Source organism: Gossypium hirsutum, chromosome D10, assembly GCF_007990345.1.
Source record: "Gossypium hirsutum isolate 1008001.06 chromosome D10, Gossypium_hirsutum_v2.1, whole genome shotgun sequence".
In the NCBI taxonomy this organism is placed as follows: domain Eukaryota; kingdom Viridiplantae; phylum Streptophyta; class Magnoliopsida; order Malvales; family Malvaceae; genus Gossypium; species Gossypium hirsutum.
In genome coordinates, this window is record NC_053446.1 from 49,516,441 (window position 1) to 49,588,529 (window position 72,089).

At 33.1% G+C, this 72,089-nt stretch overlaps 4 protein-coding genes and 1 pseudogene across 6 annotated transcripts; 4 read left to right on the forward strand and 1 right to left on the reverse strand.

The window, feature by feature from the left end:
• Window positions 1–16,418: 16,418 nt before the first annotated feature.
• On the reverse strand, window positions 16,419–20,567 carry LOC107916080 (mitochondrial thiamine diphosphate carrier 2). Its single transcript, XM_041102449.1, has 8 exons — window positions 20,465–20,567; window positions 19,961–20,139; window positions 18,693–18,809; window positions 18,371–18,482; window positions 17,994–18,121; window positions 17,594–17,746; window positions 16,997–17,143; window positions 16,419–16,899 (listed from the first exon to the last, which is right to left on the reverse strand). Exons 2-8 carry the CDS (start codon window positions 20,075–20,077, stop codon window positions 16,681–16,683), a joined length of 993 nt encoding a protein of 330 aa, XP_040958383.1. The 5' UTR covers window positions 20,078–20,139; window positions 20,465–20,567; the 3' UTR covers window positions 16,419–16,680.
• Window positions 20,568–35,050: 14,483 nt separating this feature from the next.
• LOC107916083 (uncharacterized) lies at window positions 35,051–41,648 on the forward strand. Of its 3 annotated transcripts, none has more exons than XR_005919471.1 (5): window positions 35,051–35,174; window positions 35,295–35,427; window positions 35,606–35,704; window positions 35,807–36,495; window positions 36,595–41,648. XR_005919471.1 is itself a non-coding variant. In XM_016845257.2 (5 exons), exons 2-5 carry the CDS (start codon window positions 35,373–35,375, stop codon window positions 36,224–36,226), a joined length of 360 nt encoding a protein of 119 aa, XP_016700746.1. In that variant the 5' UTR covers window positions 35,051–35,174; window positions 35,295–35,372; the 3' UTR covers window positions 36,227–36,372. The 3 variants fall into 3 exon arrangements, 1 of the variants encoding a protein (XP_016700746.1); XM_016845257.2 differs by lacking the exon at window positions 36,595–41,648 and having other exon boundaries at window positions 35,807–35,875; window positions 36,090–36,372; XR_005919472.1 differs by lacking the exon at window positions 36,595–41,648 and having other exon boundaries at window positions 35,057–35,427; window positions 35,568–35,704; window positions 35,807–36,372.
• A 15,055-nt stretch (window positions 41,649–56,703) lies between these two features.
• On the forward strand, window positions 56,704–59,107 carry LOC107915611 (60S ribosome subunit biogenesis protein NIP7 homolog; annotated as a pseudogene).
• An 8,595-nt stretch (window positions 59,108–67,702) lies between these two features.
• Window positions 67,703–68,450, forward strand: LOC107916086 (flowering-promoting factor 1-like protein 3). The gene has a single exon (XM_016845260.2). It carries the CDS (start codon window positions 67,816–67,818, stop codon window positions 68,152–68,154), a length of 339 nt encoding a protein of 112 aa, XP_016700749.1. The 5' UTR covers window positions 67,703–67,815; the 3' UTR covers window positions 68,155–68,450.
• Window positions 68,451–70,557: 2,107 nt separating this feature from the next.
• On the forward strand, window positions 70,558–71,130 carry LOC107915612 (uncharacterized). The gene has a single exon (XM_016844751.1). It carries the CDS (start codon window positions 70,558–70,560, stop codon window positions 71,128–71,130), a length of 573 nt encoding a protein of 190 aa, XP_016700240.1.
• The last annotated feature ends 959 nt before the right edge of the window (window positions 71,131–72,089 follow it).

Genomic DNA, 72,089 nt, shown 5'->3' on the forward strand with positions numbered 1-72,089 from the left:
TTAGCATCAGTGTCCTGATCAGCCTGTGGTTCAATGATGAGCTAATACAACTAAGATTTGGAACATTTGTGCCCTAGTGTGTATTTAAAACCACACAAAAAAGACCCTCCTCCTTCTATCCTCCAATTCAGTTTAAGAAAGAGATTTAGTGGAAGTTCGTTAACCAGAGTTACTTCCTGTAGAACCCCCTACTAGTAAAGAACCATTAGTACTGTGATGTACCTTGGGAGTAGGAAATAAAAGTTTGATAAGACCTGTTCCACCACCTCCTAGTAACCCCTTCCTTGATGGCCCTAATATAATATCCTCAACATATCTAACCAATGAATAGCCCTCAACCAAGGTTTGAGGCTTGAACAATTGAAGGTACTGTCTAATCTAAGGTTTCAAATTACTTGTAAAGATACTTAGTGCATATGCCTCAAGCAAATGGAGCTGGTTTAGTAAACTTACAAATCCATCATGATATTGATCAACTTTTGAAGTTTTAGAGATTAAGTTTTTGGTAATGTCATAATTAAGTTAAGACTCAATTGGAGGTCATACCAATTTAAACAAAACTTTAAAATATAGTATGCATTTTGACATTTTTACAATTTTTTGTGATGATATATGTGTAATAGATTATTTTAACCATTTTTATATTATTTTGGTAACTTTTAAAAGTTTTAATATTTATATTTTATAAATTTAAAATATTTTTTATCATTTTTAGAATTCTTTAATAATTATTCATAATTTTATATTTTTACAGTTTTTAATATTTTTATATATTTTATTTAATTTTTATAAATGTAGGCTGACATTGCATGTCAATGTCATATCACTTAACAACATATTTATATTTGTAGCAGGTCACGTATCATTACTAATTATATTTATTAGCCACTTCAACATTAGTTAATAGTTAAATTAGTCAACAACAACTTTCATCAATGGATGAACTTAATTGATTTTTTTCTCATCAAGGGGTTAATTGATTATGTGGTTTTTTTTAAAGAAGTACTTTATTTTTACTTTGTACTATTTTTTTAACTCTTTACCATTAAATATAATGAATATATTCTCACTTTTTTTTATTAATGAAAAGAGAACATTAGGAATGAGCTAAAGAAGCATACAAACTATACATTAACAGACCATTTACAGCTAACAACACTAAGGTTATTATGAAGTAGTTGTAAAACCTTTGTAGGAGGTAGATTATAAAGGTTGAAGTCTTCTTTAGCCAGCGGAGCCATCTTAGCCAAGGCATCTGCTAGCGTATTGCCCTCCCTATATGAATGAACAACATAGACTTTCCAGTCTCAGTCCAACTGACTCCATAATCTCGTCAAAGTTGCAAAAGCATAGAAGCCATCTTTCCTCAATAGCATATGTATTGTTGTCATGTTATCTACTTCCAAAACAACCCGTCCAAGCCCTATATCCCAAGCTAGTTGAAGACCCTTCAAAGATGCCCATATTTCCATTTTTAAGTTGACCGTGCATTGGCCTAATTTCCTACTAACCCATATATTCTCACTTTTTATTTTGTCTTTACTGACTTTAAACCTCTGACTGAGTTGATTTCATGAATCAATTAGATATAAACTAGATTAGGAAAATGGCCAAAATATCTTTTTATATTTAAAATAAGTTATATTATTACGATGATATTTTTGTTTTTTACATTTTTAATAAAGCCAATAAAAAACTTTCTTCTAATGAGATTTGAACTCTGTTGATACAAGTGTCTACAAGAGAGGAGATAAAGAAGAGGATGTGGTGGTGGTGGTGGCAGCGGCGAAGCAAGGAAGGCCACTTTACCTAAACAAGCAAAGAGTCGAAGAAAGGAGAAAGGAGAAAAGGTAAAGAGGCAAAAGGGACAAAGCATTGAGAGTGATTAAGGTTGCGGAAAGGCTAAAGATTTTATCCCTCCTTCATCATTCTACAAGGTATTTATAGGGTAGGAGATCTCGTGTTTAGTGAGGCCACGTCACTGACAAATCCAAGACATGATAATCGTTTGGTTGGCTAGGTGGCAAGACCATTATACATAGGTTGTCTTCATGCATGGTACTACTCTGGCATTCCCTTGACTATGGTAGTACAATGGGTTGTCTTCTTATAAGAAGAACAAAAACTTCCACCATTTTTATAAGAAGGAAGACTTATTAAACCATTGTTTCTAGAACTAGACAAAATCGACCAATTAGACCAAGAACTGACCAATATATCAATCCAAAACAAAGACAAATTTTTGATTGACCTGTAAACCGATACAAACTAGTTAAATTGGGATAAAAAAGTTAGTTGAACTAGATTTTATAATTTTATAATTTTATAATTTTTAAATGTTTATGAATTTTTTAATAATTGACTTGATTTGAACCGAACAAACTTGTCAAATCGAGAACCAGTGGTTTGATTGTTAGGACCTAGTACCCTAAATGTAGTGTATTTGTCATTTTGTACTCATAATTTTTCAAACAGATTGGTTTAAATAAAATTTCATTATACATTAATATCATTTGTATTTGTCTTCAATGGTTTTTTGCATGAAAAGGAAATTTAAGCAAATATTGGTTCATTGAATATCTAATGTTTAACTAATATTAAGTTGCATTATGTAGTTGGATTATAATGCGAAAAGATAATTTATATTAGTAGATAATCTAAACAATCTGTAACTTAATCAAAATTGAGCAAATCGATTGAAAGACTATTATATTGTCTATCAAGTTCAATTGGGGAGATGCCTTATCTTAGGTATCGGAACGAATGAATCCTAGAAGATAAAGACATAGATGTCATTTTCTGAACTGAAAATACATCAGATAGAACATAAATTGAATTTATCCTAGATCCGTTTATAGATTTATTCACTTGTGACGTTCATAGTGTCGCATACCTTAATCCTAAGTGGATGATAGACTATGCATGTGTGACTCGTATGCTTTGATGTATTAAAAGCCTAATTTCAAATAGGTAAGCAATCGAAATCTGGTACTTTAGGTATGCGACTTCTACATGATATAGAATTATTCCACAATAGTGGAATCATAATCCGATAAAGGTAAAAGAAATCCTCTCATTAGCATTAATTTTTTCATGTAACAGCCCGATTTTTAGTGGTGATAGAACAGTGGTTTTGGGATCAAAAATTTCTGTCATGTTGACTCGTAAATATTATTTTTGGAATATTTATAGATTCACTAAAGTCGTATTAAAATTTGGTGCGGGAATTTTAATGTTTAGAAAGTTAATTTAGGAAAAATGACTAAACTGAAAAAGGTGCAAAGGTTAGTAACTAGTTTAATAATGACTAAATAGATTATTAATTACATGAGGAGGGACCAATATAATAATCATTCCCTAATGGTTAGTGTTGGACGGCATGTTAATGGGAAATAATAAAATAATATGAAATGGATGGCAAATTTGTAAATTAAGGAAAGTTTAATTAAAATTAAACAAAATTAAGGAATGAAAAAGCAAAATCAATTTCGTTTTCTTCAAGCTTATGCCGAATAGCCATATCTAGGGTGAAGGAGCTTTGGTTTCTTATTTTCAATGTATGTAAGTGATTTTTTTTATGTTATTTCTTGTAATTTTTACATTTTTGAGATCGTTGCAACTAGGTCTGGCCTGTACCTTCATTTTTTTATTTTTTTTTTAAATTTTGGAAGTTTTCATTGATGAATATTGAATTTTTTTATGAATATCATGTATTTGGAGCCTTTATTATGCTATTTGATGAATTAGTAAAGAGATTTTTATTAAATCTTAATTTTAGGATTAAATTGTAAAAATGTAAAAATATTAGGGTTTGATAGTGAATTTGATGTTTTTAGGGGCTTTTTGAGGGCCTATAATATTTGGATAAATTATTGACTTGAGAAAATTAGTTAATTTGATAAATTTTGAGTTAAAGGACTGAATTGCAAGAATTATAAAAGTTTGGGGTAATTGTGTAAATTTAAAAAATAAAATGGTATTAATTGTAAAATGGATTTGAAATAAAATATATGCCAATAATTGAATAATTTTTTATTATAGATCAAGAATCCGTAGATATTCGAAGAAACGAAAAATTAGCAGAATAGTCTCTGAACTTCTGCAATTTCTACGATTCAATCAAGGTAAGTTCATTATATGGTTACTATTAACCTTATTGAATATTCCATACTATTTCATTATTGGTTGAATTATGGGTTTTATTGAGTTATGCTTAACGAAATAGAAATATGGTGATTATTCGAGCTATATGCTTAGCAGGCTGTGTGCCGGTGATTATTCGGGCTATGTGCCTAGCAGGCTGTGTGCCGGTGATTGACTCATACTACTTTCCACTTTCCTTGAAGAAATTTGCATAAATGACTTTAAAACTTGTAGTAAATTGTTACTTAAGGAACTTTTTGGGTTACAATTCTAGATTCTATTCCTAATAGTAAACCAGCAAACAATCAATAGCATAGGGAGCCTCAATGGGAGAATGAGGGGTCCTAAGAGGCTTGATTTCTTTGTAAGTGGCAATAGTGCTTTTAACATGGGAACTACTGGACTCAAAGATGATTACACACTCACATATAACGATGTAATGCAAAATGTTGATTCCTAGATTTGGGAAGTAACTATGAAGGCTAAGATGAATTATATGAAATTCAAGTCAGTGTGAGAACTTGTATATTTACCAAAAGGGATAAAACTCATAAGGTGTAAGTGGATTTACAATAGAAAAAGAGAATTCGGAAAGAGAGATTCAGACCTATAAGACCAGACTAATGGTGCACGAGATGAATATGTCATATTATTATTCGTTGATGGTGCATGAGACTTATGCACTGACAACATTAAATATTGCTCTTATCACATATTCGTTAAATTTTTGTTGATATTTTAATGTTGAAAAGTTAATTAAATTACTATACGAAAAAAAAAACATAAATATTCAAACATATCAAAAAAATTTATACCCTAATATAAAAGTTGTCTCCCAAAAATTTCTCAATTTAGAATTTGAGAAAGTGATAGCCTAGTTTTATGACAACGAAACAATGCCTTTTAAGAATTTATTTAGGTTATTTAAGATATTTAGTGCAACAGCCCGTTTTCAATGAAATCAGAACAGTGGTTTCGGGACCACAAATTCGAGGTCGGAAGAAAATTTATTTTAATATTATTTTACGGTCTACAGTATGATAGGAATATCATATGAAAATTTCGATAAGAAATTTTACTGATTACATGTCTAATCTGATAAAAAGGACTAAATTGCATAAAATGCAAAAGTTGAACTCTAGTAGCTAAAGTTATCAAATAGCTATGGAATTTAAAATTAAAGGTCTTATATGGCAAATAAACCATTTAGAGGATTTAGTAGATAAGGATGATTATTCATCATTGGAATTCAATAAATTATTAAGGTTAATTTTGGAAAGTAAATGATAAAATGATGATAAATGAAAAAAATAATTAAATTAATATCATTTTCATCATCTCTCCTAAAACAAAAACATGGAACCCCTAGCCATAGAAGTTGAGTTCTAGCAAACTTATTTGGCTTAATTAGGTATGTATTCTTATCTCATTTTTAATGATTTTTATGTTTCTGATATCGTAATAGCTTAATCTAGCTATCTCGGAGATTAATTTGTAAAAGCGTTAAAGTATTAGGGTTTTGCCATGGACGAGTATAGTTGAATTTTGAAGTTTTATGGTAGAAAATGAAAGGTTGTTGTTAGATAAACAACTTTTATCAAGAGAATTTTGATGAAATTATGATTTAGGGACTAAATTGAAAAGATGAAAATTTTATGGAAAAATTCTAAATTTTGTGAAATACATAGTCTGCTATTGATATGTAAGAAAATTGGTTAGGTTTGAAATAAGGATTAAATTGTATGAATTTTATTTTTCAAGCCTAGGGACAAAATCGTAATTAATTAAAAGTATAGGGGCAAAATAGTAATTTTTCCAAAGATGTGTGTTGGATTGAATTGAATATGAATTGTATTAAATTGAGTTAAATTCATTCATATAGATCCAGATAGACCTAGTAAGGAATTTGATTGAGGAAAAGAACAAGTATCGGATTAGTAACTTACAAATCTACGTATACTTGTCGAGGTAAGTTCGTGTAACTAAATTGTATATTTGTATGATTTAAATTTAATATTGTTGTGTGTATGATTTGTGTAAATTTTCATGTATATTATTGGTCACATATCTGTCAAGTATAGTGTCTCGTTTTAACCTTAGAAATTCGATGGATTCAAATGACATGTCATTAAGGTTCCCAGATTGGTTGTGGTCCTACATGTGTTGCAGACACACCACAGCTCTTATGAGCATCCCGATATTTGGCTCTTACGAGCTTCCCGATTGATGGCTATTTTGAACTTCCCGATTTATGGCTTGCATGAGCTTCCCAATATACAGCTCGATAGAGCTTCCCGTTACTTAGCTCACATGAGCTTCCTGTTATATGGCTCTGAAGAGCTTCCCGTTTACATGCTCGTATGAGCACATATGTATATGAATTGATGGATTACAGATTTTTACACTTTTTGTGTACTTTCCGTGTATCCAATGATATTTTAAATGGTTCAATGGGCAAAGTTCTGATATGAGATATTATGAGTTTGAAATGAACTATTATCCATATATACATGAAGTACATGGAAATGATGTTACCCGATATACTGATGCATGAATTTTTTGTTACTGGAATGTGGAACTTGCTTGATGACTTTGTTCATCCATGATTAATGGCTATTATATGTGATTACTTGGCTAACATGATAAGGGTATGTGTTTAGGCTTTTGGCCAAGTTGGTTTGGATAATTCTTGTATGCTTACCTTATATGTGAAATAATGGTAAGTTAAATTTCATGTTATACGAACTTACTAAGTTTAAATGCTTACTCTGTTTTATTTTCTCTGTTTTATAGTAATTCGGAAGCTCGATTTGGTTGGAAGTTGGTCGGAGTTACTTTACACTATCCATTGGCTCATTTCCGTATATATAGTAAATCAATTTAGGTTATAATGGCATGTATAGTCTAATTTGGCCAATGTTGGCATATAAACGTTGTGTTGAGATTAGTCAGTTGTATGGCTTGTATTTGGTATAAATTTGCATATATGATTATTTGGTAAATTTGGTAAATATGGATTATTGGATGTATGTGGTGTTATGTCATGTATAAAACTTGGTTTTGGCTTGGTTGATTGTCTTGGTATAGACTGTTGATGTCCAAAAATATTTGGTTAGGCTATTGGCAAATTGGGTGAGAAATGCGGCTTGGAAATAGCCTATTTTTTTCCACACGGGCAAAGACACAGGCATGTGTCTCAGTCGTGTGTGACACACGAGCAGAGACACGGGCGTGTGTCTCAGTCTTGTGTGACACACGGGCAAGTGACACGGCCGTGTGTCCCCTGTATCTTTTAATTTGTAAAACAGAATGCTCACATAGCTTAGCTCACGGGCGTGTGGCTTGGCCGTTTGACCCAATTTCGAGAGCTCATAAGTTTGAACACGGGCTGGAAAATGGCCATGTGTCCCTATTTCGAATGTCCACATGGCCTGAGACACGAGCATGTCTCTTGATTGTCTGAGACACACGGGCATGTGTCCCTTGCACCTTTGAAAATTTTTAATATTTTCTGAAAAATTCTTTGAGTACTCGATTTAGTCCCGACTTGTTTCTAATGTGTATTTTGAGCTTCGAGGGCACACATAAGGGACATTATACTTGATTTTGATTGGTTTCTAATATTAATGTTATATGATATGAAATATATATTTATTTATTCTGTAAATTTTGGTAATGCTCTATAACCCTGTTTTGACGATGGATACGGGTTAGGGGTGTTACATTTATTGGTATCAAAGCTACGGTTTAGTCGATTCTCGGACTAATGTGGCATCTACAAGTCTAGCTATACATGCCATTATATGACATGTGATAGTGTGATATCTCCTGACCATTTTAAAACATGTTTTCATATAGTAATGTCATCCAACCAAGCTGATTCTGATGAAGTAGAAAGTAATGCTCAAGCCTCAGTGCAAAGAGCAGCTTCAAGTAGTAGAAGGCCCGTATCAGAAATGTAAAGAATTTTTAGAGCTTAAATAGGGTCATATGACAGTGTCTGAATATGAACGGGAATTTGTTCGATTGAGCAAATATGCTAGAGAATGCATTTCGACTGAAACTGCAATGTGTAAGCAGTTTGAAGATAGTTTAAATGAAGATATAAAAGTATTAGTCGGGATTCTTGAATTGAAAGAATTTGTTGTACTGGTTGATCGGGCATATAAAGCTGAAGAGCTTAGCAAAGAGAAAAGACAACGTGAGATTGAAGCCAGAAATTCAAGTAAGAAATTGACGGGAAAATCATACCTGTCAACATTGAAGAAATCAAAGAAATATCATGACCATTCTACTGCTTCTGCGGGATGCTCTGGTAGAGACAGAGGTACTCGACACTCTAGTCCTAGATCTCAGGCTACATCTGTAACGAGTACGGGTAGTGTTAGAAACACCAAACCCAAGTGCAAGCATTGTAACAAGCTACAATTTGGTGAATGTCGAATGAAGAGTGGAGCTTGTTTCATATGTGGTTCCTTTGGCCACTATCTTAGAAATTGTCCGAAGAAACCTGAAAAAGATAATATTCAAACTTTAAGGTCGAGCAATACAGCTACGAGAGGTAGACCACCTCATAATCCTGGAAATACGAGTGGTAGCCGTGGTTGACAAAAGACTCTACTGTAAGATCTGAAGTACGAGCACCAGCTAGGACTTATGTTATTCGTACATGTGAAGATGCTTCTACACCAGATGTTATTACTGGTATTTTTTCTCTTATTGATACTGATGTAACTGCTTTAATTGATCTTAGTTCGACTCATTCATATATTTACATGATTTTGGTGTCTAGTAAAAATTTACCTGTTGAGTCCACTAAATTCGTGGTTAAAGTATCGAACCCTCTAGGCCAGTATGTAATAGTTGACAAGATTTGCAAGAACTGTCCATTAATGATACGGTGTTACTGTTTCCCGGCTAATTTAATGCTATTATCGTTCGATGAATTTGATGTGGTTTTGGGTATGGATTGGTTAACTCTGCATGATGTTGTGGTAAATCGTAAACAGAAGCTTATTGTATTGAAATGTCAGAATGGTGAAATGTTCTATATTGAATCAGATAAATTGGACGAGTTGTCGAATATGATATCAACTATGTCAGTACAGAAATATGTGAGAAAGGGTTGTAATGCTTACCTTGCTTATGTATTGGATACTAAAGTGTCTAAGTCGAAGATTAAATTAGTGACAGTGGTTTGTGAGTATCCTGATGTGTTTCCAAAGGAGTTACCTAGATTACTGTCGGTTAGAGAGGTTGAATTTGCAATAGATCTTATACCGAGAACAACACCGTTATCGATAACACCATACAGAATGGATCCTACAGAGTTAAAATAATTGAAAGCACAATTGCAAGAATTGACTGATAGGGGTTTTGCTCAACCTAGTTTTTCACCTTGGGCTGCACCAGTTCTTTTTGTTAAGAAAAATGACGAATCATTGAGATTATGCATTGATTACCGACAGCTCAACAAAGTTACAATCAAGAATAAATATCCATTGCCACGTATTGATGATTTGTTTGATCAATTGAAGGGTGCCATAGTGTTTTCAAACATTAATCTTTGTTCTGGTTATTACCAGTTACGAGTGAAAGATTCTGATGTGCCCAAAACGGCATTCAAAACCAAGTATGGACATTATAAATTTCTTGTGATGCCATTTGGTTTAACTAATGCACCTGCGGTATTTATGGATTTGATGAATAAAATTTTCAAATTGTATTTGGATAGATTTGTTGTTATATTTATTGATGATATTTTGGTATATTCCCGAGATGAAACTGAACATGCCAAGCATCTGAGAATTGTTTTGCAAACCTTGCGAGATAAACAATTCTTTGCTAAATTTAGCAAATGTGAATTTTGGCTTCAGAAAGTTGGTTTTCTGGGACATATAGTTTCGGCTAAATGTATTAGATTTGATCCGAATAAAATTTCAGCAGTTGTTAACTGGAAACCACTGAGAAATGTATCTGAAGTCAGAAGTTTTCTTGGATTAGCTGGTTATTATTGGAGATTTGTAAAAGGGTTTTCAATGATAGCTACACCGATAACACAGTTATTACAGAAATATGTAAAGTTTTAATGGTCTGATAAATGTTAGCAAAGTTTTGACCAGTTGAAAGCCCTGTTGATCGAAGCACCAATTCTGGTTCAGCCTGAATCAGGTAAAGAATTTTTTATTTTCAATGATGCGTCATTGAATGGTTTAGGTTGTGTTTTGATGCAAGAAGGTAAAGTAATAGCTTATGCTTCCAGATAGTAAAAGCCACATGAAAAAAACTATCTGACACATGATTTAGAGTTAGCAGCTATTGTTTTTGTGCCGAAAAATTGGCGACACTATTTGTTTAGTGAAAAATGGCATATATTTACCGATCATAACAGCTAGAACTGTTAAAAGATTATGAGTTGGTTATTGATTGTCATCTGGGAAAAGCAAATGTAGTTGCGGATGCTCTTAGTAGAAAATTTTTGTTTGCTTTGCGAGCAATGAATACCCGAATGTCATTGCCTGATGATGGTTCAATTTTAGCTGAGTTAAAGACTAAGCTGACGTTTCTACAACAAATCTATGAAGCTCAGAAATGTGATGATGAGTTGCAAGCTAAAAGGATACAATATGAGTCGACTTCTGATTCAGGATTTCAAATAGGACCCGATGATTGCCTGTCATTCAAATGTAGAGTTTGTGTACCAAAAAATCCAGAGCTTATACAGAAAATTTTGCACGAAGCTCATAATGGTAGTATGCCTGTTCATCCAGGAAGTAATAAAATGTACAATTATTTGAAGCAGATGTACTGGTGACCAACAATGAAACGTGATATTTTTAATTTTGTATCTAGATGTTTAATATGTCAACAAGTTAAAACTGAACATCAAGTACCTTCAGGATTGTTATAGCCAGTGACAATATCAGAGTGGAAATGGGATAAAGTTGCTATGGATTTTGTATCGGGGTTACCCCTATCTCCGAAAAAGAAAGATGTCATTTGGGTTATCGTTGATCGTTTGACAAAATGAACACATTTTATTTCGGTACATATGGATTTCTCACTTGATAGATTGGCTGAGCTATATGTTTCTGGGATTGTCAGGTTGCTTGGAGTGCTAGTCTCCATTATTTCGGATAGAGATCCGTGGTTTACATCACGATTCTGAGAAAATTTACAAGAAGCTTTGGGTACGCAATTACATTTTAGTACCACATTTCACCCTCAAACTGATGGTCAGTCCTAACGTGTGATTCAAATTCTTGAAGATATGATTCGGTGTTGTGTTTTAGAGTTCGAAGGCAATTGGGAGAAATATTTTTCGTTAGTCGAATTCGCATATAATAATAGTTATCAATCAAGCATAAAGATAGCACCATATGAGGCTCTGTATGGTCGCAAATGCTGAACTTTGTTGTATTGGACTAGCTCAGTAAGAAAAAGATACATGGAGTTGATTTGATTCGTAAGACTGAAGAAAAAGTGAAAATGATACGAGATAGCTTGAAAGCAGCTTCAAGTCGTCAGAAATCTTATACGGATCTTAAACGTAAAGTGATAGAATTTCAAGTTGGTAACAAGGTATTTTTGAAAGTTTCGCCCTAGAAGAAAGTTCTCCGATTCGGTCGTAAAGGAAAACTGAGTCCATGATTTATTGGGTCGTATGAGATTACAAAGAGAATTGGACATGTTGCATACCGATTAGCTTTACCGTCAGAATTAGAAAAGATTCAGGATGTATTTCACGTGTCTATGTTACAACGGTATCAGTTAGATCCTTCACATGCTATTTTTTCGACGGATGTTGAAATTCAGCCTAACATGACATACAATGAGGAACCGATCAAAATTCTTGCACGTGAGGTGAAAGAATTAAGAAATAAAAAAGTAGCTTTAGTAAAAGTTCTCTGGCACTGACACAGAATAGAGGAAGCTACTTAGGAACCCAAGGAAACTATGAGAAAGCAATATCCGAACGTCTTTACTAGTAAGATTTTCGAGGACGAAAATTTCTTTAGGGGAAAGAGTTATAACAGCTTGTTTTCAGTGAAATCGGAACAGTGGTTTCGAGACCACAAACTCAAGGTCAGAATAAAATTTATTTTAATATTATTTTATGGTCTACAATATGATAATAATATCGTAGGAAAATTCGTTAAGAAATTTTACTAATTACATGTCTAATCTGATAAAAAGGATTAAATTACATAAAGTGTAAAAGTTGAATTCTAGTAGCTAAAGGTATCAAATAGCTATGGAATTTAAAATTGGAGGTCCTTATATGGAAAATAACCCATTTAGAGGAGTTAGTAGATAAGGATGATTATTCATCATTGGAATTCAATAAATTATTAAGGTTAATTTTGGAAAGTAAATGATAAAATGATGATAAATGAAATAAATAATTAAATTAATATCATTTTCATCATCTTTCCTAAAACAAAAACATGGAAACCCTAGCCATAGAAGTTGAGTTCTAGCAAACTTATTTGGCTTAATTAGGTATGTATTCTTATCTCATTTTTAATGATTTTTATGTTTCTGAGATCGTAATAGCTTAATCTAGCTATCTTGGAGATTAATTTGTAAAAGAGTTAAAGTATTAGGGTTTTACCATGGACGAGTATAGTTGAATTTTGAAGTTTTATGGTAGAAAATGAAAGGTTGTTGTTAGATAAACAACTTTTGTCAAGAGAATTTTGATGAAATTATGATTTAGGGACTAAATTGAAAATATGAAAATTTTATTGAAAAATTCTGAATATTGTGAAATACATGGGCTACTATTGATATGTATGAAAATCGGTTAGGTTTGAAATAAGGATTAAATTGTATGAATTTCATTTTCCAAGCTTAGGGACAAAATCGTAATTAATTAAAAGTATAGGGGCAAAATAGTAATTTTTCCAAAGATGTGTGTTGGATTGAATTGAATATGAATTGTATTAAATTGAGTTAAATTCATTTGTATAGATCCAGGTAGGCCTAGTATGAAATTAGTTCGAGGAAAAGAACAAGTATCGAATTAGTAACTTACAAATTTACGTATACTTGTCGAGGTAAATTCGTGTAACTAAATTGTATATTTGTATGATTTAAATTTAATATTGTTGTGTGTGTGATTTGTGTAAATTTCCATGTATATTATTGGTAACATATCTGACAAGTATAGAGTCTCGTTTGAACCTTAGAAATTCGATGGATTCAAATGACATGTCATTAAGGTTCCCAGATTGGTTGTGGTCCTACATGTGTTGCGGACACACCACAGCTCTTATGAGCATCCCGATATTTGGCTGTTACGAGCTTCCCGATTGATGGCTCTTTTGTGCTTCTCGATTTATGGCTAGCATGAACTTCCTGATATACAACTCGATAAAGCTTCCCGTTACTTAGCTCACTTGAGCTTCCCGTTATATGGCTCAGAAGAGCTTCCCATTTACATCCTCGTATGAGCACATATGTATATGAATTAACGGATTACAAATTTGTACACTTTGTATGTACTTCCCATGTATCCAACGATATTTTAAATGGTTCGACGGGCAAAGTTCTATTATGAGATATTATGAGTTCGAAACGAACTATTACTCGTATATACATGAAGTACATGGAAATGATATTACATGATATACTGACGCTTGAATTTTTTGTTACTGGAATGTGAAACTTGCTTGATGACTTTGTTCATCCATGATTAAGGGTTATTATATGTGATTACTTGGCTAACATGATAAGGATATGTGTTTAGGTTTTTGGCCAAGCTAGTTTGGATAATTCTTGTATGCTTACCTTATATGTGAAATAATGGTAAGTTAAATTTCATGTTATACGAACTTACTAAGCTTAAATGCTTACTCTGTTTTATTTTCTCTGTTTTATAGTAATTCGGAAGCTCGATTTGGTTGGAAGCTGGTCGGAGTTACTTCACACTATCCATTGGCTCATTTCGGTATATATAGTAAATCAATTTAGGTTATAATGGCATGTATAGGCTAATTTGGCCAATGTTGGCATATAAACGTTTTGTTGAGATTAGCCATTTGTATGGCTTGTATTTGGTATAAAGTTGCATATAAGAGTATTTGGTCAATTTGGTAAGTATGGATTATTGGATATATGTGGTGTTATGTCATGTATAAAACTTGGTTTTGGCTTGGTTGATTGCCTTGATATAGATTGTTGGTGTCCAAAAATGTTTAGTTAGGCTATTGGCAAATTGGGTGAGAAATGTGGCTTGGAAATGGCCTATTTTTTTCCACACGAGCGTGTGTCCCCTGTATCTTTTAATTTGCAAAACAGAATGCTCACACGGCCTAGCACACAGGCATATGGCTTGCCCTTGTGACCCAAGTTAGAGAGCTCATAAGTTTGGACACGGGCTAGGATATAGTTGTGTGTCCCTATTTTGAATGTCCACACAGCCTGAGATACGGGCGTGTCTCTTGACCGTGTGAGACACATGACCTGGCCACACGGACTTGTGTCCCCTGCACCTTTGAGAACTTTAATATTTTTCGAAAAATTCTTTGAGTACCCGATTTAGTCCCGACTTGTTTCTAAAGTGTATTTTGGGCCTCGAGGGCTCACATAAGGGACATTATACTTGATTTCGATTGGTTTCTGATATGAAATATCTATTTATTTATTCTGTAAATTGCTTTATAACCCTGTTCCGGCAACAGATACGGGTTAAGGGTGTTACATTTAGTTAGTCATGGTGTAGACAATGGTGACACTTGTGGACTAAAAAAAGGTGGTTTGGAATTATAGAATATGATTTGTTTTTTTAGAAAATTTAAGTAATTGTACCTAAATTATTAGTTTGATTTTAAATTGGTCCCTATACCTCAAAATATTCTATTTGAATCCTTAAAAGTTTCACGATTGTTTCAACCATGCCATTATGTTAGCTCAGTCGTTAATTTAGACGTTGAATACCCGTTTGAATCTGACATGGAGCATATTTAAAATAAATGGAACAAATTGTAAATATGCATCTAATTATCACATAAATATGTTGGAGAGAAAAAGAAACGGTATAAGTAAAATTTAGAAGAGCCATTTTTTAAAAATTTTAAAATCATCAAACCCAAATTATTCATGCAATAGTTGCACATATATTTATAATTTGATCCACATATTTTAAATATATTTCACATCAAATTTGAATTAATATTTAATGCCCAAACTAATAGTTAAGCTGACAAAAAGATATATTTAATACGGTGTGATATTTCCAAGTTCAAAAACCATTTTAAAATTCCAGCCATGTATATATATAGACACATTATTAATTATTATAATATTTTTATACAGCAACAATTTAATTTCTGAACTTGAAAGCATCAATATCCTATAGTTTCTAAATTTTATATATATATATTTGTGTGTCATATTTATGTTAATTTTCGTATAGTTTCTTATTTTATATAAATTGTTATAGTTACTCAATTAAAAATGATTTTATATAAATTTTAATATGTGTATATTTACTTTTGGTGTTTTCAAGTGTTTTAATTTTCTTTATCATATATCTTAATACATCTCATATTTTACATCATTTGTAATAATTATTTATTATTAACTTTAAATTATTATAATATCATTTTTATAAGAAATAATATTATTTGATTTTCAATGCGAAACTAAGACATATTTATCGACACAGTTTAATATAAAAACAAAATTTTCCTCAATTGAAAAATAAAAAATTACTAAAAAGGTCGAGCCGACCAAGCAGAACACTCAAACTCCGGCTGAAAGAAATTTTTAAATCATGGCAATCACCTCTATATCAATTATCAAACACCTAGACCGCCTAAAACATTATTTTTGGGCATTTAACTCTACATCTTGAATTGCATCAAATAACTGCACTAACTTGAGAAATCGATGTAAAATTTTACCTTACTTTTAAAACGTATGTAATAAATAAAAAAACCTCCTGAAATTTATATAAATGAATTCAAGCCCGATAAACTTTGACAATAGATGTTTAAGAGCGTGGGAACATGTCAATATCTAATAAAATATAAATGATTACTAAGTAAAATTTATGTAATATATATATATGACACCAAGATTATACTACACAAAAACGATAATAACTACTGCATGGATTAAACAGTCAAGCGATTGAAAAAAAAAATCATCTGAAAATTTTTAGACTTAGAATAGGGATGATGTCAAAAATATGCAACTTTGACATGCAATATCTTGGGAATTTAATGGTTGCATAAAAACTGCCATACACACCAATGAATATGATTGCATAAAATAAGAAATAGCATTTCATTAATTTCAAACAAGTGCTAAAAAAGGTCACTCCGCTCTACATCTTGATTTCCAACCTCAAATTTTGTACTCTAAATATATGAACTTACTCCATGTAAGTTGATGACAATTTTATGCTATAATTCATGTTCATACTCCCTTTCCATCCTATGAGAGCTTTTCACAATTCCATGAAAGAAAACTAAATGAATTATCTAATGGATAATAAACAAAAAGATGAAAATCTAGTTAAGTTAAATTTCAAGACAAAATGGACTCTAACCAGTCTGATGTGAACTCATAAGCCACAAATGTTACAGCACCCGCAGGTGCAGCTTTGATTGTCGACGGAACAATTCCCTTATAAAGACCATGCCAACCCTCTGACTGCAAGATTCGTTGCAATGCATCAAACATGTTCTTATATGCACGATGGTCTACTCGAGCACCGTATTTTGGATGTCTCTGTAGTCCCTCAATCTGCAACCAACAAATGGCAACCAAGTTCTGTAAATAAGCAAAATTTGGAGATCAGGTTATGACAGCAATGCAGGTTCAAAAATGCCCAGAGATCTACCTGGAACCTTTTCTTGACTACATCGAGAGGATGACAGACAAGTTTCGCACAAGTACCAGCTGCTAGCCCGCAAATGAAAAGTTGAAAACTTGAAAGGCTATGATCTGTGGTTGAGCTTGTATTGAATGATCTTGACCGATTCCAAGTCTAAGATGATAAAAATGTAAAATCCAAGACCACACATTAAAAACAATTTTTTTTTTCAAAATATATATTCAAAGTTTCAGAACAAGACTAAGCATACACCAAGAACAATAAACATGTCAAAATATCCAAGAAATTTCGGTTTATCTAACAAGCACTAACTTTTGTCAAGTACCAACTGAGCTTAAATCAACATTCCAAATTCTGATGCAGATAGTTTGTAAGAAACAACATACTGAAAATGTATTATCTATTCTATGCATCATTCTATTGGAAAACCACAACACCATGTTAGACAATCAGATAAACCATTTTAACAAATAACATCTAAATCCCATGTGACTTATCTTAAAAGTAAAACACTTGAACAAGAAAAGAAATCCATATATGACTGATACTGAGCATTTTTCAGTAAACAGATCATTTCAAGGTATACATGGACAAAAATCTTACCATAGCCCAACGCTTAAATGTATCATATGTGCCGAACTGCAAGCCAGCATAAGGAACGATCTCAACCAATGTTGGTGACAACCCAGCATACAATCCTCTAAATCCACGAGTACTAATTATATCAAAGAGCGCTGATCTCATAGTGGGGTATACCTACATGTAATCAGGATGTGTCAAAGCAATCAACTAACTTGAAGAAATCAAAGCTTTTGCAGGTAACACTCATTGGGTGCATCAAAAGTTGGCATCCAAGAAATTTTTACAAATCACCTTATGTGTGCAAAGATACAGTTAAATTTCTTTTCAAAACAGGTTACGACCTCATAAACTTCCTTCATACAACTGAATGAACTGCTGTCAAAGCAGAAAAGAACATTATAGCATCAGTCAAGTGTAATACCTTAGGTTCACCTTGCGAAGCCAATATAGTCCGAAGAAGATCAAAAGGATAAGATCCAACAGTAGCTGCACAACCTGCTAACCCCCCACTGATGTAAGACAGGTAGGGGCTTATACTAAGGTGATCCACTGCAGCACCATAAAACAAGGCCATAACAAAGCATATCATAAGAAATAATATGAGGCTGCCATCTGATGCAATAAAGACAAACACTCCAATCTACCATATACAACATAGGAGGACATAAAGCCTATAATAATTTTGTATGCTTCTATATTAACTAGCTGTATGTCCCTGATTACTTTCAATATGTGACGTAACTTACAATTTCTATCTTTTCATCAGCATAGCGGAAGGCAATATCTGCTGTAAAGTACCTGTCTTGGAAGAACCAGAAGCAAATGTTTTCAATTTATGTAACACGGCAAATTGTATGGCTGTATATGGCATAACCATAAGTAAAGCTGGGACATTACCACGCCAAAATCCCTGTCATAAGAACCATATATTGAATTAAAAAAACACAAAAGAAAGCAAATCTACAGAATTTTAGGTAAATCAGCTTATAGGAAAGAAAAGGTTAACTAAAAATGCAACCAACTGCACAAATGAATGAGCTCTTTTTAAAATCATTCAGTCATAACCAGTAAAATAGAAGAGGAAATAAACATACAGTCGAAAAAAAAATGGCGCTCATACCGGTAAACCTTCTTCCCTCAATATATCCTTTGTTGCTTGAGACATTCCAGTGTACTTTGATGATCCCGAAAGATCTCCACGAAGCAAAGCCCATGAAGATGTTGGTTCTAATTGCACCTATACACAGAGAAAAATAACAACTTTCTTCATGTTGGCAACAACACATTAACATGCCAAAATAAATGAGTGTAGCTGAGATGAAATTCTTCAATGAAAGTAGGAATGTAAAAAGATAAACAAGTCCGTATAGGGCAAGGAGATAATATGCAGTGTGGATAAAATGAAGAAAGCACATTTACGAAGATCCAAACATGGAAAGAAGACAAGTAGCTGATCAAGTCAAAACATGTCGATGAAGGAAGGATTATGAAGAGGACAACTGAATAGGATATGTTCCTAAGTCAACTATGAAATATGATCCGATAGCCTGCATTAAATAGTGGGAAAAGACATGGTTTTGTTGTTTGACACCCAACAAAAAGAATTTGTATACCAAATAAGAAGCTTAACTTACAGTAAATATTAAAAGGATGATTCAGTTACATATTATGATCACTTCCCAGTTCCCACAACTATTACTTAATTCTTATCAAGTATATATTTCCAAGATGCAACATTACAAATTGCACTCAGTGGATTCAATTAACACTCTACTAGTCCTCACAACTTTCTCACTAAGGTGATTTTGCTTGGTTGAGTGGATAAAAAACTGACGAGAGAAAAAATTGAAAGGATTGAAGAGAAAAAAGACAGAAAATATACATTTTGCTTCTACCATGACGGGAAAGACTTTCATCGAGGTAAAATGTAAGAATATTATTTTACCATTATACCTTTTATAAGCTAAGATAAAATATAAGGTTTCAAAGAATATGAATAACCTAATAAATATCAAGTGTGCATACTTAACTCAAATTTCTCTAATTTTCTCCCTTTTTATCATTTGGTCCAACTTAAAATATTTCTAATTTGTGCATAATGGATAATAAAAAAAAATATCTTTTTTTCCCCTCTTGTCAATCTCACTTTTAAAATTCATTTTATTTCCAACTTGAGAATCCATCATTATCATATTTCACATTTACACCTACCACTTCTCTATTCACCCGATCTACCCTTCCACATTTCACCTATTAATTTTCATCATATTCATAGCAAATCCAAAACCCATAATTAATTTCATAAACACAATTACAGTCATTCCAGAATCCCTAACATTAAAATCAACTCCAAAAAAGAAGAAAAATAAAAAATCCATATTTTTTTACCTGAAATCTGATCTTAATAACATCAAGAGGAGAAGTAACTGTCCGGGATATACCACCGGAAATAGCACCGGCGGAGGCATCAAGCAACGCCCTTTTTATCTGCCCTGGCTCTTCCATTGCAAGAGCTATGCTTCTAGTTCAAAAAAAATTCTCTTGCTCTCTAGGTTTAGGCTATCAAGCTGGAAAAAAAACCCAAATATCAAAAGGCGAAAACGATTTAGAAAAATAGGGTTATTGAAGGTGGACGTAAGAGGGATCAAGCAAGAACACAAAACAGAGAAAGGTAAAGGAAACTGGGAATAAGGAATGGGCAGATGGTACAGTGAAAGGCCGCCATTGAAATTACTAAGTAATTCTTTAAGAGAAAGGAATGAGTTTTTTTTTCCTCTTTTGCCGCCTTATTGGATTGAGAGAGCGGCGACTTTGAAGTGAAAAAAAATAAACTCAAAAAACAGAGGAAAATACACAAATATTCAGAGGTCGAAACTCGAAAGAACAACAGACATTTTCATTATTTATTGGAAATGGCCGAAATCTGCATAACACCTCAACGTACGAGTCTTTTAGGGGAAAATTTTAGCAAATCATGTTTTTTATGGAGCGATTATACCACTCACCACAAAATGAGCTAATGTTAACACACTTTGCTAACGTGTTAAAATCGCTCCTAGCCCGTGTTTTTCCCCAACGATCATTTAAAAATTTGGCCGTTTTAGGGTCTAACCGTAAAAAAAAACTATAAAACCTCCTCCTATTTTCTTCATACAATATTTCTTCTAAATTTCTCAAAAAATCTCTCAAATTTTTCTCTAAATTTCTCAAAACTCTCTTTAATTAAATTATTTCCTTTAATTTTTTTTAAAATTATTTAGTATTATTTTTTTTATAATTTCAAAAATATTTGATCGTGTTAGTAATGGCCGGGGAATTAATTCGTCTCGATCATAAACATATATCCGTCGAACAAATGAAAATGATAAGGGTTAATTTTAATTTTTGAATATTATTTAATATTTTTTTATTTATGTAATTTTAATTAATTTTTATTTTATAGTTTTTTATAACGGTCTTTAGATCAGGTGTTACAATGTTATATTCATAATATGTCTGGTCCTCCATCGCCGTTGATAGAAAATTACTTGAGGGAAACGAGTTTTTGGCGCGTGGACAATATAGGCCGGGGGTGCAAGTTGGACCTGAAACTCATCAGCGCGTTAATAAAAAGGTGGAGACCCGAGGCGCACACATTTCATCTTCTATGCGGAGAGTGTACCATCACTTTGGAGGACGTGCAGTTACAATTGGGATTGTCGGTAGATGGGTCCATACTCACCGAGTCCGTTCAATCTGCTGATTGAGGAGCCATATGCTATGACCTTGTGGGTGCGATTTCGGATAATATTTACGAAGGTCAAACTGAGATAAGCTAGTTACGAGACATATTCCCGGAGCTAGGGAATGATTCGACTGAAGTAGAAAGAACACGATATGCTCGGGCATACATCCTTAAGATTATTGGAGGTTATCTGATGTGGACTTGTCACGAAACCTCGTACATTTGAGGTGGCTGCTGAAACTCGTTGATTTTAGAGCAGTTGGCGAACTTAGTTAGGGGTCTGTCGTGTTAGCAACATTGTACCGAGAGATGTGCGGGGCAACGCCACCAAATAAAGCCAAAATCGGAGGTTGCTTATCACTACTACAATCATGGACTCGGTTTTGCTTTCCATTTTTACGTCCTCGAGTAAACCACCCATATACATTCCCACTCATAACGAGGTAAAATATATATTAGATTTTACAATTATTACATAGATTTAAAATATAATTTTATGCTAAAAATTTATTTAATTAGGTGAAACCATTCGGCGAGTTATGTTGGAATACCTACTGCTCTTGAAGATATATGACTTCTATTAGACTAACGGTCGGAAGCGCATGTAAGTATTAAATAAAATATATATACATAACATAGTCGTTTCATATTTAGTATTTAGTATTATGTATATAACTAATTATTTTATCACGTTCATATAGTTTCAGTGGACACCATACAAGGATCCGGCAATCCGGGCGGTAATTCCGGATGAATTCTTTCAAAATTCGAACATTTGGCATGTTAAGGTCCCATTGGTCAACTATGTTACTGTCAAGATGCACTATACGGATAGAGTGTTGCGGCAATTTGGATTCTGACAACCAATTCCCGTGGCATCTGAGGTGCTCAATGATGAGCACAAAATTGACTTACGGCATTCGAATATGAATTGGCCGGTATTCTTCTAGGCATATATCGAAATTTGGAAAAATCTGTATGATCATATACCTACTCGCGAACCGATCATCGTTCCAGAGTTAGCGTGTTCGTTGGATTACATGCCATGTTTTAAGACCCATGGCAAGCCATATTTGCTGTTGGAAGAGCAGAGACGTCGACAAATCCATGTCGAAAGGGAACGAATGGGCCATTTAAATTCAAGGAGAAAGGATGTCGACACGGGCCCATCAACAGCGCCCACACAATCACTGGACCCAACGCCTCAAGCGACAATACCCACACCACAACCCCTTCAGATTATGCTAGGTGCGTATCCTAGCCCTTATATGTATCCTAACCCTTATATGTTTCATTTTCTTAGTCCTATACCAGGTTGGAACGCATGGCCCGGTGCATCTCCTTTCCCGATGACTCCAACTCAACCGACTATATATAGGTTATCGTCGTAGAAGAGATCGCACGAGGCACAATCGGGGAGCTCATCTCATTACCAATCTCCATCGCCTTATGGGATTCAAACACTTCCTCCATGGGTGATGCAAACATCTCCGCATTCTTTATTCTATCAAGGTGGGTCATCCTCCCAACACCCACAACCAGAACAACCACAACCCCCGCTGGAACAACCACAACCCCCGCCGGAAGCTGAACTAAGGAGGAATCCAACGCGTAACCGTCGACCACCCCTATGTGGCACTAATTTCAACTGGCACATACATTGATTTTTTTTAAATATATTTGTACAAAATGTTTTTATATTATTTCATTTAATAAAATAAAACTTGCTTTGAATATTTTAAGAGTAAATTATTTTTATATTTTGTCATATTTAATAAAATAGAAGTTTTTTTTTTTAATAAGGCAATAGAAATAATGCAACATAGTTTTATTTAAGCAATTATCAACTATTTTGATTTGGACATGTTCGAATTGTATGACTTGGGTTCCTACACAATCCGCACAACTTCTGTTGGTTAGTTATTTCCCAGATATCCATATTATTACGTATTCTACTCGAGTAAGGTCGACCTGTTGGTTTGCAACGCAATTCTCTATCCGGTAACAACTTAAACAGAGCAAGTGATACAAATGGTCACTTACGTTTATCTAGGACCGGTGGGAATACGTGTCTCCACGCATTGTACATGTATTCTATTTTGTACACTTCGTCGACATATCTCATAGGATCTAAACAAAGATTCTGACAAGCTGTAATTGCATAAGCGCATAGATAATGAAGTCCGTCAAACGTCCCACAGTCGCAAGTCTTATTTCTCAGGTGTACACGAAATTACCCATCGGTAATACCTTGGTTCGATCTGTCGAACTCCGTCACACGAAACCATAGGTTGTCGCAATCATGACACACTATGTGCATGTTGTTGGCCTGCGCCTTCGCCTTGTTAATTTCTTGCAATTCCTTTCGGCACCATATATGGCCTCCTTGCATTTGGCATTTATAACTCGCTGCTCGCTTTGAAAATAGTGCCGCCAAACAAAAATATGCCTTTCGCACAACCGAATTTATCAGCAAATGACGTGCTCCTTTTATAACATAATTTATGCATTCAACCAGGTTTGAGGTCATATGACCATATCGTAGGCCACCGTCGTATGCTTGTGTCCAATGATCGAAAAGTATGTTATAGAAGTAGTCTGCGCCTTGTTCGTTAACTGAATGCAAAATTGCTAACATCTCATGAAAATGGTCCTTATTGATCTCGTACCCTACCAATATAAGTTCATAGCGAAAATTACATACCACTCTTTCATTCAGAATAAATTGAATATTACAAACAAAATTATATTAGTAGAGACTAATTACCCATGCTGGTCACTTGTCGTCGTTCAGTGGTAAACCGATATTACTCGTAGTAGTTGGATACAACGTGCCTTAGACAATACCAATAGCGTGTGTAATCCCATAGGTTTCCCTGTCGCTCAATTGAGGCTAGTACTCTAGTGCCTCAATATGATATAACGCAGATATCAGGTTGAGGGCAGACATGCCTCCTTAACCTAGAAAGAAAGAAATCCCAATCATCACCTGACTCCCTCGGTGTTATTGCAAACGAAATTGGAAGGATTATCTCACAAACCATCTTGTGCCACAACTAGCAACAACCGATGGGTATATCTACCATACATAAAGGTACCGTCAATTTGTACCAATGACTTGTAATACATAAATGCATCCCAACATTGCTTAAAACTCCAAAACATACGCTTGAACACTTGGCATCCACGGAGCGATCAGTCGTTGTAGTACGCAGGGCCCGTTTCAAGGTCTGTTATGCAACCTGGGACATACCTCTCCAGCACCTGACACCACTGCCACACCTCATTATATGAAGCATCCCACCCACTATGCATATTTTCCAACACCTTTTGCTTAGCCAAGCCTTATAGTAAGAGGGTGTGTACCTCAATTGGCTACTAATATTGACAATTAATACTGACACAGAAGTCTAGGGATCCGTCTTCACCATCGATAGTATTAAGCTAACTATCATATCTGAATCCATCTTGGGATGATCTTGTAAAACACCTATTAATGAAGTACACTAAATAATGCAACATTAAGTAATAACAGTATTATTTAAAAACCTTAAACACCTAGTGATGTTGTATCGACAACGCAGGTATGTGGACTTTTGTACTTTTTTATCTCCCACAAGTCTATCTTTTTCCTAATTGAAGCCATGATTTTCCATGAACATGTACCGTCTTGCACTGTACACTTGGCCTCGAACTTTTCGGATTTGGATTTAACCACATGGTAGTTAACCCCGTTCATGATGCTATGTTGTTTCAATGCACCAAGAAAACTATCCTTACTGGAAAACTCCTTACCAACTTCCAATTCACCCGAATCCAATGACGAACTTGTACGATCACTCCTTCTGTGTGGTACATCAGGAAACTCCAACGCATCATCTGCCGATAGATTGACATTATGCATATAGGCTGGAGGCGAGTACACCCTGAATTGTGGATCTTCTTCTTCTTCATTTGAACTCTCTTCAATGTCTTCAGGCTCGGTTGGAACAGGCCCTAGTTAAGAAAATAATGCAACTTCTATACCATCGAGGCCAAGCTTTCGAGGTGGATACATATCGAACTCATCATCCAACCTACCATCATCTGCAACATACGAGGTCCCCTCACCGATGGACGTCGTAGGGAGTATATCATCCCTTCTTGTGGACGTTTCGTAACGTCCCCAATCATATGTGGATTGCCAACTACTAGAAGTTGCAGTCATTCCCCAGTACGTATTTCCAACATCGAACATTGACCCACCGTGATGCATGTCCCTTCCACTAACCGAGTGTCGTACAGGAGTTGTGTATTTCATACTGCCACCAAACACGGGCGCTTCCGTGTTCTATCTTCCACTAATGGAGTGTCGGATAGGGGTTGTGTATTCCTTTCAAACAGCAGCAGATGTTGAAGTCGCAAATGCTTCATTTGGTGATAAAAATTGAACATATAACTCAAGATAGGGTGATCCACTAGCGAGATGAGTCTGCACCATCGCCTTCAAGCTACGACCACATTTGATATCAAATGAGTCATATGTCACGGGATCAACTGAAGCACAAAATCGATACTTATTAGACGAAACTCTCATTGGCGTCGTTCTGAATATTTTGCGCCTAATTCTTTTACGAAGTTCTGTCAAATCTATGTTCTGGTTAAAAACCAGTCGCGTCGTGTTCTCCGATAAAAAGACAACACCATTCTCGGTGTCACGGACCACTTAACAACACTAATACGTTCACTCATATTCAATTTCTATTCTGCTTAGCCTCTCTAATTTTTCTTGTTGTAACTTATGCAACCTGAGAATGAAATTTGGCTCATTTATAGCCTAAGGCCAAACAAGAACTACTGTAGAAAAAGAGCGTCCACATGGGAGCTTTTTTCAGTAATTTTGCTGATAGTGCATCCTGCTTGAAGCGTTTTTGACACTATTTTTTCAGAACCGTCTTTTCAAAATTATTTTTTCAAGAACCACTGTAGAAAAAGAGTGTTCATGTGGTAGCTTTTTTTAGTAATTTTGCAGACAGTGCATCCTACTTGAAGTGTTTTTGAAACTACTTTTTTAGAACCGTCTTCTCAAAATTATTTTTTCAAGAACTATTGTAGAAAAAGAGCGTCCACATCCTACTTCAAGCGTTTTTTACATTACCTTTTTAGAACCGTCTTCTCAAAATTAATTTTTCTGAAACTATTGTAGAAAAAAAAACAAAATTCTTATTGTCAATATAATTTTTTCTAAGCTCTTAACCTAAACACAAAATTATTTTTAAAAAAACTAAACCCTAATTTAATTAATTTTCTTAAAAACTCTAAACCCTCATTTAATTAATTTATTTTAAACCCTTAAAACCTAATTTAATTATTTTTTAAAAACTCTAAACTCTAATTTATTTTTTAAAATTCTTAAACCTTAAATAAATAAAATCCTAAATTATTTTAACAAAATCCTAACACTACAACCCTAAAACCCTAAACCCACAAACCCTAGGGACTAAACATGTAAATAGCCCTAACTCTAGAAAAACACGGACTAAATTGGGTCCCTAAGGGAACGATTTTGCCACGTCAGCAAAACACATCCATGTCAGCGCGTTTTGTGCTGACATGGCAAAATCGCTCCCTTAGGGACGCAATTAGTTGAAATTTCCCCCTAAAACGCACCTACATGGACGCGTTTTGCATATTTTGGCCCTTTCTGGTAAATAATGAAAAACTTGGCCCATTTCCATAGATAAAGTTGGAAATGGGCCTTTATTGGTAAAATGATCCATATATTATGCCTAATTTCAGCATTTAATTTTTAATTTATCAAACAATATTTTAAATATTTTCATCAACTCAGTTTAAAAAATTATTAAAATATATTTTCCGTAATTAAAATAAAATATATTATTTGATTCTACTTTATTCCTTTTATTTAAAAAACAAACAAAATATATCTATAATAGAATTAGAACACAAATCAATAACTGTATTAATAAAATATTTAATTTACTACTCAATTAAAAATTTATTTTGATATGTTTATATATTTTAATTTTATCATGCACTTTATCAGATTCACCAGTTGTATATTTTGATAATATATTTGATTGAGTTGGTGTCATAACTTAACTCGATACAAACTCGTAAACAATGTAATTTATTTCTTTTAATTTTAATATCATACATATTTAATATGTTATTATTTATTAGTTTCAAATCATAAATTTTTATTATATATTATATATTATTTTTAAACACATATTTATATTTTATATTTTTAATTTCCACGCATATATGTATGATAAAATTTTTAATAATATTTTAAATATTAATTTCAAATATTTTATTATTTACTTCCTTTTATATAAGTATAACATCACGATTCATTATCTTTATTTTCTGATAACTTCAAGAAACTAAGATATAATTAGTAAATTTCATGAAAAGAAAACCTACTATTTAAATCATACCTAACCTTCTTCATGACTATACCCTAATTAATGTTTTGATGTGTTTTATTATTATTGGCATCAATAAAAAAAACTAATATAGTATATTTGGTCTAATTTTCTTTTTATTTATTTTTAAAATATTTATTTATCACTTTGTTTAAGTCCAAAATGTTGTTTGTTCTTTTGTAAAAAAAAAACCCTATTTTTATTTATTAAAATTGTTTAAGAGTTGTAGTAGTAGACCTGGTTTTGTTTTGTAGGATCTGCCTTTTTATTAATTTATTTCAACAAAGCCCCTTAAAATTAATTATTTAATGGTCATCATTCCTTAATTTTTTTATTAATTAATGTTCAGTGATACAAATCTGTTTCTTATTACATTTTATATAATGTATCAACAAAGCCCCTTAAAATTAATTATTTGATGGTCATCATTCCTTAATTTTTTTTATTAATTAATGTTCAGTGATACAAATCTGTTTCTTATTACATTTTATATAATGTACAAACTGATAGATATTGTATATATGAAGTGTAATAATTCCCTTTTCCCTATAAAAAAACAAAACAAAGGAAGAGATGTTAGTTAAAATGTTAAAATTAAAATACTAAAAGTTATAGTTTTTTAATTTTAATTTTATTATGTTTATTTTTTTAATAATTTTATTATAGATTTTGATCATATCTGTTTTTTTTTTTACATAATGTCTAGAACTACCCATAACCCCACTCTAACCCATAAATAAAAGGATAATGCGCTTCAGCACACTCAAACTCACATCCTCTACATTGATAACAATGTCCATATCAATCAAATTAAGACAAAACAATTTTCATAATATATTTTTTATTTTTACTAAAATTATGTTTATTATTTTATAAAATAATTGAGTATTTGATAATTATATACTAAGTAATAGTATAGATAGTTGCATTGCAAATTATTAATACATCAAATTTTAGAAACATTAAATTAGGATTTGATTTGATTTCACCTCACTTTAGGTTATGGCAGTTGGTTTTATCTTTGGGGTCAACGTTTAACTGCAAGGCTTACCATCAAAGTTTCTTTTTCTTTTTTTTATTATGTATTGTTGGAAAATAATTATTGAGTGAAGAATGATAATTGAATATTGTTGAAAAATAATTATTGAGTGATGAATGATAATTGTATTTCTTGGTTTAATATTGTATTTTTCCATACAGTTGTATCTTTTGAAAAACTGTATCTTTTGGTTTAATATTGAATTTTTTCATTCATTGTCTCTATTCACCCATGTCTATTAATTTTTCAACAAATCTCTTCATTCATTTCCTCTCCTCTATATAAAGTCAAGTTAGGAGATTTCAAAAACATATTATCAAAAACTATCAATATCAAAACTTCCTTCTAGTTCATTTCTCCTGGTAATAGAGAAAGGCAAGATTGTGTTCGATTGATCACTGTTGTTGTGCTACTACTGTGATCGTTTGTTGTTGTATCTTGGGAGACAGACATTCAAATTACTCAAAGCACCGAGGAGAGGACGAATTTGTCTTAAGGAAATTGTTTATATAGACCTCAACAAAATTCTTCTTCTAATTTTTAACCTTGTCCGATTACAAGTATTCTATTGTGTTACTGCTACTGCATTGTTTTGCATTATCACTGTTACTGACATATTAATACTACATACGATATCAAATTTTCTTACAATCTTAAGACAGATTAATTGTTGTAGTTTTAATCTAAGGCGTACAAATTACCATCATAACTTATTTAAGATTGGTTTATGCTTTTGTTACAGATTTTAATTTATTTATAGATTATGGTTCTTTATTCCGATTAAAGAAATGTCTCATACGTCAAACAACTCATCCAATTTAAAGGCTGAGGCGATTGTCACTGCTCAGGCTCAGGTTGCAAGCCAAACGTTACCTGTGACTATAAGTCACAATAAAAAGCCTGCAAAATTCACTGGAGAGAATTTTAAAACATGGCAACAAAAAATGTTGTTCTTTTTGACCATGTTGAATATGACAAATTTTTTGAATGATGATCCTCCTATTTTTAGAGAGGATGAGGAAGATGCTATTACTGCCTTCAACATTGCCGAAGCATGGAACAACTCTGATTTCTTATGTCGTAACTACATTTTGAACAGTTTATCTGATGAACTTTATGAAGTATATAGTATCAAGAAAACAACTAAAGAATTATGGGAATCGCTAGACCATAAGTACAAAACTGAAGATGCTGGTGCTAAGAAATTCTTAGTTGCCAAGTTTTTAAACTTTGTAATGGTTGATTCTAAAACTGTTGTAAATCAGGTGCAAGAATTTCAACTGATCATTCATGGTATTCTCGCAGAAGGAATAGAGATGAGTGAATCGTTTCAGGTGGTAGTCATTATTGAAAAACTTCCCCTGCTTGGAATGACTTTAAAAACTATTTTAAGCATAAAAGAAAGGAAATGACGATGGAATATCTGATTGTTAGACTTCGAATTGAAGAAGACAATCAGGTGCGGCTAAAAGGCTAAACAAAGCAACCAATCCTAACTTTGCCAAGGCAAACGTAGTGGAAGTTAAGAAGGACTCTAATAAAAGAAAACATTTTCAGACTGGGTCTAAACTAGGACCAAAAGGCGGTGTTTTTAAGAAACCAAAATTCCAAGGAAAATGCTTTAATTGCAATAAGATGGGACACAAGTCATCCAATTGTAGGCTTCCAAAAAAGGCCAGAACAAACGAGGCCAACGCTGTGGAAAATATTTCTAAAGAAGTATCTGATCTTAACCTCTGTGCTGTAATTTTTGAAGTCAACTTGGTTGATTCAAATCCAAGAGAATGGTGGCTTGATACTGGTGTCACACATTATATTTGTTGTAACAACGACTCCTTTTTTGAGTTGGTTCCTTGCGAGAAAGGAGAGAACCTCTATATGCGCAACACTACAACTTCCAAGATTAAGGGGAAACACACTGTAATTTTGAAGTTGACTTCTAGAAAATTGTTGAAACTTCAAAATGTGCCTAACATAAGCAAGAATCTTGTCCCTGGGACCCTCCTAAGTATGCATGGCTTTAGGATGATATTTGAATCCTAGAAGTTAGTTTTGTCAAAAAGGGGAACATTTGTGGGAAAGGGATATATATTAAATGATATGTGGAAACTCAATGCTATCTCTGTAAAAACTAATACTATGAATGAGAATAATGCTTCTTCTTCTGTTTATATGCTTGACTCATTTGATTTATGGAATGGTCAGCTCGGACATGTTAATTCTAATACTTTACGTAAATTAATTAACTTAGGGCACATTCATTCATTTCACATTAATTATAGTCATAAATGTGAAACGTGTGTTGAGGCAAAACTAACAAGGTCTTCATTTCAATCTGTTGAAAGAAATATTGAATCACTTGATCTAATACATAGTGTTATTTGTGACTTAAAGTTTATTCAAACTAGAAGAGGGAATAAATATTTTATTACATTCATTGATGATAGCACAAAATATTGCTATGTATATTTGCTTAAAAGCAAAGATGAAGCTATAGAGAAATTTGTTCTCTATGAGTAGGAAGTTGAACCCCAACTTAATAAAAGAATTAAGAGGGTAAGAAGTGACAGTGGTGGTAAATATGTTGAACCATTTGGTAAATTTTTTGTAAACATGGTATTATTCATGAAGTGACACCACCATACTCACCTTAATCTAGTGGAGTAACAGAGCATAAAAATCAAACCCTAAAAGAAATGATGAACGCAATGCTAGGAAGTTCTAGGTTGTCACAAAACATGTAGGGGAATGTGTTTTATCAGCAAATTACTTTTTAAATAAGGTGCCCCGTAAGAAAAAGAAAAAAACACCATATGAGTTATGAAAGAGCAGTGAACCTTCCTACAACTACTTGAAAGCGTGGGGGTGTCTTGTAAAGGTAATGGTTCCTTTGCCGACGCAAATGAAAATAAGTCCTAAGACAGTAGATTGTATTTTCATTGGTTATTTACGCCACAACAATGCCTATCGGTTTCTTGTACATGAATCAAAGAATCCTGAAATTTAAAAGAATACGATATTGGAATCTAAAAATACCTCATTCTTTAAAAATATATTCCTTTGTAAGACTAGGGAAGATGGGTCAAGTTCAACAAAACAAACTTCAGAAACTATTGATAGTCAAGACTTTCAACAAGAAGTTGAAATCAAGGCAGAACCAAGAAGAAGTAAAAGGGCAAGGGTGGAAAAGTCTTTTGGATCAAATTTTCTAACCTATATGCTAGAAACTGAACCTCAAACTTATAGTGAAGTTATATGCTCATCTGAAAGCATTTTCTGGAAAGATGCTATCAAGAGTGAAATTGATTCCATCATGAAAAATCATACATGAGAATTAATGGATCTAACTCAGGGAATTAAACCACTAAATTCTAAATAGATTTTTAAACGAAAAATGAAAGTATATGGAACAATTGATACGTACAAGGCCAGATTGGTTATAAAAGGTTATAGACAAAAGGAAAGCATTGATTGCTTTGATATATTTTCTCTTGTATCAAGAATAACTTCTATAACGATGATACTTGTTATTACCGCTTTGCGGAATCTAAAAGTTCATCAAATGGATGTTAAGACAACTTTTCTAAATGGAGATCTTGATGAGGAGATTTACATGGAATAACCTGAGGGTCATGTAACTCTAGGGCAAGAAAGAGAAGTCTGTAGATTGGTAAAATATTGGTATGGACTTAAGCAAGCACCAAAGCAGTGGCATGAAAAGTTTGACAGTGTCATGATATCAAATGGATTTAAAGTTAATGAGTGTATGTCAAAACCACTGTTGATGGATATGTAATTCTATGTTTATATGTTGATGACATACTCATTGTTGGAAGTAACAATGAAATGGTAAAACGTACCAAAAACTTGTTAAATTCAAGATTTGATATGAAAGATATGGGAGTTGCTGACGTGATATTGGGCATCTAAATCAAAAGGTCATCTGAAGGTCTTGTATTGACTCAATCACACTACATAGACAAGATTCTTGAGAATTTGGCAAGGATGATTTTGATGTAGCCAAAACTCTGATAGATATAAATCAACATCTGTCCAAAAACAAAGGTGAAAGTATTGACCAAGTGGAATATGAAAGAGTCATAGGTATTCTAATGTATCTTATGTGTTGTACTAGACTTGATATTGCTTTTACTGTAAGCAGTTTAAGCAGATTCACAAGCAATCTAGGAAAAACCACTGGAAAGTGATTGTGAAGGTATTAAGATATCTCAGATATACTCGAAACTACAGATTACATTATTCTAGAGATGTTGTTGTGTTAGAAGGATTCTCCAGTGCCAGTTGGATATCTGATATTCAAGATGCCAAAGGCACAGGTGGTTATATTTTCACATTGAGAGGATGAGATGTGTCATGGAAATCCTCAAGGTAAACGATTATAATCAGATCCACAATGGAATATGAGTTTGTAGCTCTAGACAAATATGGAGAAGAGGCAGAATGACTACGAAAATTTTAGAGGATATTTTTGAATTGTCAAAGCCTATGCCCACAATATGCATATATTGTGATAACCAAGCAACATTTGGTAGAGCACAGAACGCAATGTATAATGGTAAGTCGAGACACATGCGTCATCGACACAATACCATAAGACAATTGATCTCAACTGAAGTTATCTCTATTGATTTTGTAAGATCGAAAGATAACACTGCAAATCCGCTAACCAAAAGGTTAAACCAATATCAATTTGATAAAACATCGTAAGGAATGGGACTAAATCCAATGAACATTTAAGGCGCTATGTGAAGGAAAACCCAACCTAGTTGACTAGAAATCCTAAGATCTAGGTTCAATGGGACAACCTACTTGCATAGACCTTGTGATGCCATTGTGGGGGTTCTTATCCCGAGTTCATTCCTATGATGAAAATAGTGATTAAAATGTGGAAAAGGTTAAGAAATGCTTTTAAAGACCATTTTCTATTTAGGTGAAATGGGCAACATAAGTCACCTATGTGAGAGTGAAGTGGGGCCGCTTCAAAGAGACTATTGGGGCATAATTCTCTAAGCTCCTGTAGAACTAGGAGGATGTTCACGACCATATGAACATAACCATTAGAACCAAAAATCTTGCCAGTGAAGCATTTGCGTGAGGAATACAATCGTTAACACAAACGACAGAACAGTTCAAGGACATCGTGTCTACTGGTTAGCTAGTAAAGTAAATATACTTTCACAAGTGAAGGTTCAAGGGTTGATGCCTACCTATCCTATGCAAATATCGAACGTAGAATCTATCACCTCTTTGAGTCTCGTTGATCCATCAATTTCATTCATGTAGGGGATTGTAGGAAAATAATTATTGAGTGAAGAATAATAATTGAATATTGTTGGAAAATAATTATTGAGTGATGAATGATAATTATATCTCTTGGTTTAATATTGTATTTTTTCATACAGTTGTATCTTTTGAAAAAATGTATCTCTTGGTTTAATATTGAATTTTTTTCATTCATTGTCTCTATTCACACATGTCTATTAATTTTTCAACAAACCTCTTCATTCATTTCCTCTCCTCTATATAAAGCCAAGTTAAGAGATTTCAAAAACATATCATAAAAAACTATCAATATCAAAACTTCCTTTTAAATTCATTTCTCCTGGTAATAGAGAAAGACAAGATTGTGTTCGATTGATCACTATTGTTGTGCTACTATTGTGATCACTTGTTGTTGTATCCTGGGACACAGATGTTCAACGTTACTCAAAGCACCGAGAAGAGGACGAATTTATCTTAAGGAAACTGTTTATACATGCCTCAACAAAATTCTTCTTCTAATTTTTAACTCTATTCGATTACAGGTATTTTGTTGTGTTACTGCTACTGCACTGTTTTGCATTATCATTGTTACTGACATATTAATACTACATACGATATCTGATTTTCCTACATGTATTTATGAGCTTAATTGAATAAAAAGTCTTCAAATTATACCGCTTTTTTGAGTTACTTACCCTCTTTTTCATCAAATTAGGTAATTAAATTATTATGTAATTATTATGTACCTCTACTGTTATTTTATTTTAAAAAAATCCTTCAATCAATCAAAAGTTGACACATGGTAATTTCTGAGTTAATCTTATATTTTTTAATTAAAAATTATTAAAAATTATTTTACAATTTTTTTTTAAAAGACTGGGCTGCAATTATATTCAAAGAAATCAAAAAAGAAAAACAAAAACAATATAACCAAAGTCATGGCCAGGCCAAAGAGCCCAAACCCATCCTAACGAAAAAAACAAGCCCTATATAACTAGAGAAATTCATTTCAAAATAAACCCTAAAAAATATCATCACAGCCAGCCACCATTTCGGACGGTCTCTTTTCTTCTCTGCAACACTTCTTCAAGCAGTACATCATGATTCTTAACTTCTTTATCATTGGTAAAAGTATTTCTATGATAAGTGATTTTTCTCACTATTATGGTCGTTCCTCTAATGGATCAACATAGGTCTTGAAATTCTTTTCCATTTTTTGACTTCCATATTTCTTTAAAATTCCAGAACCCAATCCCTAAGTCTTTCAAAATGAAAGAGCCAGCCTCCCCTTCCTCCTAAATATTTCACCGGAGAATCTTCAATATGCTCGACCAGCGCCTTGCTTACAACCGCACTGGAGAGGCTAGAACTAATATATGTATTTTCATTTTCCTTTAAACCTTCTTTTGCTAAAAGATGAGATACTTTAATTTTTTTGTCTCCTTGCATGTCGAAAATCACAAATAACGAAGTTATTGCATAATCATTTAGCATCAATAATATATGCTCTAATTTCAGATCCATCTTCCTCCCTATTTTAAATTTTTTAATGATAGCTAACGCATCACCCTCGACTTCAACTCGTAAGAATCCATATTCTGCCCCAAATCGAATCGCCTGGACGTATACGAGTGCTTCTACTGTGAATACTATTGGTATGTGTTTGTTTCTGTATATTTTCATTTTTAAGACTTGACCCAAGAAATTTCTGATAACAATCCTTGTACACGATCTATTATTCTGTCTTTTAAATGCAGCGTCAAAATTGATTTTGACATTCAAGTCATCTGGTGGCCTCCAATTCTCATTAGCTATTATGTTGACAGGTTCCTTTGTATTTACCCCTTCAATTTCCTGCATGTAGTCTAGAATAAATTGGACAAATCTCTCTTCTGTTTGTACCTTATTTTCATGAAGCAACTTATATTTGGCTGACCATAAACCCCATACAGTACACACAATACTTTTTATCTGACTGTTTGATTTTTTTTCAAATAAGTAATGCATCCAGTCCTTATATTGTACCTGATTTTGTTCCAGGGGACATCCAATTCCTAGCCTTGTCTATACACCAGCTGCAAAAAAGTAGTTTTGAAATACATGTTCTCTTGTTTCATTACTATTTTTGCATCTTGGGCAGGTCGCTGAATCTTGTATTTTGCATTGAAACATATTAGAAAAAAGTAGGTAGAAAATTATTTAAGGTCTTCCATACCAAAATTCTTGTTCTAGACAACAAGTTCACCTTCCATAATTCTTTTTACATGGGTTTGTAAAGAATTTGGTTTTGCTATAAATTTGTTGATCTTTCCATTTGTATTAATTTTTTGTACCCTGTTCGTACTGTTTAAACTCCCGAAGCCTCACCTCGCCATATGACTTTGTCAAATTCTTTCTCAAGCGGGAGTGGATACAAAGAATCCTTGCTGTGTCATCTTGGTGGAAGGTTTGCTGAATTAACTCCTTCCATTGATATTAGTCTTGTTCAATTAAATTAGAGACTAACACAAGATTTTGGGTAATACCTGGAAATTGAATCTTGTAGTCATCCGAGCCTGGAACCCAAGGGTCATTCCCTTTTTAAGAAGTCATTTTGCCAACCATAGGCTTCTCCAGGCATATGATGGTATGTTCCCTAACCGTGCATGCATAAAATCTGAGTTTGGATAATATTTGGCTTTTAAAGATTTGGCTAATAATGAATTTGAGTAATAAATTAAACAACTCTGTTTAGCTAACATTGCCACATTAAACTTTGAAAGGTATTGAAATCCCATTCCCCATCCTCTTTCAACTCACCAAGCTTACTCCATTCACACCAGTGGATTCCACGTTTTTTAAGACTTTTTTGCCACCAAAATCGGCTTATAATATTTTCCAATTCTTTGCACAGTGATTTTGGTAATAAAAAACATGTAATAGAATACGTTGGAATAGCCTGCAATACTGTTTTATGAAAACTTCTTTTCCCCCTACCGACAAGAATCTAGTGCTCCACCTTCTAACCTTACTAATCATCCTATCCTTTAGTATTTGGAAAGATTTTTTTTATCCTTTCCAATCATATTAGGTAAACCTAGATATTTCTCTGGGTTTCTGAAGGTTTGAATTCCCAATATGCTAGCAACTTGTTCCCAAATTTGCTCAAAAACATTTGTGCTAAAACATGCCATTGACTTTTCAAAGTTAATACATTGACCTGAACATACTTTATATTCTCGTAATACCTCTTTAAGATTATATGCTCCCTTAACTGTTGCGTCCCCAAAAAGAATGCAGTTGTTGCAAACAATAAATGTGTGATTAAGAGACCTTTTTGACCAACCTTTACTCCCTTTAGAGAACCTTCCCTAGCTGCAAGCCTCATCAAGGATGACAAACCTTCACTACAAATTAAGAATAAATATGGACTTAAAAGGGTCACCTTGACGCAAACCCCTCATTGGTCTCAAACATTTGCCCATCACCCCATTCACACAAACTGAATAATTAACTATGCGTACACATTTCATGATTAAAGAGACAAAAGACTTGGCAAATCCCATTTTTTGCATGACTTTTTCCAAGAGAAATCACTCCACCATGTTGTATGCCTTACTCATATCCAGTTTTAGGGCTCGACTTCAATTATTGCCTATTCTTCTTTGTTTTAATGAATGCATTAATTCATAAGCCAAGTGAATAATGTCAGTGATGAGTCTACCTGGAACAAATGCACTCTGGGCCCTATCAATACATTTATCAAGAACTTGTTGAAGCCTATTTGCCATCGTCTTAGTGATAACCTTGTACACAACTGTGCATAGGCTAATAGGTTGAAAATTCTTGAGGTTGGTAGGACTTGCCTCTTTTGCTATAAGCGCAATGGCTGTTAAATTAACTCCATCAACCAATCCTCCCTTATTTAAAATCTCAAGATAGAAATTACCAACTTCTTGTCCAATAATATACCAAAACCTTGGGAAAAATAAAGTTGGAAAACCATCACATCTGGTCGCTTTTATTGGTCTCATGTTCTGAAGAGCCAAAAAAACTTCGTCGCTGGTAAAGTATTTATTAGAATGATATTCATAGAATCTGAGATGTATGTATCAATTCCTTAAAATATGTATTCAAGATTACCAATCCCTCCTGATGAAAACAAGTTTTCAAAATACTGTTTAGCCATTTCCTCCATTGCTCTTTTGTTAAAAACTAGTTGATCGTGTTCATTTTTTAGTTCTTCAATCCTGTTTACTCTTTTTCTATGAGAAGAAAATTTGTAGAAAAATTTTGTATTCATACCTCATTCTTTCAACTAATTCAACCTAGCTTGTTGCTCCCAATAATTTTCTTCTTTATCAATTTTTAAATTCAAATAGATTTTAGCATTAATTAATTCAACCAAGTTTTTAGTCGTCCTTTCCATTCCATCAAGGTTTACAATTTGGGCTAGTAACTTAGTTGCCAATCCTCTTCGTAACTTTCTGTTTCCTATCTTTGTAAACCTTTACCTACCAATTTTAATTTCTCCATCACCCTTCCATTATACATTGCCTAAAGCCTTTTCACTTCTGTCTCATAAGAAGTTTCCATAGTCCAACATTGTTCAAATCTAAATTATTTCCTTCTTTTAAGCATCCCTTCAGTTTTGGTTTGTAAAAATAGAGGGCAATGGTCCAAGAAAGAATGAGGCAAATGTCTCATTGTGAATTCAGGGAATAACTTTAACCATTTTTTGTTTGTAACCCTTTTTCAAGTCGTTCTTTTATGTTTGTTGTTGGGAGAATACCATGTTCCCATGTAAATCACTTTCCAGCATAACCCACATCTTCCAGTTGATAATCATTAAGAATTATCCAAAATTCTTCCATTCGACCTTCATCCCTTGGTAAGCCCCCTTCCTTTTCGAAAGCATATAAAATCTCATTAAAGTCACCACAAACCAACCAATTTGGCTCATGTTCTCTCCCTAACCTCCTTAGAATATCCCAAGCTTCACTTCTTCCACGAGCCTCAGATGCACCATAGAAACTGGTCAATCTCCAATTTTCCCTTACTTCACTATCCTCAATATTGATGTCAATGTGATGTTTGGAGAAACTTCTTAAATTGATCGCTACTTCACTTTTCCAACCAAGACTTAACCCCCCTCTCATTCCCATTGCTAGAACATCAATACAACAATTAAATCTACACTGTTGTCGAACTCTTTCCATTCAAGAATTATCTAACTTTGTCTCTATAAAGAAGACAATTTGAGGATTATAAATTTTTAGCATATCTTAAAGTCTTTTTACGCCCTGTGGACTCCTCAATCCACAAACGTTTCAACTTAAGATTTTTATTGTGTCCGGTTGGCTTGCCTATTGGCTGCTGTTGATATCTTATTTTTATAATAGGTTCCTCTCTGTTCCCCTTGTCCATTCACAACTATATGACTTTCTAACCTAAATCTCTTTTTCCCTTCTTTGTTCTCTAATGGAATCTTTTCCATATCCTCAACCATATCTTCCCTCTCCTTATTGCTTTGCCATATTACCCATTTTCCTTTTTCTTACTGCTTCTCTCCTCTTAATTTAAGCCCCAAAGTATGACTAATAAATCCCAATTCTTGTCGCAAACCAAAGCTATTACGAACATCTTCCTTACCAGCCCCTCTCCAAAAAGTACTCCTTATATTATCTTCCCGTAACCAAACACTTGAAGTAATGCTCGCCCTCTAGGTTGTGCCCTAAGTGAAACATCCCATCCATATTCCACTTCTTTCAATCCTAGGTTAATCCTTTTATGACAAAATTTGTCTCCATGTCCCAAACATCCACAAAGAAAGCAAAATAAAGACAATTTTTCATAATGAAATCTCACAAATATCGGATCTGAATGGGAAATCAAAATCTACTTTTTCCTCTTAAGTGAATTTCTAATATCAATCTAAACTCTAATTCGCATGAAATTTCTAAAGCCTTGATTAAGCTGTTTTGTGTATCATGATCCAAAAATTTGCCAATAAAATTTCCCAATAATTGTGCCACATGATCAGTAAAAAAACTAGGTGGATGGTCATGAATTTGCACCCAATAATCAGAAAAAACTAATGGAACAGAACTCGGGTCCTCGCCGTTTTTAATTTATAGAGGATGAGAAGATGGTTATTAAAAGTCCAAGGTGTTCCACTTATCACTCGTTCCAAGTCAACCTCATAGAAAAATCTGAACAGGTATCATTTTACTCCAAGTTCAGAGATTTGAATTCCCCCCAACGGATGCCATAAATTAGCCATCGTATTTTTCATAGCCAAGAAATTGACCACGCTTGCTGTGAGAGCACATCCAACTAAGCATAAATCATATAGTGGTTGTTGCGGTCCTTCCTCTACTGCAAATTGAAACCCTTCATCTTCTTCCTCATCAAGACTCAAGTTTGCCAAATCATTGTCCACGAATGCCATCTCAACTCGCATAACAGATTAATGTATATTGGATTGAAAAAAAACCTTGGATTCTTTACAAAAATAGTTTTGTGTAATCGCACCTAAGCAAAAGCTTTTCCTAAAAAAGAAAAAAAAACCTAAACTTTATTTTCGGCAAAGCAAAGAGTAATAAACACAAATAAAAAAACACAATCGTAACCCTAGACTTTGCTAGACGGAAGAACGTGCCATTTATTAGGCAGACTCTTCAAGTCGTATTTTATATATATATCATTATGTTAAAAATATTTGAAATTACTAACTCCTTTATATATCATATAAACATCAACTAATTTTTTTATATATATTTTTCTTCATATATAATATTTGTATGTTAAATATTTATCTTATCCACCTATACTGTAGGTATGGTGATTTTTAATATTATAAAATGAAATAATTATTTCAAATATGCTTATTATTTTATATATAAAATATTTCAAGTATCATTAAATTTTCATCTATATTGTGGGTATAATATTTCAAATGTCATTATGTTTATATGTGAACTATTTCAAATACACATACAAAAATATATAATACTAAAATTTACTACAAAATATTACACATCAAAATTATACTTACTAAAAATAACGATGTTTGCAATAATTATTTGGTTGTATAAATAAAAGAGTTATTAATTAAAAATAAAAAAAACTTAAAAAATATATTTATTAATTAAAAACATTAGTTAAATTTTAAAAAAAAATCTTGAAACAACATGAAATAACAAATACAAATGTGCTTAGAAGAGCAATCAAATTTGGGATTCAAGGATGAAATCACTATTATTTAACCATTTAACTAGAGGAGCTAATGGGTTAAAAATATCAATTAAAAGTAAAAAAAGAATAAGCTTGAAACAATATGAAATAAAAAAAAAATACAAATGTGAGTAGGAGAGGAATCAATCCTAAAACTTACAAATAAAACCACTAACATTTAATCATTTAACTAAATGAGCTGATATGTTAAAAAAGCCAGAAAATGCCCTTTATAGAACGCACTTTCAACTGAGGTGGCTGAACTGAAAGTATGCCCTGTAGGACACATTTTCAGTAAAAAACTCATCGAGCAAGGCACCTTTTCACTTTCTCTCTCCAAAATCGACCCATTTCCTTAATTTTTTTTATTTTGGCATTTTCAACAAATTTAGCCTATTGTTTTACTTTTTTTTTTATAATTTTTATATTATACTTTACCTTTTAATATAACTCTAACTTTCTATAGTATTTTTAATAAATTGATGTATTAATTCAAAGATAATTTTTAGAAGAAATAACTTATACCATTATAAATGGTGTAGTAAAAAAAAAATATTTTGGTAATTTTGTTAGGAAATACTTGGATAACACATAGTAATTGGTTGAAAGTGTAATTATAACACTCTCTTGTAATTATAAAGATTTGTAATTCCCTATTTGTGTTTGGCTAATAGAGTGTAATTGCATTATAGTTCTATGTTATGTTTGGTAATGCAAATTGTAATTATACAACTACATAATTTATATTTTTAGAAAATATTAATTACTATAAAAATTATCAATACGATAAAAAATTTTAAACAAATAACAATTAAAATAAAATTATCATATATACTATGTTAGTCTAATAAAGTAACCAATAATTAATTTGGATGCCCATGTTGTGCATGGTTTGATTATATGTATCAACTAAAATAATATTTAATTGTTTTGTATTTTTTTATAGTGATGTTTTAAATAGATATTAGTTTTAATTTTTTTAAATTAAAATGTTTATATAAATAATATATATAAACTTCTCAAATTTTATTCCAAATATATTTGTATAATATTTTAAAATTTAAATTAGTCTTTTTTTGTAAAAATATATTTATAAATATAAATAATTTTAAATCATTTGAAAACATCATGTTAATAGTTTTAAATAACAATATATTGTTATTTTTACTTTATATTAATTTTTTTTTACTTTGTATAATATATAGTATTTTAATTTTTTCTTGCTATTTTATTTTATTATTAATTTAATATATGATACCAACTTCTTTTATTTATAAAATATTGTTCATTTTAAATAGTATTTATCTTAAATATGTTATATATTATATATTTTTTATTTTTTAAAAAAGTAACTGCATATATTCACTTGCAAAGCAAATAGGTATAAATTTATTATTAACTATAATGTATTTTTATTTTTTTACTTGGGTATTGTATTTTATTATTAAATTAAATTATCATACCAACTTCATTTATTTAAAAAAATATTATTTATTTTAAATATTATTTACATTAAATATATTAAATTATATACCGACTTCATTAATTTATGACCACATGCAACAAATTTGATTAGTTGCAAATTGATACATCCTTCAAAACCAAACTTGATGGATCCGTTGATCGTTATAAGGTTAAACTTGTGGCTCAGGGGTTTCATCATAGATTATGTTGAAATTAGGGATGACAATTCGGATTGTGGATTCAATTGTTAACTTGAATTTTGCAGATTAGGATAATATGAAAATTTAGATATTGAAATTACTATCCGTTGCAGGTTCGAAGCGGATGTGGATAGACCCTTTTAAATTTGGATATATCTGATTCGAATATACTAATTACAAAATATCTAACAATTTATTAATTTTTTTAAGAATTTACTAATATTTCTAAGGATGTTAGAAAAATTGGTAAATGGTTAAATATTTTGGTAAAAAATTTTCCTAAATTTTTTTAATGAAAATACAGTAACCTACAACAAGATAATCACTCAATTATAACCCTCAGCACAACGAACGTCCATGAGCTTCATCGACCCCGTTTAGGGTAGAAATAATTGAATGTTGTTAGAGTCGAAGATAGCCGGCTCACTTAGAAATAAACGGAGGTATTTTCTATCATTTCATCATATTTGTCTACATTTATTTATTATTATTGTAATAACTCTCTTCCTTAAAACTTTTGTTTTAACTTTTCGACTGGGATCGAAATGTGAATTCCGACAATCTTAGAATAAATCTTTCACTTCTAGGATCACAAGAAACCCAGTTTAAACTTGCCTGAAGTCCAACCTTACCAAAAACACACCTCAATGTGGATCTAACTATTGGTTTTGGGGCTTCTAGGCTCATGCGATGCGACCAAATCATTTATAACACATTTTCTAGAGGGGAAGAAATTGCAGATCAAATCTTTGTCTTGAGCTGTAACATTAAAATTCAATCATTTAGACATTATTATAACCCAAAGGATTTGTCGCTTAATGTGGATCAAACTGATGGGCATGTGCTACAACATAAAAATCCCATCATCTAAAACCCATTTTAACAGCTATTCATTGGCTATTACTCCCTTTACTTTATGAAAATTGTGGACTTAGTCCCTTTACTTTGTGGAAACTGTAGATTTAATCCTTGTACTTTAATTTGATCAATTTTAGTCTTTTTACTTTTCGAATTGGTCAAATTTAGTCCCTTACTTTTCAAAATTTGAAATTTTACTCCTGACTCAAATAATAGTAGTTAAATTCAATTACTAGTCTTGTATTATGTGTATAGTTTCAAATTTAATCCATATTCTCCAATTGCATCATTCTATATCTTTATACTTTTCAAATTTTGAAATTTCAATATTGACACAAACAAAATTCGTTAACCCATTAATTAGATTTTTAATGAATAATATGGAAAAATAACAAGATGACATGGCATTGCACATACAATAATAAGTTTACCACATCAGATTTGGGAAATAATATAACTTAACATAATGAATTTAACAATTATCCTTAGGCGGGAATGAAATACATAAACGAAAAATGACTAAATCGACCCGAAACCTAAGTATTCCATCGTCTAAATCCTAGTGTGGTGAGTGTTGACACCATTTTTTGGATGAAAACGGGGTCGACTTGGGTTTTAAAAAAAATGAAAATGAGAGTCGCCAGCGATCCTTTTTGATGAGGTGTGATCGGGTCACCTTGTGAAAATAGTTATTTTTAATAAACAATTTAATTTTATTAAAACAACAAATTTGGTCCACGAAATTCAGAAAAATGGGTTCGGGAGTCGGTTACGCACGAGGAAGGATTAGCACCCTCGATACGCCCAAAATTGGTACCTAGTTGATTACTTAATGTCTTAGTGTCGAAGATTGAAAACTTTGAGGAATTTTTTTTAAAAACAAGATCCTTGTATTAAAATGTTGAAACTTTTGGGAAAATGGGCACATTTCACGTTAATCGATAAAAAAGCATCATATCCAGTAAATTAGGACACAATGTCTCGAATTCCTGATACGCGAATGAATACCGAAAATTTACTTATTCAAAAAGACGTTTAATTATCTCGGGTTTAGAAAAGGGATCGTGCCCAGTAAGTTAGGACATGATCTTTTTTTATCCCCGAGATCATTTAAAACTTGAGTTTCAAAAGATTCACGTATTTAGATTTATTGCGAAAATCGAAACCCAGTAAGTTAGGGTACGACCTTATCGAATCTAAACACGAGGTTTTGCTTATTCAAAAAAAAAACATAATTTATGCATTGAATAAAATTAATCTAACGCGAAATAATAGAAATAAAGCACGGTGTCAATATGCACAATAAAACAATAATTAATACGATGATGTAAAAATAATACCAGCAATCGCAGCAAAAATAAAATAAATAAAAAGGACAAATTAATAACATACATAATAACGAGTATGTAAGCAAATACAATTAGAACATACTTTCAAAATAATAATGAAGATGTAAAATAAAAGAAAATAACTAAAGGAAATGAACAAAATTATAAAAATGTAAAGTATGGATATATCTATACGTGTGTATAAAAAATGTTCGTAGATATATATAAATAGGCATATATAAATTATAAAACATAAAAAAAATGTATATAGACACATATATATATATGTATATAAAAATTTTAAAATATATAAGATAAAAGATATATACGTATAAATAAGTTGTAAAAATATATACATGTATATTGATATATATTATGAAAATGTATGTATGCATATATAATCAAACTTGAAACCTAAAAGAGGCACCATGAGTAAATAATTAATAGTAAAGTAAGTAATAATAATAAATATAATACTAATAATAATAATAGTAGCAATAATAATATAATAAATAAAAGGGGTTAAATTGAGACTAGAATAAAATTCCAAATCAAAATTATAAAAAAAAAACAAAAGGGCATAAAAGGGACTAAACTGAGACTTAGAGAGAATTTAAGGTGCCAATCTTAACAAAATAAATAATAAAATCAGAAATAAAGGCCCAAATGAACGCGCGTGAGAACAAGGGGGACCAATGGAGAAATTATCCCAGTCTCCCTAGACTCGTCGTTTTGATCAGGACCAAAATGAATCGAAAGTAAAATTTCATGACCAAATTAAGAAATTAAAAAAGATAAAAGATAGCACTGCATTGAAACGCGCTGAAGAATGGAAGGACCAACGCGGATAATATCCCTAAAGGAAAAAGGCGCGGATCCTGGGCATTGGACGGGTCGGGTCGCGGGTCGGAGACCAAAACGACGCCGTTTTTGGTCTCTGAACCCCAAGCCTAAACGACACCGTTTAAAGAGACTTTAAAAGCTTCAATACCAACCCTAATTTCATCTTCAGCCGCAAAAAATAAAAAAGAAAGAAAGAGGGCTCTCCATCCCTCAAATGGCCGGCGGTCTACCGATCCCGTCACGTCACCACCATGGCCGGCGTCTGGCAATGGAAAAGGAGCTCTTTTTCCCCCGCTTCACGACATCCTTGAGAGCCCGAAGCTCTCTCAATTCGTGAGAGTCAAAACAAGGGGGTTTTCGGCCCCTTTGGACCTGATTCAGGCGACGGAGGAGGGACCCTCCGACGGCGCAACCATGGCCACTTCCGGTGAGTTCCCTTTTATTTATTTTATTACTAATATTCTAAAAAAGTAGATAAAATAAAAGAAAAAAGATCTTATAAACAGAATGATAGAGAAAAAGAAAAAAAACCTTTGATCTGTTTTCTATTTTTATTTCTTTCTTTTAATATTTTTTTAAAATCGGGACTCCCGATTACAGTGATGAAGCCTCCCTCTTTTCATTTTTCTGCAGCCTTTATAGCCGATTTTACACTTTTTTCTATTTCTGTTACTGTTTCTTCCTCTGTTCTTGCTGCTTGTTTCTTCTTTCGTGTTTGTTTGCAGGTCTTTGGTGAAGGCGGAGGAGTGGTTTGCTGTTTTGGTGCAAGGCTTGGCTGGCGGTGGCAGACCTCGGGCGTGGTGCGCGCTGAGGAGGCACATGGGCAGCAGAGGGTGCGGCGCCTTGGATTAGGGTTAGGGTTTCAGTTGTGTTTTACTGAAACTTAGTTAATGTTTTGGGCTGTCTAGCTTTGGACTTGTAATTTGGGTTTTAAATTTTAATTTGGGCTAGTGTTGTAATGTGAACTGGACTATTATTTTTTTTATTTTTATTTATTTTCTAGCGGGCCGGGCAAATTTGGGCCTGTACAGCTGCCCCTCTTTGCTCTTTGTCGTGTAACGAGAACAGAGCAAAGACTAAGAAAGACCAATTTTGCCCGGTCTCACCGAGTCTTGACTTCTTGGTGCTTCTCTTTTTCAAATAACTTCGTTTCAGTCCACTGTGTCTTGTTGCTTCGATCCACTCCACTGCACTTCAGAGAGTTCTGACTTGTAGCTTCAATCTTCTTTGTAGCAACTTCAGGGGGACGATGTTTGTGTATTTTTTTTCAGTCTGCTCCGCTACTACTTAGGGAGATAAGACTGGTGGCTTAAATCTACTTCACTACTGCTTAGGAAGATGAGATTCGCCGTCTTCGATCTGCTCTACTACTTCTTAGGGAGATAGGATCTAACATCTTTAGCCTGCTCCACTACTGCTTAGGGAGATAGGACTGGTGGCTTAAATCTGCTTCACTACTGCTTAGGAAGATGAGATTCGCCGTCTTCGATCTGCTCTACTACTTCTTAGGGAGATAGGATCTAACATCTTTGGCCTGCTCCACTACTGCTTAGGGAGATAGGACTGGTGGCTTAAATCTGCTTCACTACTGCTTAGGAAGATGAGATTCGCCGTCTTCGATCTGCTCCACTACTGCTTAGGGAGATAGGGTCTAACATCTTTGACCTGCTCCACTACTACTTAGGGAGATAGGACTGGTGGCTTAAATCTGCTTCACTACTGCTGAGGAAGATGAGATTCGCCGTCTTCGATCTGCTCCACTACTACTTAGGGAGATAGGATCTAACATCTTTGACCTGCCCCACTACTGCTTAGGGAGATAGGACTGGTGGCTTAAATTTGCTTCACTACTGCTTAGGAAGATGAGATTCGCCGTCTTCGATCTGCTCCACTACTGCTTAGGGAGATAAGATCTACCATCTTCGACCTGCTCCACTACTGCTTAGGGAGATAGGACTGGTGGCTTAAATATGCTTCACTACTGCTTAGGAAGATGAGATTCACCGTCTTCGATCTGCTCCACTACTGCTTAGGGAGATAAGATCTACCATCTTCGACCTGCTCCACTACTGCTTAGGGAGATAGGACTGGTGGCTTAAATCTGCTTCACTACTGTTTAGGAAGATGAGATTCGCCGTCTTCGATCTGCTCCACTACTGCTTAGGGAGATAAGATTTACCATCTTCGACCTGCTCCACTACTGCTTAGGGAGAGAGGACTGGTGGCTTAAATCTACTTCACTACTGCTTAGGAAGATGAGATTCGCCGTCTTCGATCTGCTCCACTACTGCTTAGGGAGATAAGATCTACCATCTTCGACCTGCTCTACTACTGCTTAGGGAGATAGGACTGGTGGCTTAAATCTGCTTCACTACTGCTTAGGAAGATGAGATTCGCCGTCTTCGATCTACTCCACTATTGCTTAGGGAGATAAGATCTACCATCTTCGACCTGTTCCACTGTAACCTTAGGGAGATAATATCTGAAATTCTTCGGTCTACTCCACTGTAACCTCAGAGAGATAAGATCTGAAATTCTTCGGTCTACTCCACTGTAACCTCAGGGAGATAAGATCCTTTATTTTAATCTGCTCCACTGTAGCTTCAGGGAGATAGGATTACTAGCTCCAATCTGCTCCACTGTAACCTCAAGGAGATAAGATCTGAAATTCTTCGGTCTACTCCACAGTAACCTCAGGGAGATAAGACTTGCATATTCAACCTGCTCCACTGTAACTTCAGGGAGATAAGGTTTGTGGCTTCGATCTGCTCCTCTGTAATCTCATGGAGATAAGATCTGAAATTTTTCGGTCTACTCCACTGTAACCTCAGGGAGATAAGACTTGCATATTCAACTTGCCCTACTGTAACTTCAGGGAGATAAGGTTTATGGCTTCGATCTGCTCCTCTGTAATCTCAGGGAAATAAGATCTGAAATTCTTCGACCTGCTCCACTACTGCTTAGGGAGATAGGATAGTGTCCTTGATCTTCTCCGCTGTAATCTCAGGGAGATAAGATCTCTGGCGTCAATCTGCTCCACTGTAACCTCAGAGAGATAAGATCTGAAATATTCACTGATCTGTTCTTTGGGGAACATGACCTGTATAATGAACCTAATTATGCCTAATGATTAGGATGACATGATCAAAATGAATCAAATGCTCCTAACTAGACATGTGTGAATGGTGTTTGCATGAATGCAGAATTTTATTTTTTTGAGACTGATCCTGCTTAGGTTGTCATTACTCAAAGCTTATTAAGGCTTTGTGACTGACGTGTTACAGCACCTTTTTGCTTGACTGGCTTTTCTGGAGAAACAATTAACCAGGTTGCCCCTACTGTAAACCTCAAAGTTTAATCCATTAGGGCACACAATTTGTGCCATCATTCTCCCACTACAATCCTAGGGTAGAAATATGCGGCTTTTCCTCAATCTTCTCCTATCATAATTCAAGGATACAGGACGCGAATCGTTCTAGTTCCTCACACCATTCCCAAGGTGTCATACTCATGTGCAAATGAAGGATCTCTTCTCCGAGGTAACCTCTTACTATTGCCTGATAATCATTGCTTGCTTGTTTATTTAAGCTTTGCTACCAACATGGCGCATTGTCAATCAACACATTTGGAAACAAAAATCCAAAGAAAAAGTCTAAATTTAGACTATTCCTTCTCAAATTTCCAACCTTTAAAATTGGTGTGTTCTAAACAATAGTCCTACTTTAGGCTCCTATATTATTTAGAAACTTTTCAGAGTAATAAGCAAAATTTCCTTTGTAAAAGTTTTATTAGTCCATTAATCATTATTCCAATGCAACATGCTTGTAAGAAGGGTCATAACAATGGATAAGAATAAAGTTGGTTCTGAGCATAGCTCGAAAGAACAAGTTATCCAAAAATAGTAAAGAAGGATGACAAAGAAATTGGTTGGGAATGTATATCTTGGAAAAGAATAAAAGGTATTCCGAGAACAACAAATAATATGAGAATTGGGTGCCTTAGATATCGCAGCTTGAACTTTTCTGTACAAACTTTCTGAAGACCATTTTGAGTTTAACATGTGTTTAGGAGATTTACAGTGCTTTGTTGACGCCCCAAGATGTCGCTTATCCCTTCATGTTGATTCAGGTATAGCAAGATCACCACATGCCCCAATTTGATCAAAATTTGAATTGCTCTGATCACCTCATGCCCCATTCTGATAAATATTTGAGCCGCCCTTTTCGGGTTTTCAACTCAAATCCCCTTTGGCCTAAGACGCCATTTCCGAGTTTTCCCTTTAGCCTCTCCATTTTTTCATTTTTCATTTTCTTTTTTCAATTTTCATTCTCATTTTTCATTTTTTCAGAGTGCCCTTTGCGGGTTTTCACATTGGTCCTTTCTTATTCTTTAAACGAAGTATTTCTTGACTGGATCCGAGTTTATAGGACTAGCGATCTCACTAAGGATCAGTGCTCTTCTGAAAAATGTCTTGTTTACAACGTAGGGACATTCTCGATTTGGCATTCATTTCCCTCTGGAATCATTTTGGAGAGGAATGATCTTTTTCGACATCCAACCCTCTCGTGGAATTCTTTAAGATGACACTGTTCATTACGGGCTTGTATCATTTGTTTCTGGTACATCCGACCCTGAAGAATAGCTTTTAACCTTTTTTTTAGGTTCAACTGATCACATCACGATTGGATCCATTCTGCTTCATCCAATTCTAACTCAACCAATACCCGGAGAGCAAAGATTTCAATAGGTAAAACTACCTAAACCCCGCAAACCAAAGAGAAATGTATTGCCCCGGTACAAATGTTCGACAAGCAATGAAGGTAAATAGTAATTTCTCATGCCAATCCTTGTAAGTCTCAGTCATTTTCCTTCAATTCTCGATGTTCAACTCTAGGCAATTCAGTGACGAATCGTGGTGTCCACTTCTGAGTTAATTTAAGACCTCAGCGATCGTGCCATTGTTTAAGCTCAATGCATTTTCCAATATCATCCTCTCTGAAATTCTGTACCGGTATAGGATGACCTTGATCCATGAAGTAGCCTATCAAAAAATGAAGCAATGCCCATTAGAAGTCTTCGGTAATGGTGATGTCCATGTCCCATTTTGCTCAAAATTTGAGTCGCCCTTTTCGGGTTTTCAACTTAGATCCACCTTTGGTCAAAGCGCCCTTTGCGAGTTTTCGCCTTGACCCCTCCTTTTTCTTTTTTCTTCCTTTTTTTCCTATTTTTGACTTTGATTTTTTTGATTTTTTCTTCTTTTTTTTTGTCTGAACTCATGGGATCAGGTAAGTCCTGGTCATGCTTTCCGATCAGAATCAATGTTATTCTAAAGTTTTCCACATAAGATCTTCCACTTTCATCTTGTATGTGAAAAACCTTCTTGGGTACCAGATTTCTTTCATAGAGCCCTTTTGGGACGCAACTACGACAGAAAAATTTGGATCTTCCTCTTTAATCAGGATAAAATCCAACATCTTGAAGGGATGAAAACTCGACTTCAAATGGGCAAAGGTATGTTGACTCAACGAGAGAGGCATTGCCCTAGCAAAGAATTACATTGTTCGCACTGCAAATTTCTGACATGGTGCTGTTGTGCAGGTTTCATTATAGGAATCGAGGCATACCCTGGTATGATCATTCAAACACATCTTTGAACTCTAGATGTAACTCAACAAGGTCTTGCTTCGTCTCTGTGGTCAGGTCAATTCTACTCTTCTCCAAACCCACAATTCCTAATGATTCCTTGTGAGGTAGAATCTGTCGGTTCTCTTGTTCTACCATCCTCAACAAGTCTGAGATAAGCTACAATCTTTGTCATTTTCAAAGTCATGAGATCCGTCTAAACACATGCCTCGTTCAAGAGGAAAATCTGAGTCTGTAGTAGTGTCACTCATGTCATTGATATCTGGGGACTTATAATAAGTACCAAAGAATATACAAAAGAAAGTATAAATTTATGAATAATTATTTATACAATATGATTATGAATGAATATGGAAGAAAATACAAAAGAATGAAATAATCAGACATAATTATTCAAAAAGAATGAAAGAATATTGGCTCAAAAGTGAATGCAAAGATGTATTTTATTAGAATAATAACGTTCAGACATTAGCCTATTTCACAAAGGAATTTCTATCGCTTTAGGCTAAAAACAACAAAATGTTCTGAACATTACTCTAGAAAAGCTCTAAAAACTATAGGGATCTCTTCCGCAAGCTAATTACTTAGAACACTCTAGATTTATAAAGGCAGATATCCAACAAGGTCCCTTTTCATTTACTTTTCGTCGATGTGAACATCTCTCACTCTTCTTCGTGCATTACATTGGCTCCATTATCAATTATGATTGGGTAACAAATTTTTCGCACTAGAGTCATCAAACTTGACAACATCCATGTTGATGAATTTTTCAACCAGTTTCTTGAAAGCAATGCAATTCTCAATGGAATGCCCCGTATTTCCCGCATAGTTTTCGCATTGTGCATTCGCATCATGCCATTTGGGGTACGGAGGCTGTGGGGGTTTTGAGTAGAAAGGGGAAACAATATGCGCATCGAATAACTTTTGATACAGCTCCTTATACGTCATCGAGATTGGCGTAAACTGGAGGTTCTCCATACCTTGTTTCACACAAGGTTCTTGCTTTAAAGGGCTCTGATGGCAGGTGGTCTCCGTCTTTGGCCTGCCCACAGTGATTAGTTTTGAGTGGCCCTTGTTATATCCACCTGCATTATCCCTTTTATTCTCCTTCCTCCTTGGGGCCTTTATAGTATCTGAGTACTCTACCCTCATATGCTTTATTTCGGCTAGATTAGCAATAGGATTAGCTAAATCGTTCCTCAAATTGGATCTTAAGCCTGTCAGGTAATTCACTGGTGTCGGTGTACCAGTCTGATAATATTGGGATTTGATAGTAAAGAGTGCCCTTTGTGGGCGCCCATCTGGCTGGACCTGGGCACTTATCGGAGTACAATCTAAGGAATAGACAAGATCCTCATTATTAACCCCAAAGTAAACCACCGGGTCTTCCACTTCTTTTGACTTTTCAGCTAGCAATCGGTTGAACTGGTTTATCATAGTTCTCCGTAATTCTAACATCTGATCTTTCATCTCCTGTTGAAATTTAGTCAATTGCTTCTGCATTTGGATCTGCATCCGCTTTAATTTTTCCAACCTTCGTTCCATTTCTTTAGCCTTTGCTTGGATATCGTAAGGGTGTTTGGTTGGTTGGTTTTCTAGGTTAGCTGAAATAAATTTACTCGTTTAAACTCTTTCAATGGATTTTAACGCATGCAATGTGATGCAAATGCATGAAATGAATGCCTAAAGAGACGTTGATTCTGATTCAATTACATTTAGGAAACTTTTCTAGAAAGCACATTCCCTTACATAAAACGGATACATGTACGACCTCACCCTCATATTCCAAGAAACAACATCGGTATTTTTTTTCTTCATCCGCATGTTTGAGGTAATCTCGCCAATTTTCAATAAATGCCACTGCTAGCTCATTTTCTTGATCTTGGTCGCGATCCATCATCTGCCCATCTTCATAAAGCTCGTCAGCTTCTTTAAGGAAGTGGAATGTTGAAGGCTCTTAGACAATTGCCTTGAATCCTCAGGCCACGAAGCAGGATCACGAACTCTTCCATCGTCATTTTTGTGTTTCTCAGAATATATTCAGGAAGTCGTATTGTTTTCCACTTTATCAAGGAATTCGTATTCCATGACAAGCTTTCTAATTTAGTAATCGAACTTGAATCAATATCTTTTTCCTAAGATGCAAATGCAATGCAATCACAATCAAAACGCAACAAGAGGGGTTAGTACAAAACAGAAATAAACAAGGAAAACAAAAGTACCTAGTCAGGTAAAACACTAGGGATTTGGAGTAGCTCTACCTATGGTGGGCTCTTAAGGTCTTCTACATGTAGTTTGGTTCTAAAGCAAAGGTACCCGAACCAACAGATTCCTCAATCCTCACCAATTATAGGCTCATACGGACCGAGTTCAGTTCAGGGGAATACATTTCCCTATGGCTGCACGGAGATGAAAATCTCACGAAGATATAGGTACAGATGTATCCCGAAAGCGATCCACTATCCTGCACGAAGGTGAAAACCTCACGAAGGACTACTTTCTCACTCCCACTTAAAAGGGAATAATCGAGCGATTATGTAATGCAATATCCAGAAATATATCAAAATTCAAACCAATAGAGCAAATACAAACTGAAGTAAGGATAATCGTAACAAAAACGGACAAACATACAACAAAATGACCGTAGATTTGAACCAAGCTTTCGGGTGACCTCTAGGCATTCGGTGTGGTTCTACCTAGGGTAGGCTCTTAAGGCTCATTATATGCGGTTCGGTTCTAAAGTAAGGGTACCTGAACCAGCAGATTCCTCGATCCTCACCCATTATAGGCTCATATGGACTGAGTTCGGTTCAGGGGAATACATTTCCCTAAGGCCATGCGGAGATGAAAATCTCACGAAGACATAGGTACGGATGTATACCGGAAGCGATTCACTATCCCATGCGGAGGTGAAAACCTCACGAAGGCATAGTTTCTCACTCCCACTTAAAAGGGTGTGCCCAACGGTCATGCAATGCGATGTGCAGAAATATACATCTAAACACAGTAATTATAAACAAGATGATAAAGACTGAAATAAAGACGAATGAAATGCAACACAAAGATCGTGTCAAGTTTTCAATCTTTGACAAAAAGACAAAGTAATCAACAAATGGCTCGACTCTCTTATTTTTTGTCCCCAGTGGAGTCGCCAAGCTGTTGACACTATTTTTTGGATGAAAACGGGGTCGACTTGGGTTTTAAAAAAAATGAAAATGGGAGTCGCCAGCGATCCTTTTTGATGAGGTGTGATCGGGTCACCTTGTGAAAATAGTTATTTTTAATAAACAATTTAATTTTATTAAAACAACAAATTTGGTCCACGAAATTCAGAAAAATGGGTTCGGGAGTCAGTTATGCACGAGGAAGGATTAGCACCCTCGATACGCCCAAAATTGGTACCTAGTTGATTACTTAATGTCTTAGTGTCGAAGATTGAAAACTTTGAGGAATTTTTTTTAAAAACAAGATCCTTGTATTAAAATGTTGAAACTTTTGGGAAAATGGGCACATTTCACGTTAATCGATAAAAAAGCATCATATCCAGTAAATTAGGACACAATGTCTCGAATTCTTGATACGCGAATGAATACCGAAAATTTACTTATTCAAAAAGACGTTTAATTATCTCGGGTTTAGAAAAGGGATCGTGCCCAGTAAGTTAGGACATGATCTTTTTTTATCCCCGAGATCATTTAAAACTTGAGTTTGAAAAGATTCACGTATTTAGATTTATTGCAAAAATCGAAACCCAGTAAGTTAGGGTACGACCTTATCGAATCTAAACACGAGGTTTTGCTTATTCAAAAAAAAACATAATTTATGCATTGAATAAAATTAATCTAATGCGAAATAATAGAAATAAAGCACGGTGTCAATATGCACAATAAAACAATAATTAATACGATGATGTAAAAATAATACCAGCAATTGCAGCAAAAATAAAATAAATAAAAAGGACAAATTAATAACATACATAATAACGAGTATGTAAGCAAATACAATTAGAACATACTTTCAAAATAATAATGAAGATGTAAAATAAAAGAAAATAACTAAAGGAAATGAACAAAATTATAAACATGTAAAGTATGGATATATCTATACGTGTGTATAAAAAATGTTCGTAGATATATATAAATAGGCATATATAAATTATAAAACATAAAAAAAAATGTATATAGACACATATATATATGTATATAAAATTTTTAAAATATATAAGATAAAAGATATATACATATAAATAAGTTGTAAAAATATATACATGTATATTGATATATATTATGAAAATGTATGTATGCATATATAATCAAACTTGAAACCTAAAAGAGGCACCATGAGTAAATAATTAATAGTAAAGTAAGTAATAATAATAAATATAATACTAATAATAATAATAGTAGCAATAATAATATAATAAATAAAAGGGGTTAAATTGAGACTAGAATAAAATTCGAAATCAAAATTATAAAAAAAAAACAAAAGGGCATAAAAGGGACTAAACTGAGACTTAGAGAGAATTTAAGGTGCCAATCTTAACAAAATAAATAATAAAATCAGAAATAAAGGCCCAAATGAACGCGCGTGAGAACAAGGGGGACCAATGGAGAAATTATCCCAGTCTCCCTGGACTCGTCGTTTTGATCAGGACCAAAATGAATCGAAAGTAAAATTTCATGACCAAATTAAGAAATTAAAAAAAGATAAAAGATAGCACTGCATTGAAACGCGCTGAAGAATGGAAGGACCAACGCGGATAATATCCCTAAAGGAAAAAGGCACGGATCCTGGGCATTGGACGGGTCGGGTCGCGGGTCGGAGACCAAAACGACCCCGTTTTTGGTCTCTGAACCCCAAGCCTAAACGACACCGTTTAAAGAGGCTTTAAAAGCTTCAATACCAACCCTAATTTCATCTTCAGCCGCAAAAAATAAAAAAGAAAGAAAGAGGGCTCTCCATCCCTCAAATGGTCGGCGGTCTACCGATCCCGTCACGTCACCACCATGGCCGGCGTTTGGCAATGGAAAAGGAGCTCTTTTTCCCCCGCTTCACGACATCCTTGAGAGCCCGAAGCTCTCTCAATTCGTGAGAGTCAAAACAATGGGGTTTTCGGCCCGTTTGGACCTGATTCAGGCGACGGAGGAGGGACCCTCCGACAGCGCAACCATGGCCACTTCCGGCGAGTTCCCTTTTATTTATTTTATTACTAATATTCTAAAAAAGTAGATAAAATAAAAGAAAAAAGATCTTATAAACAAAATGATAGAGAAAAAGAAAAAAAAACCTTTGATCTGTTTTCTGCTTTTATTTCTTTCTTTTAATGTTTTTTTTTAAAATCGGGACTCCCGATTACAGTGATGAAGCCCCCCTCTTTTCATTTTTCTGCGGCCTTTATAGCCGATTTTACACTTTTTTCTATTTCTATTACAGTTTCTTCCTCTGTTCTTGCTGCTTGTTTTTTCTTTCGTGTTTGTTTGCAGGTCTTTGTTGAAGGCGGAGGAGTGGTTTGCCGTTTTGGTGCAAGGCTTGGCTGGCGGTGGCAGACCTCGGGCGTGGTGCGCGCTGAGGAGGCACATGGGCAGCAGAGGGTGCGGCGCCTTGGATTAGGGTTAGGGTTTCAGTTGTGTTTTACTGAAACTCAGTTAATGTTTTGGGCCGTCTAGCTTTGGACTTGTAATTTGGGTTTTAAATTTTAATTTGGGCTAGTGTTGTAATGTGAACTGGACTATTATTTTTTTTATTTTTATTTTTTTTTTCTAGCGGGCTGGGCAAATTTGGGCCTGTACAGTGAGATTTAAAGAGTAAAAAAAAAATGAACTGCAACGCAGCTCCAGTTGAGGGTTTAGCAACACACCAGTGAACATTTCTCACCTCACTGTAACCCAAAATATTGACCAAAGTTAAAAGCTTCAGGGGACTGATTTGGAAGTCCAAAAATAGGGATAATTATTATTTTACCTCTCCAATTCTTCCTTTATTATTTATTTTATTTAACACACATAACATACATTTAATATGACATTATTTAATATAATTTAATTTTTAATAAAAATATATTTTTTATAATTTTTATTTATAATTTAGCATAAATACAATTTAATTATATTTAATTATTTGATTTAAATATAATCTGTAAAATATTTTGATATTCTATTATATATAAATTTTAATTTAATGTTATCAATAGTAATTTTATATTCTCATCTTACCATTAATGTTGTGTTTGAATCCAAAGACATCCCACCTTTGATTTTAATCTCACCGTTACAATAACTAATCTCACTGTCATTACTGTTTTTAATCTCACTGGAGTGAATCACACAGCTCATTCATAGGGAGAGCTAGTCAATAGACGCCCAAACCCTGAAGCAAAGATTGTTCAAATTCACCTCCAACAACTTGAACAACATAGTCCAAAATCCATCTCATAAAGGATCCGATAAAGACCCAGGTCGCTACTACTTCAGGCTCCACAAGAACAAAGTCTGCTACGTTAGTGACTCGCTAGTGAAATGAGCCACCAACATAGCCAGACCCAACCTGGCTTCCATTGGAACTTGCATAAGTATGGAGGTAACTTCCATTTAACCATCCAATGTTTAAACCGGTTGGATGCAAAGCACAAGGTGTGGCTAAAACCTACCTCCAAAATGTTGTTTCTTTACACAAACCATATTTTGAAAGGTGGTTGGGGAGGATAACTAAAAGCATTGTGTCACGGGGCTAAAACTTTAGTCTGGCAAACCACACAACCTTAAGCGATTCTTTTGCTTCAAATCTGCCTAAGTCAGCCTAACTCTCAAAAGATGAGAATTCACAACGAAAATTCTCTAAGGCACTGAAATAAAGCAAAAGTAAACTCAAAAGACAAATGAGCTCGAATCGAACAGAAAAGCCACAAGAAAGCAATGCACATAAAGTGTTCGAGTAAATGTTTTCTAATATATATTCAATAACTATGAATGAGATGATTACAAATGAGGAGGAAAGCTTCTATTTATAGTTGAGCTCCCTCAGATCCAACGATACAGTTTAAATTATGTAGACAGTCAAGATTAAAGTTTGTTTACAAGATGAAAGTCCTAATGGATTTAAACTTTATACAATCTTATCCTTTAAGATTACAAATATTAACCATGATAACTCAAGTTTTATTGGAGTGTTCCACTGGGCCACCAAGGCTTTAAGATGGGCTTCTCCATATGTTCCACGAATCAGACCAGTTCAAGTGAGTCAAATGAGCCCTATTTAATTAATTGACCTCCATGGAATACTTTGTGTGCATTTATCACGGGCTTTGATCCGCGGCTCGTGACAATTGCGCCTAGTGATGGGTTTTGTCATTTTTTCAATGTCGGATTTGCCTTTGGGGTTTGGGATTGTAGCTAATAGTACTCAAGATTGTAGGAAATTGGATCCTGATGCCATTGTTGTGCTTCATCGGGCTGATATTGGGGAGTATTTGAGGATGGAGAATCAAAATAAGCACCTAGTTGAAGATTAATTTGTGTCTTGCACTCTGGTTTTTCTTATTATAACAACTTTCTACTTCTTTTGTAATAATTGCAATGACATAAACTTATTCATAATATTGTTTAACATGGTATTATACTTTTCTTTTGGGTTAAAGCATATAAAAAAACATTATTTAAGTCTAAAAACTGTGATTTTTTGGATTATCAGAGTTTCAGTCTGATTCCCTTGACATTCAAGTCAAATTCATTGTTTGGGCATCAGAAATCTCTCACATGATCTCGTTTTGATTTTTCAAATTTGTCTTTCTTATATAAATCACTGAGTTGTATAACTATTAAACTATATTTGCCATCATCCTTGTTAATGTGGTTTCAGATCAAATCTTTTCTGAGTTGTTGGTTTGTTTTTGAATGCTTTTACATTCTGCATGATCTTGATGTTAAGATTTAGGTTTTCTAGTTCATATATCCCTATACTCAAATCAGTGCTTAATGTTAGCAATGTTACTTTAATGCCTAGAACTATTCCTAATTTGTAAACTATTTATAATCCTTCTTTAACTCTTAAATGGGAGGATAAATGGACTTCAACACACATTCTCCTAAACGAGAATGACTTATTTTAATATAAATATATTTGAAGTAAATTACATCTCATGTGAATATACTTAAAAGATAAAGGCTTAAGGGTATAAAAAGCCCTTAAACTTTTTCAAAAAAAGCAATTAAGCCCTTCCTTTTTTTTGTATTCAATTGAGCACTTAAACTTTCAAAATACATCAAAAATGCCCTCAAACTTCTTCAAAAAAAAGCAATTAAGCCCCTGCTTTTTTTTTCACTCAATTGGGTACTTGAACTTTCAAAATGTATCAAAAAGACCCTCAAAATTTTTCAAAAAATCAATTAAGCCCCTGTTCTTATTAAAAATTAGAAAAAAAATTAGAAAATATTAAATTTTAGAAAAAATATTAAATTTTAATAAAAATATAAAAAATTATAATTGATTAAAAATTATAATTTTTTATAAAAATCATAAAAAAATAAAAATTGAATTTTTTTTTATAAAAATCATAAAAAATTAATGACCCCTAGTTTTTTTTTCAATTAAAGTCATCATGTGTCGCAACACAACATGACATGTGATGAAAAATGATAACAAATAAAAATCAATAAGAACTATAGAAAAATTATAAAATGCTTCTTTTGGTACGATATTTTTTATAAATTTTTTTTACGAAATTTATATTTCTTTAATTTTGAATAATTTTCTTACGACTTTATAAAATTTTATAATTTTTATTATATTTTTATATATTTTATAAATTTTTTACAATTTTATAAAAAAATACAGTTTTTTATATTTTTTTACTATTTTTATATTTTTTTCTAATTTTTTTTCTAATTTTTAATAGTTGAATTTTTTATTAAAATTTAATAACAATTATAGGTTTTATTGATTTTAATTTTTTTTCTAATTTTTAATAAAAGTAGGGGATTAATTGTATTTTCTTTTTGAAAAAGTTTGAGGGACTTTTTGATGCATTTAGAAAATTCAAGTACCCAGTTGAGTGCAAAAAAAAGTAGGGACTTAATTGCTTTTTTTGAAAACATTTGAGGGCCTTTTTGATACATTCTAAATGAGTAAAAAAAATAGAAACTTAATTACTTTATCTTTTTTAAATTGAGGGCTTTTTGCACCCTTAACCAAAGATAAATTTAAAATTCATACTTAACATAAAAATATTTATATTGACTTTTAGAAACCGATCCACTAAGGTGTTGGTATAAATTCAAAAACTAATTTTGCGCATACGGGGAATCAAACCCCGGTCAGTACCGTGGGAGGGTACTATGATACCACTACACTAGATGCGCCTTGCTGAGATGTGTTATGAATGTTTATTTAAAACTTTAGTAACAAAAAACCTTGAGGAAAGAAAGAGAGATATTTAAACAAAAAGAGAATTAATTGTCCAAATAAAAAACCCCAAATTGCTGAAACTAAAACTTGATAACCCTCATTAAAGGGACTAGCCAGTGGCTAACTTCAACAAATTGGCATAAGAGTGAGGCTTATGTTAGATCATTGTTGTTGAATATTATTTCTTGACATTAATTAAAACAAAAATAATATATATTTGTTCATAATATTCCAAGCTTAAAACTTGCAAAGATACCCCTTATTGCTTTGCATGCATGCGCATTAATTTGGGTCGTTGTCTGTGAGAATTCTGAATATTATTTATTTCTTCTTTATAAATTCACTGCTTGTTAATCATTATTCATTAATATACAATACCTGTTTTTTTGTTTGGCCTACATATGATACATTTAATCTTGTCATTCTCAATAAATTATGGAATATATATGAATTAGGAATTGATCCTACATTCCAAATGTCTTTAGTACTTTATTCTCAAAATCAATGTAAATGGCCTAATTCCATCTTATTTTAATCAAAGTTAAGCATAATCCTAGCAAGAGATAAGCAAAGCATTCTTGATTTAACTTTTTATTATTAATTTTATTCCTAACAATAGATTATACAAATAATTCTTCTCTCCAAACACTAATAATAATAAAGTTTCAATATTTCTCCACACATCCCCCCATTGAAATATACTCCAAAACTTTTATGCACCCAATGAGTTTATATATCTTCATTTTTTTTAAGTTATAAGTTAAGTTCAAGTATTAAGAGGGTCCATAAATATATATATATATATATAGAATTTTCTTTCAACACACTATATATATATATTATTAATGGGTTAGATGATTTCACATTATTATTTTTTTTAAAAATAAATTTATTTTTAATAATTAATTCAATAAATAAATCAAATACAAGTCTATATATATTATAAATTATATGTTGGATTAAGGTGGATACCTTCTTTTTATGAAAGAATTTTCCTTTTGGTATGTAAACAATGATCACTAAGTATGCAATAGTGGTATCCAGTTGCTCATCAATATTAATTAGAAAATTATATGGAAGCTTGTCATATCTAAGAGCCTTAACACTTGGAATAGTTTTCTAAGTTCAAGAAACTAATAAAATAGGGAAAATTTTAACTTTAGGGTTTATATTATACATATATTTGAAAGTTTCCATTAATATGATAATTAAATTATAAATACAAATCCTAAATTAGTAGAATTGAAATATTACAGTGCAATTGGGTACAAAGATGTTCGAATAAGTAAAATCAAATCATTATAGTATAAACGGACTAAAACCTAGAAAAATTCAAACAAAATTGATTAACTTAGACTAAAACCTACACATGAGTCATCAACATGTGGTGGGACTTTGAAACCCACACATATAATTGCACATGATGAGTTTCGAACCTAAGACCTCATTGACTATATTTAATATTTTTTATACCGGTGTAATAGAATTAAATGATATTATATTGTCAAAAGATTTAAAATGAAAACAAATAGCTTTGGCAGTGGCGAATCTAGAGGGGGGCTGGCAAATTGTAAAATTGCTATTTAAGCCCTTAAATTTTATTAAAAATTTTAAATTAGTAAAGTTAAAATTGTACTTTGGCCCCCCTAAAATTATAAAATTTTGATTTAATCCTTTAAAAATTATAAAGATATAAACTATAAAAAATTAAAATTTCATTCGGCCCCCTCTAAAATATTGTTCTGGCTTCGCCCCTGAGCTTCGGTTTTAATAATACAACATATTATTTAATTTACAAATATTATATATATTTAAGCAATGCATTAAATGCAAAAATTTAAATTCATAGCCGATTGAGTCTTAACTCAATAGGCATCGGCATTGTTGTCAGTGCAATAGGATGTAAGTTTGGGTGCTTTAAAGCGTATTATCCTCCTATTTAAGAGTTGGGGAATGACTATCGATAATTTTAGACATTATTTAAAAAAATAGATATAATAAGAATCTATAATAAAATTAATATTAAAATTTTTTTAATTCATATTATTAGTTCCAAGCTATTAGTATCTTATGGTCCCTATGAAATTAAATTTACATAAAAGTCAATATATAGAATATAAAACTTTTAACAATAACATATTATTTTAACACAGAAATATTAAACTAATGAAGGTATCAAGTGTATATAAAAAAATATTTTTGGTACAAGTATATATTTATATTGAATGTTAATGGATGGAATTCTGGTCATTACACTAAGAATATAACACTATTCATAGTGGCGACAAGACATTAATATTAAATTTTGACACGTGTAAAACTGTAATTTAATTTATGTACCTATCAAACTAAATCAACTATATATATCTATACTATTTATTAAGTTGCTGTTGTCCTCAGTCGAGTTATCAATTCAATTAAGAAAATTACGAAAGTGTCTTCTATAATTAAAATAAATTATAATATTCGAGATAATTTAATATTTTTATTTAAAAAACCAATAAAAATATGAGGATGGTTGAATTTGAACCCGAACCTGAACCCACTGCATTAATAAAACCTTTAAGTAGCGTCGTATTTTCTCATGTTATGATTCTAATGAAATGTAGTTGTCAGGAAGGTGATTGTTGGGAAAATTATTTTATAATGTCTGGTATACGCTTAGAAGGAATTTGATTAAAATCTAAGAAAATTACATCTTCATTTTTGGTTCACTAAGTACTTTACTAAAAATATAATGATAATTTATAAATTTACCCTTATTAAATAAAATATAATATTCATGTATTTAAATTTTATAATAAGCTTTATTCTAAACAAATATTTGGATTAAATATGTAATAACAAAATTTAATTGATAATTCTTAAATTATTTTTTAATTTATAATTTTAATTGAAAGTAAAATTGTTTCAAATTTGTCTTGCATATATTTTTTAAAATATTATAATGTATATATAAAATCATGGACATATAAAACTTGTTTTGGGATAAATTAAAAAAAAAATCTTGAAATTACATTTTGTTTTGGCTAAAGGTTAACTTATAGAAATAGATATAAAAAAAAATACTTGATTCTAGATACTGCTATAAGTAAAACTACAAAAAATAAATCATAGGAATGTAATACTATAGGTGGTCTAACCTACAATTCCTATACAACTTAAATGGAACAATTATACCCATATTCTACAAAAAATAATAAACATTTCATACAAATTCAAGTGCTAAATCAAATTTATAGCTAGAAAAATAACTTACTTGCAAAGAATCCGTTAAAGTAAAAGAGAAAATCAAGTAGTAGGAAGGAGGAATGATGTAATAACTTTATTTTTTTTTTACTTTTATTAATATACTACTACTCTAAACCAATATAAAATAGGGTTAATTTTGTCTTAATATTTTTTTTATAACTTTTCAATCTACAAGGGAAAGTAAGTTTCCCACTTTTTATCATGGAAATCACATTGACGTTAAAATTATTTTCCAACTGATTAAATTTCTAGAAAAGTAATCTACTTTCAATTATACCAAATGCTACCTTAATTTAACACTCTGCTAAAGCTTTATTATACTATTCTTATACATTTTAATTTTAATTATGCACACTTTATTACTTCCCTCGATTGTATATATATATTAATATATTTGACCGAGTTAGTGTCACAAGTTAACTCGACTTGACTCAAGATTGAAGGTAACACCATGATAAATAATTTTAATCTAATTTTTTCAATTTTAATGTCGTATATATTTCATGTGTTATTATTAATTAGTTTCAAACCATACATTTCAATATTTATTGTATGTTATTTTTAAACTCTTATTTCTACGATAAATTTGTGATTTTCAGACATATACACTAATAATAGGATTTCTAATAACTATAAATTGAGATCATATATGGCGGTAATCTTACTCTTACTATATACAAGAAGAAATCCTACAACAGACTTCGATGATCACAATGGACGAAATTTACTGAGAATCTATAAAATATATATATATATAAGATTTGAAATCATAATATTTCGAAAGTTGGATGCATTTCTTTTTAGGATTGATGTTAGAAAAAAAAATGAAAGTAATGGTCAGGAAAAGAGCACCTGAAACTGTGCTGACTGGTAGGGAATTGAAAAAGTAAAGAAGCTTAAATTCTCCAAGGAAACAAGTGGATTGGATGAAGGATGGTCCAGCAGCCAATTGAGAGGGAATTTTTAGAGGAAGATGACAAATTAAGTTACATTCAAAACCTTAAAAAAGAAAGAAATTAAAGGAAAAAAGACCAGGAGATCTTGGTCATGTGAAGTGTGAATGGCAATGTCGGCTTTGGTCCGAATTAGAACAGCGTCATGGATGAGAGCGAGGATTATGGGGTTGCGAATAAACATTAACTTGCAAAGTATTGTCTATTACGATTTATCAAAATTGGATATATACGTGACTACGTTTGCTGGGAGACCGTGAAGGTGGGAAATGGAAGATGATGTGCGGAAAAGGCTTGCAAGGCCATGCGTCATGTGTTAGGGTTTGGTTGGGAATCTAGCATTATTGCTTATATATATATATATTCATTCAGCTTGTTGCTTGCTTCTTCAATATAGACATTCTACGGATTTCAGCTTTTGTGTACTCATGACTGAAATTTTAAATATGTAAATTAATTAAAAGTGTATGCACTATTTGTGGTTGAGAAAGATTTGGGCTAGTTTTTTCTTCCTAAAAACTTTGATACATGATACCTAATTCTTAGTAGGCAATATTTTTCAAGAAAATTAAATTCTTAGGGTGTATCGAGACACCATTGTGTAGTCTAATTATTAGGGTTATGTTAGGTTTAATAGTATAAATTATAATTATACAATTTTAAATTTTTTAAAAAAATTAATTATTATAAAAATTGTCAAGAATTTGAAAATTACTCAAATAAGTAATAGAACTTGATCAACTCATTTAATTCATTAATATTAATATGTTAGTTGAAGAAAGTATTCTGCGATGTGATTACAAATAAAATTAAGAAAATAAACATAAGATGCAATTTTATCTAATTATTTTAGCATTCTATATTTGTTGGTCTAATCATTCACTCTAACATTAAACATATATACTTCTTGTCACCATCCATTGATCGTTGGCCAAGTATAAATCATTTGTAATAAATAGTATATAATTTAACTAAATTAGTATAAATAATTTAGTTAAATATTTAGTAAGGTTAAAATGTATGAGGATATCATGTGAATAAAATTTTCATATTATTTAAACGAGGCTGGTAAAATAATATATAATATATGTCCTAAAATTAAAATACTATTATTGTTGTATAAAAATATAAGAATGATTGAATTTGGATGTAATTATTTATAATTACTTGTGTAATTATCTCGATTCTCACCCTTCCTAAGAAATATTTTAAATTTTTCTTAAAAATGATTTTATGTACACATTTAATTCATTAATATTTAACACTTATTTAATATTATTTTTATTAAACTTTTGACTTCCACTGATTTATCATCATAAAATTTCACCATTTAACTTTTAGTTGTATTTTTCAAAACATTAGCCGTTATATTCAAAATTTTTTTTATCCTATAATTGAAGTTTGGAAAAATGGTTGATAAAAACATATTTTAGAGGCAACAATAGTCAACAACAGTTAGGCCAAAGTTAGGAAAACCCCACAATGGTGAAGTTCCAATGCAAAAGAACTTCTCCCCTTTCCCTAACCAATCATAAAATTTAGAATCTTTCCATTTTTGTCCCACCTTCACTCCTTACATTTTTACACAAAAACCATTCATATAAACATTGTGAAATACACACACACACAATAAAACATAGCAATATATGTTCATCATATTCTGCATGCAAAAGATTAATATTTTTAAAGAGAAAAAGTAAATAATGTGAGTTGCAATTATTTAATTTACTCACACCCAAATAGTCTAAATTTTATGTGTTTTCATAGGATTCTTAACTATCTAAAAACAATTTCTTATATACATAATAAAATAAACATGAAATTCAAAAGGGTTAACTGGATTCTTATTCTTGGTAAAAAAAAATTACATTGAGATGTTTCAAAAAATCATGTATATATTGTACATTTAATAGATAAAAATGGATATTCATTGGAGATTAAACACACATTGTTCTATAAGGAAGACATATATATATCGATATAGAGATGTATTCCTAATTTACTTTAAATAGTGAGACAGCATTTATTCATGTTGCATATTAAAACCAAAGGATATTTGATTCCAAATGGAATATCGACAGCATTTAACTCGATGATACGTATGTGTATAATTTTTTTGTGATAGTCACACCCACAAAAATACACCTATATATTATTACACACTTGTTTAATATAATAAAACATGCACATAATATAAAGTCATTTTGGTTTAGGTTTCTCTAGAACTAGTCTCACACAATTCTAAGTACATTTTACAAAGACAAAGATTCCCATTGTGGGGTTTGTTTTAAAGACTTGCCAAAAAGAAACGTGATTCCCTTCAATCCTCTTATGCCCACATTGATGGAACAACTTGTTTTGTGATTTATTTTTGTAAATATTTAATGCCAACTAGACCGTAATTTAAATCCGTATTCTACTTTTACTCCTCCTACTCTGGGCCTACCCAACCATCCCCCATACAATCCCTCTAGTCACCCTATTTATATGCCCTACAATCCCATCACTCCATGTATCCCATCCCCAAGAGCTTTGCTATACCCTAGGACTATAGTCTTCTCTTCCGATCCATCCATTACTTTCAAATTTTCTTCTTAGATCAAACAAAACAATGTCCGGCGTTTGGGTTTTCAAGAATGGTGTGGTTCGCTTGGTTGAGAATCCAGCGGCTGAGTCATTAGACGGAAGCCGACAGAGTTCGAACACTCGCCGCAAAGTGCTTGTGCACACTCCTTCTAATGAAGTGATCACTTCTTATGCGGTTCTCGAACATAAGCTATGGTCTCTTGGGTGGGAACGGTATTACGAGGACCCCAGTCTTCTTCAATTCCATAAGCGATCAACTGTCCATTTGATCTCTCTCCCAAAAGATTTTAATAAGTTCAAGTCGATTCACATGTATGACATCGTCGTTAAAAACCGCAACGTGTTTGAAGTTAGGGATGTGTAGTTGTATAGTTTAGAGGAGCTAATTTGGACGTCTTGGTGATTTCTTTCTTCTTCTTCTTCTTCTTCTTTTTTTTTTGTATGTGATGATGGATTTATTTTATGATTTTGAGATATGGGTATTTGTTTGTAAAATGGCTTTTATACATACGTGTGGAGGGGGGGTGTTGAAGGGAGAAAAGCTTGTGGGGATTAGGGTTTAAGGAAGATTGTTTGGTTGGTGACTGAATTGCTTTTGTCATCCTTTCTGTAAATTAGTATTGTGATCACGAATGAAAATGGATGTTCCCTTGTGTGCTATGTTTACGGTCAATGTATCTTGTTAAAGTTTTGAGTTTGATATTTAATACATGGTAAGCCTGAAATTAAATAATGAAAGCTTGTTAATAAAAAGGAGACTCTATTTTCTTGGTAGAAATCAGGTGACCAATCCTCTTAATTTAGGTGTTTTTTAAAGAGGTAAAATCTCTATTCTCATGATTATAAGATGAGATGAACTACTATCAAATCACACCTCTTGATTAGGAAAAGGTTGGATTTGAAGATCAAATTATGAATGATACGGAGTCGGAGATGGAACCTTGCGTTAGCGGCTATCATGCAAGATTGGCTTTGAAACCAATATTTTATACGAGGAAATGTGGGTTACAAGTGTGTTGTTTAGGGTGAGACTGAGATACATTAAAAAGAAAAAAAGAAAAAAAAACAGAGCAGGGCAGGACAGGACAGAACAGAAAGGAAGGAAAAAGGTTCACTTTGGGTTCAATTGCTTACCATCAACGTGGTTAAGCTACGTGTTTAAAGAAAACCCGAAGTGGACATGTCACTCCAATAAAACCACGTGTCTGAGATTAAGACAGAAAAACTATGGCCGAAAATAGTAATTAGATTTCCAAGAGAAATTGAAATAGCAGTGATGAATGCATGCATGAAAATCCCAAACATTTAAGTCAAGGTGGGGAACATATAGTTCCAAAAGACAAAAGTAAAACATGTGGCCGAAAATGCTGTTGGACCGGACCTTATAAACATGCAATAATAAACTTGTGTGGTATATAAGAGCTTTATAAACATACGTCTGCTGCAATTGCAGAGAAAAGCCCACAATAAAAGCATTTCTTTTTTTAATTTTTAAACTTGAATATCCTGTTTCAGAGTTTGAGTTATGGGAGAGTGGAAGAAGCCCATTCCTTCATAGAATGGGGGGGGGGGGGGGGGTTGCATTTAAACCTACGTTCAGTAGTCACACTCATTTCCTTCAATTTTGAGCTGTTTTATATAAAGAAGGTGATGGAGAAGAGAAAAACTGCTGCTTTTGATCCTATCCACAACGCCAAGGCATGGACCAACTGCATGACACAAGACATCTTAGTATTTTGTCTTCTCCTCAGTTTTAGTTGAGTTTTTGTTATGCATGTTAGCCTTAATCTGTATTTAAATTATATCATTTTTTTATTTTGATATTTAAAACTTCTTGTTGTTATAAGTGATAATTCTTTTTCCTTAGTTTGATATCTCCATCAATCAAATCATTAAGTCTAGTTTAAAAATAAGATAACTAATTAAAAATTATCATATCGTAAAAATTAAAAAAAATTAGTTTCACTTTATATATATATTATTTCTTCTCATTTTGGATTTTTTAATGATTTTTATCAAGGTTTTTAAATCTGGACTAGTGATCAAATTAGTTAGTCCATCAATTTTTATTAGATTAATTCGATTAGATAAATTTATTAAAAATTCATGAAATCGATTACATCATTTGACTAACTGTTAGAAATTAACTTGGAAAAGAGAGAGAGAGTATAATTTAAGTATAGCCTATATGTTAATATATTTTCCATATGATTTATCTATTGTTGAAGCATGGCCAGCATGCAGCAACCAAAACAGTCAAGGGCCATCACATGCAGAAGCTGCTAGTTCATCAAGCCAGCAAGCATGTTGTTGCAACATTTTGTATTTTAAGTTGATGTAATGTAACTTAGTTCAATCTTAACTATGTTAGGTTTATATTTGATGTAAAATTGATGGTGATTAAGCTGATTAATCAGCTTTGTTCATTTGTACAAGTTAATTAGCTCAAGTTACTATGCTACTTAGTGGTGGTAGGTTGTGATTAGGTTAACCTACTGCTTTTGACAAGCTGTAAGCTTGGTTTATGTATTGGCTTAGTGCCATTTTGTGTTTTTTGAATGAATTCAATCAAGTCATCATCTATATGCTCTCTATTTTAGCTTTGCTTTAAAAATTTGTTTTGATTTTCTGCTTTGTTTCTGCCGCAAGTCTCGATCCTTGTTTAGCAAGTTTCTTGCTAAACCTTGCTGTTAGTTGCTCTTAGCTCCAACAATTGTTATCTAGAGCTGCATTCTTTGAGGACCTGTTATAACTCAGCAAGAGAACCATGGCTTCATCAGGTTTTTCTCTAGCTCCACTACATGTCTTCAATGGAGAGGGCTTCAACATTTGGGCAGTTAAGACGAGGACTTACCTGCAAGCATTCGATCTACGGGAAGTAGTTAACTCAGATGCTGAGCCAGCACCTCTTCGAGCTAATCCAACAGTTGCTCAAATAAGGCATCATACTGATGAAAGAACAAAAAGGCACAAGGCCATGTCATGCATACAAAATTGTGTGACAGATGTGATCTTTATGAGGATCATGGCCTGTGAAACACCAAAGGAGGCCTGGGATAAACTTAAAGAAGAGTTTCAAGGAACTGAAAGAACAAGGCAACAACAGCTACTAAATTTAAGAAGGGATTTTGAGAATCTCAAAATGAAAGAGAAAGAAATAGTCAAGCAGTATTCAGACAGAATTATGGCTGTAGTAAACAGCTTAAGGCTCATCGGAGAGCAATTCAGTGAAGCTAGAATAGTTGAGAAAGTCATGTTCACTTTACCAAAGAGGTATGAAGCCAAAATTTCATCCCTCGAAGACTCAAGGGACTTGACAACTATCTCCTTAACTGAGTAATCAATGCCTTGTATGCACAAGAGCAAAGAAGAGCCAGCAGACAAGAGGAACACCAGGAAAGGGCTTTTCAAGCCAAAACTAAAGAAGCCTCGAGCATCAATGCTCATAAAGGAAAAAAGTTCTGGAAAAATAGGCCGAAAGCCTGATGCTGCTAGGAGCAGTGATCAACCCTACAGACATTGTAAAAGGGCTGGTCATCCAGAAGACAGATGCTGGTTTAGATCAGATGCAGTGTACCAAAACTGCAAGAAGAAGAGCCATGTTGAAAAGGTTCAAAAACAGAAGCAAACCAAGGCAGAATCAATTTTAACAACTAAAGGCTGAAGCTCGAGTGGTTGATGAAAGCAGTGATCAAGAAGAACAGGTTTTTGTTGTGTCATGTGCAGCAAACCAAAAGAAGGGTTCAAGGGGCTGGCTTCTAGACAGTGGTTGCACAAACCACATGTCACCAGATGCAACTATTTTCAAGCCATTTGAAGCCTGGTTTGGATTCAAGCCATCACTAGCTCATCTCAGAACTTTTAGTTTGATGAGCTAGTGATGCAACTAAAACTCCATTTGAAGCCTGGTTTGGATTCAAGCCATCACTAGCTCATCTCAGAACTTTTAGTTGCCCGTGCTATACACAAGTTCCAGCTGCAAAGAGAGGTAAACTAGATAAAAGGGCTCAAGCAGAGATTCTAATTGGTTATAGCATGGTTAAAAAGGGCTATAGAATTCTAGAACCTGGTACAAACAAGATTCTGGTGAGCAGAGATGTTGTGTTCAATGAAAAAGGATGCTGGAATTGGGAGAAAGTTGAACCAGAGGTAGTGATTGAAGATCTGGCTTTGGACCAAGTTGACAATGATCAAAACACATCTGAAATGGATGTAGATGATGTTCCAGTCAGAGGCACTCGATCACTAGCTGATGTTTATGAAAGAGCACAAGTAGCCATTGTTGAACCAAATTGTTTT

Excerpts from the sequence above, each read along its gene's own strand:
- LOC107916086 (XM_016845260.2), top strand. The coding sequence starts at position 67,816 with ATGTCCGGCGTTTGGGTTTTCAAGAATGGTGTGGTTCGCTTGGTTGAG.
- LOC107916080 (XM_041102449.1), bottom strand. The coding sequence starts at position 20,077 with ATGGAAGAGCCAGGGCAGATAAAAAGGGCGTTGCTTGATGCCTCCGCC. Across the intron at positions 18,122-18,370 it reads TTCTGGTTCTTCCAAGACAG|TGGATCACCTTAGTATAAGC; the intron begins GTACTTTACAGC and ends ATGGTGCTGCAG. Across the intron at positions 17,747-17,993 it reads CTTCGCAAGGTGAACCTAAG|GTATACCCCACTATGAGATC; the intron begins GTATTACACTTG and ends GATTACATGTAG.
- LOC107916083 (XM_016845257.2), top strand. The coding sequence starts at position 35,373 with ATGCTCGACCAGCGCCTTGCTTACAACCGCACTGGAGAGGCTAGAACT. Across the intron at positions 35,705-35,806 it reads TTCTACTGTGAATACTATTG|CGTCAAAATTGATTTTGACA; the intron begins GTATGTGTTTGT and ends TTTTAAATGCAG. Across the intron at positions 35,876-36,089 it reads ATTAGCTATTATGTTGACAG|GGGACATCCAATTCCTAGCC; the intron begins GTTCCTTTGTAT and ends ATTTTGTTCCAG.
- LOC107915612 (XM_016844751.1), top strand. The coding sequence starts at position 70,558 with ATGGCTTCATCAGGTTTTTCTCTAGCTCCACTACATGTCTTCAATGGA.